Genomic DNA, 72,089 nt, shown 5'->3' on the forward strand with positions numbered 1-72,089 from the left:
ATAGCTTCGTTTCTGTTTTATATTACTAATATTTGTGTGAAGCTAGTGTTTGCAAAACAGGTACTATGGGTGGATCCCCAACTTTTCAGATTATTGGTGTACGGGGGATTCGTCTTGAAAGTCAGGCTGACGACTTTAAACCAAGCGCTAAATGGGAGGCAACCCACCAGTTTTGTATCTTTATCTTTTTATTTTTAAGCATTTTATCTTTTTTTGCATATCATTTGCGTAATTTCCTACCTTGAACTTTACTTTGAATGACTAAATTTTACATTGAGGACAATGTAAAGTTTAAGTGTGGGGGAGCATTTATATGTTTTTAGAATTTGATGCCTTTCATTAAGAAAAAAAAAATGAAAAAAAAATTAACACTCCGAAACATAAAAATATGTGCCTTTAGGATGACACTACCAATCTAAATGGATGGAACCATTTTGGTTGCAGGAGTTGAGGAACCCATTAACTAAAAGGAAAGGATTATTCAGGTGTTAGAAATAATATGATAGTTGTTACCATATCTCGGAATGTCACCATATCACCTTCTGCTTTTATTTTTGCAAACTTTTTGTTACCTAAGTGATTTGGTGGGTCACTAACATCGAATTGTTATTACTGCTAGGATGAAATAGAGTGATTGAGTTACTAAAAAAAAAAAAAAGACCAGACCAGACCAATTAGACCAACCGGTGTTTATACAAAAAAAAATGACACTTGGATAACAATATATGTGTGTTCTCTCTGTCTATGTCGCCTAAGCAAGCGTGGAACGCAGGATCCATGGGAATTACCATGTAATCTGCTGACAAGAAGCATGCGCTTGGATCCAAAAGATCTAATCATGTTGTCAAATCAAAAAAAAAAAAGTGAAAAAGAAAAAAAAATTTGTAATTGTTCAATAAAACCGACTGTTGGTTCCCTTGTATATGCCAGTTGAGTTGATCTAGAATTAAGATTGTCGACCTTTGGTTCCCTTGTATATGCCAGCTGAGTTGATATTAGAATTCAGACCAGTATCTCAATCCATTAGGTCATAGGTTCATCTTGTCGGTGACCTTCAGAGAGATATGGGAAACACCGATCACTTGAGTCAACATTCACAAACATCTACCTCTATATCAATCTTCTTAATCTATTCATGTGTATTGTGGTTAGTTGGATTCCGAGTATTATGGTTTGTTCAACTTTCTAAGTAGAGCTTTATTTACTTATATATGAATTGGATTTGCATCAGAGTACCTCCTCCTGTAGTCATTTTGCATTCGTTCATAGACTCTTCACAGGTAGTCGGAATTTGGAGTAAAACGTTTTGTAGGTACACCTCTTGTAAGCCTTCACGAGACTAAACTCGTCCACTAGGGACACCTCGGGGTTCAAAGGCTTGTTATTTATGTTAAAAGTGACTGTAGCCTCGACGAGACGGAGTTGTATGTATGTTTTAGAATTATTTTGTTTGATTTGCTCGAGGACTAGCAAAGTCTAAGTGTGGGGGAATTTGATAGGTGTCTAAAACACCTTAATATTTATCTATTGTTTATGCTTTCTTTGCTTAGTTTTCTTGTAAATTATGTATCTTATGTTTGCTTTTGAGTGTTTAGGTACTTTGGAGTCATTTGGAACAAAAGAAGAAGAAACAGGGCAAAAGTGTCATTTCGTGTGCAACTGCTGTTTGAGGCGGATTATTTCTCATTTGTGCTTTTATTTCATCTCTGTCTGAAAAACATGCCAGCTTTAGTGATGCAAATTCTGTTTGAAAAGCATGACGGCTTTAGTGATGAAGATACATTGAAGAGGAGAAGTGGATATGAGAAGTAAGAGACGACTATTGTTGGTGGAAGAATTCGAGAAGAGAAAAAGCGCCATTTACAGGCGAGCGATGTTTGGAACCAGCTAAGGTTGCGCAGCAAGGAGGTGGAGAATGAATTGTCAGTTTCCCGCAACTGACAGTTGAGCAATAAACAGAACAACCAGTTAGTTCTCTGAAACTGACAGGCCAAAATGCTCACTTTGGTAGCCTTTATCAGAACAGTGGGTGACTGTAGTAATACTTGTTATTACTACCCAGATTTCATAGATAACGATGTATCTCAATCATTGTTCTCTAATTCAAGGCAGAGAGAGGGACAGATGCTGGCAGAGAAGAAATCCGATGGAGTTAAGATGTTGTTGTTGCAGAGGAATGAAGGGGGTTCTAAGCTGGATGGATTTGGACCTTGGATTTGAGTCGAATTTGAAGTAGGCAGTAAGATGGTGTTGGTTTGAATTAGGGTTTTGTTGAGAAGATAATGAGGAATTGGGGGTTTACTGTTGAAATGAAAAGATGGGTGTTTCTGCTAGCGATTTAGGTGTCAAGAAATGGAATCCGGGGTTTGAGTGGAGAGCTTAAATGAGAGACAGAGACAAGATCTGGGTTGCTGTTATACCAAGACTTTGAGTTCAAAATCAGATGGGATAGAGTTGATGTTTTCAGATTGCAGGTACTGGAGTGAAATGACCTGAGCTGGTAATGATGGAACTGCAGTTTGCTGAGAATTGTGGTCAAGACCTGGATGGAGATGTTGGTATAAGGAAATGCAGAAGACATGAATCTGTTGTTGTTGAAGTTCATAGCTGAATGGATAGTGATTCAGGGTTGGCTGAGTTTGTGTGAGCTTGTATGAAGGCAGAGGAGTTAAATTGTAGTGAGTTAGCCAGATTTATGTTGGTGTTGTTGCTTTGAGCTAAAGGGTTAAGCGAAAATGGAAGACTCAGATGAACCGATTGCTATGAATCTGATGAACTCAAGAAGACCGTTGAAGAAGATGAAGCTACAGCTACAGCTACAGGCAGGGTTGAAAAATAATGGTGGTGGACTGATTGTGATGCAACTATTGGAGCTGATTGCAGAGATGGATTCATGTTGGTGGAGTAATGGAGCATAAAAGGTGAAGCTGCAATAAGATTTGAAGCAGGCAGTGATGTTGCGGCTATATGAGTTGAGTTGTATCCAGTTGAGAACGGGAAATGTAGAATTGCGGCTGAAGTGAACTGATGGAATTGTAATGGAATTGAGATGAGCAGTTGCAGGTTTTCGGTATGGCGGCTGAGATGCAAGTGGCGATTCCAATACAACTGAAGATAGAAAGGATGTACTGTTGCTCAAGTTACAGAATAGATCGAGAAGAACAAGGAGCAACAGCTGCTGCTGTTGATTTGAGGAGAAGATTACATTGAGGAGATGTGATAATTTTGGGTTATGTGAACCGATAAATCCGAGAAGGAAGTGGATCTGATGTTATAGAATAATGGGATTGGTTCATATTTGAGGTTACTGCATTGGTCAATTTCAGAGAGAACAGGAGAATGGAACCACATGAATGATTGTTGACATGAGCTAAGGGGTTTGAGGAACTAGTGGTGATTCCGAATGATGCAGTGACTGATGCTGCAGATGAGAAGCTGAGGCTGTTATTGATGCATGCTAGGTTCTTTGCAGGAAAAAGAGTTATGTGGTGTTAGTACTGATCTGAACTGAAGTGCAAGTGAACCGACTCAAGGTGGTACAAGGAATGGCTAAATTGTCTTGGTGCTGGAGTCGATTATGATGAGTTTGTGTTGTTGTTGCTACAATTAGCTAAGCAAGGAATGAACTGAGATGGGAGTTGTCTGGTGCTAGTGGAAGAGCAGAGTGGAGGAAGGAGCAACTGATGCCGAGGAGTTACAGGAGTTATTGGTTCAAGATTGAAGCTTGAGATGGAACTGATGCCGTGATGGTATATGTTGAAAGCAAATGTTGCTGCTAAGTGCAAATGAGGAAGAATTGGTGTTATGCTAGCCATGATTGAATGGTCAAAATGCTAGATGTATGTTAGGCTTCAGTTGTGCAGGGAAGGATAAGTGTAAAAGGCGTGAAACTGGCATGGATCGGGCAAAAACAGAGGAAACTCTACCGGAATCGGAGTACGGCGAGTTGACTCAACGATCCAAGTATCCGACTCACCAATCCAGTGGTTTACTCAAATGGACTTGGGCTCTTATATGTGGGCTTGATTTTGACGGTTAGCTTATGCGGTTGAAGATGGCCGAGGTTTTAGAAATCTGGAAAAGGCAGAGAAGGTATAAAAGGGAGATATATCTCTCCACGGATCTATTATCTCTTCTTCTACTTTTGTTCTAGGGTTTTAAACATGAAACTTCTCTTTATTCTTTTGATGAACTCCTTTAACATGAGTACTTAGTTTTCTTTTGGTTATGAATTAGTTGGATTTCACATAACATGGTTCTTTGATTCAATATATTAGTTTTGTCTCATATATATCGTTCATGATTCACTGAAAATATAGTTGTATGATTGACATATTACAACATGATTGATTGTTTGTTTTGTCAAGTTGAAAATTGATAGAACTTGTAATCACATCTATAGCTAGTTTAGGATTTTTCATCGAGCAATAATCCTTGAACACAAGTAGCATAAATATGGTTATAGCTTGTAGTGATACATCCTTGTAATCATATGTGAACCATGACCTTTGTTAAATTGTTGGTGCAATGTATTTCGATTGCATTGATTAGCCTTATTTCATGACTCTTAATGCTCTATGGCAATTGAACTTGATTAGCGCAAGGCGTTAGGTTATTCTTTTAGTAGAATTCATATTCGCATCTTTTAATGTGTTTGTTGATGACAAGAAGAAATTAGCGGGATATCCTTTCGAGAAGGTATTCTAGGGATTTTGATAAAGTAGAGATTAAATATCAATTCTAGTTATTAAGACAAGAACATGTTTGTGAATGAAAACGAAATCCTTAACCAATATCTTTATATCTTGATTTGAGTGTTTGTTTTGCTTTATTTGTTTTTAGATAACTTTGTTTAAAAAAATCAGAAAACCCTCCATTGTTTTATATAGGAAACTGAAACATCTTGGCAACCTTAGTCCTCTATGTAGGAACGATCCTTTCTTGCCCTTGCTTCATTATATATTTTGAGTAGTAAGAAAGTGTAATTATTTTTGACGCCTACGACAACGATCAGATGTGCAAGGGCTTATTTCCTGCACAATAAAGAACTGACAGAGCATTCGCTCTTGGCATGATAAATTGGTTCATACATGATGCATCAAAAACTTATTTCCGTTCATATATACAAAGCTTGCGGAAACAAACAAGCCACTATAACAGAGATGATAGCGGGATGGAATGTGGCAAGGGGATTTCAGTCATAACCTAATTTTGAACGAGATGATGGCATGTGATCCTCTAACTAGAGATTCTGGTACAACTTCAGTTCTTATAGATGAAGAAGACAAAGTCAGGGTGATAGATAATTTCACTGTTAAAAGATGTTATGAAGCTTTAGATGGAAACATGGAAGGCTACAGGTTTGAGAAACATCTTTGGATTAGGGGAATACCAAGCAAAGTTAGCTTCATGCTATGGGCAGTGTTCAACAACTCACTTCTTACTAGAACTATGTTAAGATACCATATAGTTCAGATTGAAACAGAAAATTGTGTTCTCTGTAACACAGAGAGAGATAACTGAGCATTTGCTTATCTCTTGCAGCTTCACGTTTCAGGTATGTGATTATTTCTTAAAGTCTTTCCACATTTCTTGGCCTTTACCGGAAACTCTGTTCCAGCTTTTCTATCTGGGAATAGAATGTCCTAAGAAATAGATGCAAGAAAGTATGGGAGATTACTCATTACGCTATAGTCTGGTGTAGGAAAGAACGTGGAAATAAGGTTTTTGGTGCAAGACATAAATCAGTGGAGGAGATGATAATTTTGGTTAAGCAAATAATCTTACTTTGGTCTTGTGACAGAGATACATTTAGATTTGTGGATGCGAACTCAGTACTACGAAACCAGAAGACTGTTTTACATATGTAATGTTTCAGATATATTGTAATCTCTGGCTTGCCCTATTTTTCTTTAATGTAACATTTGCTTTTCGGGAAAAAAAAAGTTGAATTTGTGGAAAAAAAATCTTTTTCTTTTTAACACAATTTTTGAATTGTTGTTTAGCCATAAGAGACTCCTCCTACCCTAAAGACAAAATTCTTAAGAAATATATTGGCACAAAACCAAGAAAACACGACAAAACAGGAGACGAATATTGCCATATTCGCCTTGGCCTTGGCACATGCTTTCAGGCACAAAAATATATGACGCATGGCCTACTTAATCTATCTATCTAACTAGATGATAATTGAAACTAAATACTTAATCTAGGAATTACTAGGTAGTCCAGGAAACCCAGTACCGGTTACTCTCTAATCCACCCCTAGAATAAAATTATCCGCTGGTCCAAAAACATGTTTTTGGACCAGAATATTTATTCCCTAGTCCAAAACGTGCGGGTCACACAAGACAAGCTTTTCAAAAGTACCAAAAATACCCTTTCTGCAACTCCACGAACAAATCAAATTCAGTTTCTTTCTCTTTTTTTCATCTCAGATTTGTTTCTCTTTGGTTTTCTCTGCTCCTACGTTTTGGTTCATCACAGTATCTGGTAGCGTCTTTCAATTAGGCTCATCACAGCTATTATCTTGTAAATCATATGTGCTTCGAAATCAGATTCGAACAAGGTATTTATCTCGTAAATCATCTTCCTCTGCTGTTGTTCTTGGAATGTTGATGAATAATTAGGTTTATTCTGATCTGATTTCTATCAGAATAGTTGTCTATGATGTACATTGTTATCTTTCTTTTATGATTTCAGTTTTGTGATGATTTACATTGTTCAATTCAGTTTCCGTTCGATTTACATTATGATTTTTGTGTGTTTCAATTAGGTATCTTAAAATCGAATTAGGTTAATCTAATATTCGAACAAGGTATGTTACTATAATCACCTTTTCTCTGCTGCTGTTCTGTTTTAGTTTCTTTGTAATCTGATATAGGTTTGTTTTACTGTATTTTTTGATATAGGTTTGTTTTATTAGATAGATCATGTAGTAATTTTGTATTCTCTTTTTGATATAGATGCAATTCTTCTATTTATAGAAGATGAAACTCAAAACATATTGATATGTTGTAAAATATATTCTACATGTTACATACCAATACGTACTGCATATAGCCTGCAAATATATCTTACTAAAATACAGTAGATGCCAATACATATCAATATGTATAACGTATAGGAATTCAGAGACTTAGTTATTCTACATGTTACATACCAATACGTACTACATATAGCCTGCGCTCTTAGTATGTATCGTGCAATACAGTAGATGCCAATACATATCAATATGTATAACTTATATCCATTCATAGAATTAGTTAATTTTTTGATCATTTACAGGGTTAACATGTATGACGTTGCTCCCAAACCAGACTTCTCCATCTATTCTCATGTATACCATAAGCAATATCATTTTGCATATGAGGTTACATCGTTTTCAACTTTAGAGGATTTGAAATTTTGCATCTGTAATATGTGGAGCTGGTTGACTCCATCGACTATTCTGGTTAACTATTTCCAGAATCAAGCGATAGTTTCTATTCTTTCCGATGTAACACTCCAGAGAATCTCTGCATTACATTCTTCAAAGCAATCAGCTTTCTTTGATTTGCACGTGGATGTAATTTCAAATGGCGCGTCTAGGCGTATGGAAGTTGACAGTAATGCAGACTTAGTTGTCAGTGCAAAGAATAGTTATTTGAAAGAAGGTAAAGAAGCCCCAAGAGTTTTTTTTTCAGATGGTTGGGATAAGATTTTTGATGATACAGATCAATTATTCTATGGTGGTGTTGATGTCGTACGTATAGCATGCCAAAAATATTGCATGAGAACTGGATATGAGGTAATTAAGAAAAAGAATGACCTTGAGAGATTCACCGCCGTATGTAGTGTGAAAGGTTGTTCATGGAAGCTTCACGTAACTGCCATTGGTAGTTCTGTTGATGTTTTTAAGATAAAGGAATATGTGGGAAGGAACACATGTGGCGGTGGTTATATGTTGAAGAATCCAAGAGTTACAAAAAAACTCATGAACAGTCTAATTCATGAGATGGTCAGGCACAACCCTCGCATAACACCAGCAGAGATCATAGATTATCTTAAAGTTGGTGGTGGCATTAAAATCCAGTATCACCACGCATATCATGCAATTGAGTTGTCGCATAAACAGATTTTTGGTAATGATGTGAAGTCGTACACTGATCTTGCTTGGTGGGTGAATGTTGTTAGGGAAACAAACCCTGGGTCATTTATTGATTTCGATTTCAATGATGCTACAAAAAGATTCAATAGACTTTTTGTTTGCTTTGGAGCTTGTATAAAGGGATTTAAACTATGTCGTCCCATGATTTTCTGTGACTGTACATTTCTCATTGGAACTTTTAAAGGAGGTCTCATGGCAGCAACATGTCTTAATGGCAATCAAGGTAACTGGTTCTTTTTTTTTGATATGTAGTGTCTGGTAGTTAGATCACTCATATTGACCTTACTTCACTATATGACAATGAGTATTGACCATACTACATACTACATATTGACCTTACTGAGTATGAGATAAAACTGCATGTGAAAATGTAGTGTCAATCAGTTGCTTAACATGTTATTATGTAGTGTCAGGTTTTCACATATCAACAAAGAGGTAAACCAACTGCATGTCAATATGTAGTGTCAATATTAGTTGCTTAACATAACTAGTAATTCCTTTTTGCAGGATTTTATCCGCTTGCGTTTGCTTTAGTACCTGGTGAAGACAATATCAGCTGGGAATGGTTTTTCAAGAAACTGAAGGAGGCTTTGAATGATGATCGCCCAATCACTTTTATGACTGACCGAGGTGAAGGGTTGGTTAAATATATTCCCAAAGAGTTCCCTGATTCTCATCAAAGATATTGTTACTTCCATTTGGACAAAAACTCTACCTATCGCAAAGTCTGACGAAAAGTATAAGGAAGTGACTGATGCTTTCCGAAAGGCGACATATGCTCTTTCTCCTGCAACATACGAGGAAGGTCTTCAAGAAATGGTTAATTTGGGAAGGCCTTCTGTTGCTGACTACTACTGCCGCAACATTCCAAAAGAAAAGTGGTCCAGTGCTTTCTTCAAGGGCTGTAGTTATGGTTACACTTCATCTAGCGTTGCTGAATCGTTCAATAGCTGGATTAACAAAGAGAAGAAATTACCTGCGTGTGCGTTCGTTGACTCGATCAGGTTTGTATCAGTTTCCTTAGTCACAGTACAAGCTTATATTAGTTTTCTTTTTGTAACAGTATTAGCATATATGTTCTGTTAATCTACGTATATTTTTAGTATAACAGACTTGCTATCCCTTGTCGTGTAGGATACGTATGATGGAAATGATGTCAGAACGTCGTGAAGAGAGTCTCTTGATGGACCCAGAACTGCTAACCCCTACGTATCAAGCCTTGCTTGAACTACACATCCAAATTGGTCGTCCCTGGAAAGTTAGCCAGTCAGATGCTAATCGTTATGAAGTGCATTCTCCAAGGTTAGCGTTTACCCCTAATCTCTATCATCTGAATGTTATTTACTTTCTCTTCTTTTTTTTAAGTACCATGTTTCTGTGAGAACATATAAATATGTACTGTGTATATTAGGTGTACTAAAAAATAACACATGAATATGTACTGTGCAGATCTCATATGGTAGATCTAGAGAGAAAAACTTGTACTTGCCAACGATGGCGCGTTTATGGTTTTCCATGCTCGCACGCTACTGCAGCTATTACTAGATCTGGAGGAAGGATTCTTGATTACGTTGAAGATTATTTCAAAGTTACCACTTTTCGTAAGCTATATTCAATAGCTATTAGACCCGTTCCTAACCACGACAGGTATGTGTCTTTAATCAGTACATTTTCATATTTTGCATAACAATATGTAATGGTAGATACCACTTACACATGTAATAGCAATTGAAACTGTCAACATAAACCTACTTACATATGGATGTTACATACTGATATGTAATGGTAGATACCACTACATTTTTTATATTTGTTTTTCAGGAACAATATACCGTGTACATATTCATATGTAGTTGTGGTTCATTCCATTTATATGATACTGTTTTTTTCTCACAGGCCCGATGAGTATCACGTAGATGATATCGTTCTCCCAGCAGAAGTAATTAGGTCTCCACCAGGCAGGAAAAAGGGGAAACGTATTAAGTCTGCATATGAGACTAGTAGAAAATCTGTCAAGTGTTCAAACTGTAATTTGAAGACTCATCACAACAAGGCAACATGCAATCTTATCCGACAGTATGAACTTTCTGAAGAATGATTTTGTGTCAGGTATGTATTTCAGTCAGATACATATTAATGTCTTAATTAAGTAAGTTTGATACAATACAATGTACTTTTAAGCAAGTAGTGTTCTGATTTCTCTTTTTCTTTTATCACAGGCTTTAACGTGCAGCAGAATGTTATATCGATGATGTTGCCAGATTCCTTTTCCACAATTCTTTCCTCTAGCCCTTGTTCTATTCTAAACCGTTTTTCTTTTTGATTTTGTCATACCAACTGAATTTGGTTAATAAGCATTTCATTTACAGTACATACTTACAAGTGTACTGAAAATACTGTTTTTGGTTGTTTCTTAGAACATCTTTGGTTTTTGAAACATTATAAGTCTATCAAAATGTAGTTATTGTAGTTATTTTCGAATATGAAATATGTTTGTTAAGTCTATCAAAATGTCGTATCTATCACCAGTAGTGAAGTATTTACATACTGAAGTATTTTCTGGTTTGCATCAGTGTTTTTTAGATGCATAATACATTATGCATTATTTTTGTTTTAGCTGCATAATGTCTTATGCATTACTTTTTTTTTCACTTTTCTGGTTATGCGTCAGTTTTTTTTAGATGCATAAGACATTATGCATTATTTTGTTTTAGCTGCATAATGTCTTATGCATTACTTTTCTCACTTTTCTGGTTATGCATCAGTTTTTTTTAGATGCATAAGACATTATGCATTATTTTTTTTTGCTGCATAATGTCTTATGCATTACTTTTCTCACTTTTCTGGTTATGCATCAGTTTTTTTTAGATGCATAAGACATTATGCATTATTTTGTTTTAGCTGCATATGTCTTATGCATTACTTTTTCACTTTTTCTGATTTATAGATTTTTATGCACGTGCATATGTCTTCTGCATCATTTTGTTTTAGTGCATAAGACATTATGCATTATTTGTTTTAGCTGCATAATGTCTTATGCATTACTTTTTTTTTTTCACTTCTAGTTTGCATCAGTTTTTTTAGATGCATAATACATTATGCATTATTTTGTTTTAGCTGCATAATGTCTTATGCATTACTTTTTTTCACTTTTCTGGTTATGCATCAGTTTTTTTTTAGATGCATAAGACATTATGCATTATTTTTTTTAGCTGCATAATGTCTTATGCATTACTTTTTCACTTTTCTGGTTATGCATCAGTTTTTTTTAGATGCATAAGACATTATGCATTATTTTTTTTGTTTTAGCTGCATAATGTCTTATGCATTACTTTTCTCACTTTTCTGGTTATATGCATCAGTTTTTTTAGATGCATAAGACATTATGCATTATTTTGTTTTAGTGCATATTGTCTTATGCGTTACTTTTTTTCACTTTTCTGATTTATGGATTTTTATGCACGTGCATATGTCTTCTGCATCATTTTGTTTAGTGCATAAGCATTATGCCATTATTTTGTTTTAGCTGCATAACGTCTTATGCATTATTGTTTTCGCTTTTATGATTATGGATTATTTTTTTATGCACGTGCATAGTGTCTTATGCATCATTTTGTTTAGATGCATAAGACATTATGCATTATTTTGTTTTAGCTGCATAATGTCTTATGCATTATTGTTTTCACTTTTCTGGTTATGCATCATTTTTGTTTAGATGCATAAGACATTATGCATATTATTATTTCTGCATAACATGTTATAAACTAGTTTTTAACTGTATAACAAGTTATAGATATATGTTTTTTGAACATTCTTGAACTCATGAAATGAAATGAAACCAAGAATAAAAAGAAAAGAAAATAGGTAAATAGTGATATGTACTGTCAGATTACTTTTAGCAAGTAAGACTATTTTTGTGTCATCTGCCAACTGATTTCTGGTGGAGATGCTTTCAGCAATTTGCATGCTAACGGGACCCTTTTGTTACGAATCTTCGCTTGCACTTCTTCATCATCTCCCAAAGGCACTCCCACATATTTTCTTTTTGACATCATCTTCATAAAATGCATCACAAACAGTAGACAGTCTGGCGATCCCCCTTGTTGAGGTGCTTCACATTCATTCACTATTACATTCTTCATTGTTACTTTGTTCTTCTCCAGCAAGTACACGTTGATAGGTACGTACATGTAATCTGCCATTTTGCAGGCGTGTGGATAACAAATACCTCCCCATTCAGCCTTAGAAGAATTGTAGTGGTTGAACACCATTTTTTCGCAGTCATACTCAAGTAGCGTCCAATGAAGATTGTGGTGGCACATTGGTACAAGAATCTTCTTGATACTTTCATCCATCGCCAATATTGGTTTGTAAACAGAATCATGTGCTGCTCCTTTGAGGTTATCCGGGAACTCGACATTGTACTGAAAACATGGATGTACTTGAAATAGTTTATATCTAATTTTGTTTTATGCAATATTGATATGTAGTGTACCTACCCCTACATACTTTTTAATTTTTGAATATGTGTGTAGTAAATATGCAGTGTAAGATACAACTTACCCAAGCGGACGGATCCAGATGCAACACAGGCAAGTATTTCCTGTATACTTCGTGCATCGGTTGCTCATTCTGAAATTTGGTGTTAAGCTTGTATTGTGCGTAGTTGAGAAGATCTTGTTCTAATAAATCGTTCTGCACCAAGTCATCAACTGTAGTTCCACTTACACAAAGACCACCTTCTCCCACTCTCCAAGCAATTGAGCTAGAAAATAAACGACGTAAAGGTTAGTATTCTTTGTGTAACAGTACATACTGATATGTCTTTCTCAGTATTTTTTATACAAATATGTATGTATATCAAAAGTACATACACAAACTAATAGTACATATCAATATAAAAGTGTCAATTGAGAACTCACCTAAGATTTTTTGCATTATTGATGTATGTGGAAAGAGTACTCTTTTGTTCATCGTTCATGTCATTATAGAATGGTGATTTAGTCAGTTTCCGGAAATACTTGCGCAATTTAAGCTTTCTCTTTTTGTTTAGCGGTATTGCTTCTGCTGCTGCAGCTTTCGGTCCTTTATATGATGGTGAGAACTTACTTCCACTCTCATAAATATCATCTACCTTCTTTGCAGGATGGGAACGAGTAACAGGTCTGGTGGGTGTTGTTACCTGCTGCTTTTCGGGCTTTGAAGCGCGCTTTTTGTTCACTTTTACCATTTTTTGTTTCTGGCTTGGGCTAAACTGTTCCTGCATTTTTAATCAACATAAAAATATGTAAATATCTATATTGCATAAAACATAGTTACATCACCTAATCATTTTTGAAAGCATGTAGTGGTATATGATTGTATGGTATAGTGATTTAGTGCTACCATACTGATATACATATCAGTATGTAGTGATTTTAGTGTAATATTAACTACACAAAATGAGATTTTTAGTACATATCATTCACCTGTGATGGAACCTCCAAAACATCTTGCGAGGGGACATCCAGAACATCTTGTGATGAAACATCCAAAGGATCTTGTGATGGAACCTCCAAAACATCTTGCGAGGGGACATCCAGAACATCTTGTGATGAAACATCCAAAGGATCTTGTGATGCAACCTCCAAATGACTTTTTGAACTGGTTGTAAGTATGTATTCTTGTTGCTTACCTGTAACTTCACCTGCATCTTTCGGTTCAATGGGTTCTTGTTGCTCAGTTGTTTCTTGTGGAATTTGTAAAGGCCGCAAATCTCTTCCAAACAGATTATCAAATTGTTCTCGTAAGTTAATACCAAAAAGACCATCGTTGTTATCTGGAAGGAGGTCTGCAAACTCTTCGACATAAACACCAATGCCAGAGTTTGCCATTTCTATAAAATCTGGCATAGACAGCTTTTCAATGTGTTCCAAACTCGACATCATAGTAAACAAAGGTACATCCAGCAAATGAAACTCTTCCGCCGCCAATCCGGCGTTATACTCTGGAAATTTCTGCGAATTAACTACAACTGAAGACTTCGTTTCTAGCATAGTTGTAAGCAACTCCTTTGCTGCTTCCTGCCTAACTTCAAGTTGATCAACCTGCAAAAATCAATTGAAACTGTCAACAAAAACCTACTTAGCTTGAGTTTTTGCTATGTCTACCACCACAAGAATGTACTGTTACATATAAATATGTTCCACTACAAGAATGTACTGTTACATATCAATATGTAATGGTAGATACCACTACATATTGATAAGTAACAGATAGATATTGATATGTAACAGATAGATAGTGGTATACAAGAATGTACTGTTACATATCAATATGTAATGGTAGATACCACTACATATTGATATGTCACAGATAGATATTAATATGCTACTTAGACTACGTACTGATATGCTACTTACCTGTGTGTTTTCTTTGCCCTTTTTCTCTTGTATCTCTTTGACTTTTTGCTCCAAATTAGATTTAGCCCAATTTTTAACCTCAGAACGCGGAACTTCAACATCATGGAACTTCAACTGAAGTTGTTGACAATTCAACCTCAGAGGTGGCATTAGCATGAGTTTGATCTTTCGGTGTTGACAAACCAACTTCAGGAATGTTGACATTAGCATCTGTTTGATCTTCCGGAGAACCTTGTATTTCGTTCTCAACTATTTGGTCCACATTCAACTCTTCATTGGGGTTTCTTGGAGTAGGTGTACATCCCAAGCTAACATAATCTTCCTGGCTGGCTTCTCTCTGCAAAGGGAAAGCTTTCCGGTAAATATCATGCAACATGAACTCAAGCTTTGAAGCGTCAACCGGTTCGCCCTCTTGCTGCATTGTGTTGAATTCACTCCATTTGGCAGATATTGTATTCCTCAAATCATCGTATTTAATCTTCCAATCTTCTCCCCCAATACTGAGTCCTCTTCTTCTTTTCTTCTTCCTTCTCTTCTTCCTCTTCTTCTTTCTCTTCTTCCGATTCGGAATTGTCATCTAAACAAAAAGCATCATCATTTGCTTCCTGTTGAATCCTTCTTGAAATACGATTAAGGATTTGTCTTTCTTCGTGTGTTATCTCATCTTTGAAATCAACATGGAACTGGTACAAATCAAATAAATGTAAAAAAGCAACTACATATTAGATATTACCAAAAAAAAACATGTCGTGTTCTTTCTCTATTAGATACACAGGGAGAACTACATATTGATATGCTAATAACTACATATCAATATGTATCACCACAAATTGATATGCTAATAACTAATACATATTGATATGCTAATATGTAGTAGCATATTGATATGAATAACTACTACATATTGATATGCTAATAATTACATATCAATATGTCGAACTACGTGTACTTATCAATATATATTTTTATTATGACAAAATATGTACGGCAAGTTTACCTGATACTCAGAAAGATCAATATCCTTTAGGAACTCAGCACATATCTTTGTATGATTCCACCTAGCCACTCTTGGCACATACATTCCTGCAGGTTCTGTCACTATATCCTCGGGCGCCACCAAATGGGTATGCTCCGCAAACCATGGCTGCAAAATATTGATATGCAGTATTAGATATACTATCAAAATGTAGAAAACACATAAAACAAAAATTTTGAAGTAGAATAAACAAATAAATAGATTCTTACCAACAAATAAATAGCACAACCATTTGTGCGTTCTACGGATTCCACGTTTTCATTCAGCTCTTTCTCTAAATGAGAATGGATGAGGTCAGGCCATGAAATATTCTTAGCCTTCTCAAGATCAAGAACGAAACCAATATATTTTTCAGTCAAAGCGTTTGCATCACTTGTAGCGAAAAATAATGAAGTGCACATATACAAGCAGATAAGCCTAACAAGATCTTCGGCATCTTCCTCGTCTTCCTCGTCTTCTTCAGAATCTTCATTTGATTGATCACCACGCTTTGCAGAGACTCTTCATCAGACTTCTTCTTTTTCAGATTAATTGGTGTTCGTTTAAGGATATTCAAGATTGCCTTCACAATCATTGGCCTAGTCACTTTATCACCAGCTTTCATATCAGTAGGAAAAGTCCTTTTGAAAAATTCTGTTTCACGCCATCCACTTTTTTTATTGACTTGTGTAAGCCTATAATCAAGATATTCCCTATTTGGAATTCTCGGCATCCCATAAATAAGTGCCATTTCTTCTGGTGTGGATACTAGCTCATTCGGTTGGCCATGCCTTTTAAAGACAAATCTAAGCTTGTTTGGATCTTGACCCCTAACGTAACAGCGTAACATTTTCGTCATTGCATCTTCAATCTTCAACCAATGTTCCAACTCAAATCTTGTGTACCAGAACATTAGGAACAGGTTACCGAATGATGCTTCAGAAATCATCTTCAGCTGCAACTCACTCAACTCAAGGTTTTCAGTGGACTTCGCAATAGCCTTCTTAGTGGTCCTAATAGTCTTCGCAAGCCCCCACAAGCCCCTGAAACCGCCACGGTATAAACTTCGTGGTTTTCCATCTCCTTTCTTACGCTTATTAGCACCTAACAATAACAAGAACCAAAAATATTACAGTACATATCAATATGGTATATCAAATATGTAGTTACATCATCAATATGTAGTTGTAATATCTACCAAGTCTTGAAACTACATATTATTAACAGTACATACGAGAATATTAGTATCTACCTCTACATATTTATATGTAATATGTTATCAGAGTATAAGTATTTACCTCTACACATTGATATATAATAGTAGATACCACTACGTATTATTTTAACTACATATCAATTTGTAATAGTACGTATGGCATATGTATCTGCTTTGATACAGTAAAATGTAATACCAAAAACAAGCACAACAATGCATCATTACATACTCATAAACATATGTTATTAAGGATACATATTATTCATACGCTTTGTTCTTATATGTAGTTGTACTACATACCTTATACATTTGCTTTCCCCCCTTTTATTTTTGGTGAAGGAGTAGCAACTCTCAAGGCAACTGCTTTCTTCCCCTTCTCTTCCCCTACACCATACCAAATATGTAGTTAATGTATCTACCATGAACATGAAACAACTACATATCAAATACCACAACATACTGGTAATTTTATAACCACAACATACTGGTATTATTAAGAATTGTCTTCAGTTTTAACATTACAAACCTTCTTTCAGGAGCGCTTTTGCTTTCCCCCTTTTTGCTTTTCCCTTTTCTTTTGGAGAAGGAGTAGCAGCTCTCAGGACAAGTGCTTTGTTCCCCTTTGCTGGTGGTGAAGGAGTAGCAGCCTTTGTCACTTTTTTTCCTTTTGCTTTAGTAGTTGCCGCTGCTGTTTTTATTTTTCTTTTTGCTTCAGGAGCATCATCTGCTTTCTTTCCCTTGGTTTTTGCTGTTTTTGTAAACCAAAAGTTTTGTACACATTACATATCAATATGGTACAACATATAACTTGTAAAAATGAAGTACAAATTGCAGACAACATATTGATATGTAGTACACATATAAATTGACATACTAAATTTTAGTATGTATTAGTTAAACAACAATACATTTCAATATGTAACAGTACATATTTTAGGTTTTGGGAATATTGCATGTCAATATGAAGTACATATTAGGCTTTGTTTTTGACTTGATTTATTTTTTTCCTGAGGAACCTTACTCATATAACTTGTCAAAATGAAGTACAAATTGCAGACTACATGTCAAAAAGTTTTGTACACATTACATATCAGTATGGTACAACATATAACTTGTCAAAATGAAGTACAAATTGCAGACAACATATTGATATGTAGTACACATATAAATTGACATACTAAATTTTAGTATGTATTAGTTAAACAACACTACATTTCAATATGTAACAGTACATATTTTAGGTTTTGGGAATATTGCATGTCAAGTTAAAACAAAATAATGCATAATGTCTTATGCATCTAAAAAAAAAATTGATGCATAACCAGAAAAGTGAGAAAAGTAATGTATAAGACATTATGCAGCTAAAACAAAATAATGCATAATGTCTTATGCATCTAAAAAAAACTGATGCATAACCAGAAAAGTGAAAAAAAATAATGCATAAGAAATTATGCAGCTAAAACAAAAATAATGCATAATGTATTATGCATCTAAAAAAAACTGATGCATAACCAGAAAAGTGAAAAAAAAGTAATGCATAAGACATTATGCAGCTAAAACAAAATAATGCATAATGTCTTATGCACTAAACAAAATGATGCAGAAGACATTATGCACGTGCATAAAAATCCATAAATCAGAAAAGTGAAAAAGTAATGCATAAGACAATATGCAGCTAAAACAAAATAATGCATAATGTCTTATGCATCTAAAAAAACTGATGCATAACCAGAAAAAGTGAAAAAAGTAATGCATAAGACATTATGCAGAAAAAAAAAATTAATGCATAATGTCTTATGCATCTAAAAAAAACTGATTCATAACCAGAAAAGTGAGAAAAGTAATGCATAAGACATTATGCAGTTAAAACAAAATAATGCATAATGTCTTATGCATCTAAACAAAACTGACGCATAACCAGAAAAGTGAAAAAAAGTAATGCATAAGACATTATGCAGCTAAAACAAAAATAATGCATAATGTATTATGCATCTAAAAAAACTGATGCATAACCAGAACAAGTGAGAAAAGTAATGCATAAGACATTATGCAGCTAAAACAAAATAATGCATAATGTCTTATGCATCTAAAAAAAACTGATGCATAATACAATAACAAGTTAATATGAAGTACATATTTGGCTTTGTTTTTCAATATGTAACAGTACATATTTTAGGTATTTCAATACGTAACAGTACATATTTTAGGTTTTGGGAATATTGCATGTCAATATGAAGTACATATTTGGCTTTGTTTTTGATTTGATTTACCTTTTTCCTGAGGAACCTTACTCATACTTCTTGTTGTTGGAGATTTAGCAGTAGGGGAGGTTCCTGTTGGTGAATCATCGGTAGACTTCCTTCTTCTTTTCACTGGTGTACGAGATTTAGCAGTAGGGGAGGTTTCTATTGTTGAATCATCGACAGATTTGCTTTTCTTTTCAATAGTGTAGGAGATTTAGCAGTAGGGGAGGTTCCTGTTGGTGAATCATCGGTAGACTTCCTTCTTCTTTTCACTGGTGTGCGAGATTTAGCAGTAGGGGAGGTTTCTGTTGTTGAATCATCGACAAATTTGCTTCTTCTTTTCAATAGTGTAGGAGATTTAGAAGCAGGGGACGCTTCTGTTGGTGAATCATCGTCAGATTTCTTTCTTCTTTTCACTGGTGATGGAGATACTTCAGTAATTTCTTCTGTAATCGTCCTCTTAATTTTTCTACTTGTACCCATTTCTTCTTCAATTGAATTTAATGAAAATTAGGTTAGATACTGAAAGAAGAAGCAGTTTTTGTTTCTGATAATGGTGATTTTTCGATCTTTTTCTGATAATGGTGATTAATTGAGTTAGGTTGCAGAAGAGAGACGGGAGCAGTTTTCTGAATGTGAAGAAAGACGAAGCAGTTTGCGTTTTTCAATCGAGAGTTAGGTTGCAGAAGAGATAAAGAATGCAACTGGAAAAAAAATGAAAAGAAAACGGACGGAAACTGTACACATCACGTGGTCCAGGGCATATAGGTAAAATAACATGTTTTTAAACTTTATTGGACTAGCCATTAATTATTATAACCCGCTGGACCAGCCAGTAATCCGGGGTTTTCTGGACTAAATAGTAAAGATCTCATACTTAATTCTCCTTAGTTTTATCCCATAAAAAACTGATGTGGACAACTCTGGTGTGAGTATTCTAAAATAGAACTCTCTCATTAAATCCGGTCCCACATCTATTAACAAAACAAATACCTTTACACCTTACTTACACCTTGCATTAACAAACTGCTCAACACTTCGGTTTCGACCAACCGTTCACGCTTTTCCTTTCACCTTTCTGAACTCTATTCCCACTTCCTTTCACCTTTCTGAACTCTAAAACTTATCTTCCTCATCTTGAAAGCATCACCACTATGGTCATGATATGCATGACATGGGGTAACTCTCTCCTCTTTATTATCTTTTTTTTTTTAATCTATTTTCCACAAATATATCAATTAGGGTTATTCTTGTAAACTGATTTCCACAAATATATCAATTAGGGTTTTTACTTTCTGTAAATTCGAGCTTATGAACTGATTTGTTGAATGAACTGCGATTGCAGATACGAGGATGGACCAGTTGATGATGTTATGGTAGTGGATGGATTTTTATTCGGGGGGTAAAGAAGTTGAATTGATTTGATGTGGGACATAAATTTTGGGGATGAGAAGCAGTTTGTTAAATTAACTTATCATTTTTCCATTAATGTATGCATTTTCGTTAGGATTTTACTAACATCAGTGCCATAATGTATTCTTTTTATGTACATTAAGGATGAGCCAGAACTCCTGTTAATGGTGAAAGAAAGTTGTTGGCAGGAATCAAACGCAACAACAAAGAAAGTTATAGATTACGTACTATCTTGATGTTACTTATTGTCCCAGGTAACCGTTCTTTCTTTAGACCTGATAGACTTTTTCCATTTCATATTGCTGATTGCTCAAAAAAATCAAAATATGAAACTGTTAATTTCAGTTCAATTTAAGAAAACTCTATGTAATTGTAAGATTCAGGGTTTTGTTGAACATACTCTGAAGTCTGAACTTCCCTATTTCAAATAAAATAACCTGATAACAAAATGTTTCGCTCCGAACGATACTTCCATCTTTGATTTTCTATTTGCGAGGTCTGTCACAATTATGGATAGACTTCAGTTCAACAGGTTGTTGTGTCTGTAATATGATTTTGATCAAGAGTTTTAGGGATTTATTTCCTTCAGAATGAAATATACTCTCGGATTTAGTATTTTCAATAATATGTAAGCTATTATCATTTTCTTGAAGAAAATTTCTAATTTCTAATGAATGGACAAAATAGTTTAGTTTTCAGGTCTACTGTGAGAAATACAAACGAATCAAATCATTAAAAGGAAGATTAAGAGCTCTATTCTATTTACCTAATGAGGCAAAAGTATAGGGAATTAGTTACTACTGAAGCAATAGCAAGAAACTGAATGTGGTTTAGGCGTTTAGTTTTTAATAATTGGTAGATTTTCGTTGCACTATACATTTCCGATAATTGATGAAATTACAAGGTCTTTGTTACTGTTCGATAATTGATTGCTAATTTTGTTTTATTTTCAGGTTATGAGTCAAACTGGAAATGCTAATCGGTAGTTTAGCTGAACAAAAGCCTTCAATAAGAGAACTATTCCTCGGTAGATATTTGTATTGTTGGTTGATAGGGGTATCACTCAGTGTGATGTCAAGTATTGTTTTTTTTTGTTTTACAACATTAGACTGTTTCTTAGTATATTCTATACTCCAATGCCAAATGTTTTTATTTTTATTTCTAATGCAGGGCTACAACGTTCTATGGTGTCTATGAGTGCTCCGTTTATGGTAGAGAATTGTAGGTAAAGATGTAAAATGGGACAACAGAGACTTTACGATGGACTTCGATGGGTAGGTTAAAGATGTTTCTAAGCAGCTTCACCAATCTCCCTTTTTACAGGTTAGTTTGTATCTCTCTAGAATCTTGCACGGATTAACTTTTCTCTTTGTCTTCAGGTCCAATAACATTATTGTTGGATAGGAAACCCCAAAAACATTGCCGGAAACTTACTGAAAAGTGATAAGTTGGTTAATATATTTAAATGATGAATAAGAAAAATGTAGTAGTTGTCTTTGACGGGAACTTACTTTTTACACATACTGCAAATGAAGTTATATACGATGAGCAATATGTATAACTTAGTGATAAGCTTAACAATCAGCAGTATATATTATATATAGGATTGGCAAATGGGATGACAATGGCAGGGATTGCTGCTATAAGACTACTATAATTTTAACAATTGATTAGTATTAATTCTTAATAATGTATACAACTCTCTAAAACTGTATTCAATCACTTATACTTTAAATGTGGATTTATTTCAGCCTTTCTCAAGTAACATTGAGATTATATTATCGGCAAAAGCTTCACAAGTCAGGAAGTCATATATGGTCTCACCATGGGTGCAAGGATATGGAAGGTGAATATGATGTCTTTACTGTTGAGGGGTGACTTAATGCATTGGTTATCTTATTTGGTGTGGTAATCGAAGGAAACACAATCTGTGTCTTTTTAGAGGTAATATCTGATATAACTGTCATGTTCGTTAATTATTTTTTATTCCTTCCCTTCCACCCCCTTTGTATCCCCACGTATTTTCTATGATCTGATGATGTAAGATTATCAGGAATGGTAATTGCAAGCTACAAACGCTTTCGAGAAGCTAATGTGCGCGGAAGCGCAACTAGATAATAAGTGGCTGAAAGAAGAGTACATAATGAAGTCTCAAAGTTTGACTTTGATAGGAACCAAGACTGAGCTAAACATAATGAGTTCTGTAGCGGATGGCAGCCAAAGTCCATTTGTGAAGGTGCAATGTAACCCCAATAAAATTTTCAATGGCAACATTCACCTGCTGCTGCAGAAAAAAAAATGTTGTCACAATTCAAGTTTTACATTGGTCAATTAGCAGTGGACATGTATGCATACATATATCTTTGACCCTACTAAAAAATATCTTTAATTGTTGAACAGATTTTCGCATCCTATTTTGTAAAATGGATTTCAAATAGTAGATTTTAGGGGTTCATGGCTTTTATGAATCTGTAGAACCTAATTTGGCGTATACATGAATTTGGTTAGGCGGAAATCTTTTGGAAATGATTTCAAGGACTCTTCTTTCTGTTCACATCTGCTAAGGTGGAAGCAAATGAATTTAAGGAATTCAATCACTTTCTGTAGAGCCCAACATGACTCAAGAATAATGGGCAACACTTGCTACCTGAATTTGGACCTCATCATACCCTTCATACGATGTCGATGTTGAGAAATACATGGGGCACCATATTAATGCCGCATTAAATCTATCACATGATTTCAAAAATGAGTGATTAAAGAGGAGTATTAGCTGCTCGATATTTATTTGAATGACCATGTATGTTTTTCTTGCGGGTAATTGCAGATAATTGTTAAGGATAAATTACAATATCAAAGTCCAATGAGTACAGTGTGTTGCTTTGTTTATGCAGGCTATAGTTTGAACAATGCACCAGCGAACATATATCACCACCGGATGGCACACAGGTCGTCAGACACAAAACAAACAAATCAACTTAAGGTGTACCCGGTGCGAAGCACGGGTTATTAAGGAGAGCACTATTTGGCAGAAAAGTGGAAAACCCAATAGGTGCTCTTGCTTTAGTCTCCACAGAGCTGTTAGTTAGGGTTTATCAGAGAAGATATGCAAGGAACATTAATCAACTCCTCATTGTTACTTCCACAACAAATTAGTTTAATTTCAAAATCTCGATTTCGTTTAGGGTTTTGCAAAAATACCCAAAAGAAGAAATCTGCGATTTTTAGTGTCAATGAAACTATGCGTGATTCTTCTTCTTCAGTAATATTAGCAGAGAAGAAACAAAATGAGAAAGAAGTGAAGCTCTGGGGAGGTAGATTTGAAGAAAGTGTTACTGATACTGTCGAGAAATTTAGTGAATCAATTTCTTATGACAAAGCTTTGTATAAACAAGATATTAAGCAAAGTAAAGCTCATGCTACTATGCTTGCTAAACAGGTTACATTTTTCAATCGTTTTGCTGATATAATCATTTCATTAGTTTATTCGAATTGATTGAAATCGATGAAAATGGAGAACTGAAACTAAGTAACTGATTTTTTTTGCATTGATCGACTGGGAAAAATTTGCATGTTTACATAGTGGGGCTCTTGTTTGATGTTCTGTCTTAGGTTGTAATTGTTACATATCATTATCATGATTTCTGTAGACTGTTAGTTCAGCCTCGCGGTTTTCATATCCTACTTGATTAAGTGGTTAATTGTTAACGCCATGACTTGTATTGATTGGATAAAATGTAATTTTGGGGGTCTTATTGTCATTTCTACAGACTCAGAAAATTGTCCTGAGTTCTTGTTATTGAAACTTAAAGGATGTATTTTCCTTTTTATGGGGAATCAAAGGAGCCTCTAGTTTGAAGCTCCTTTGTTGGGCGATAAATATGCATAAGTTCTTGTTATGACTTATTTTATTGGTTTGATACCGTAAGTTAAGTCGCACCACAAGAGTTAGGATTACCTTTCTCTTTGAGCTAATATTTTCTTAATTTTTTGATTAGGGAGAATAGCAACACACTTTCCATCTGGAAGGCCATTTGTAAAAATGGGTAGGCATGTCTATCCTGATTATGTGGTTTCCCTAAGCTATAAATCCCTACTCGGAAAGGTTGCTTTTTAATTCAAGTTAGGTACTACAGTTGAAAGTAAGTCTTACCTGGCACCATATGCATGATCGTGTCACTAGGTTGAAGGTGGTAAATACATCAATAATACTGTTCTGGCACCAGTTGAACATTTGTCATGTTCACTTACATTAACAAAATAGAGCAGTGTACAGAATAATTAAATTACTGTGTGTTTTTTTTGTTCTATTTATTCATGTATTTTCCATTTTCCGTTTAGGCCTGGTCGCATGAGTGAGAGAGGCTTCAGCATTAGACCCTGTGTCATAAAATGTTTCTAGTTGGTTTGCGATTTTATGATATCTAGAAACATGGTTTGTATATTTTGTGCTTTTGCTGATATAATTATGGGTATGCAGGGTTTGATGACTGCCAGTGACAGGGATGCCATTCTTCGAGGTCTTGACGAAATAGAGAAGTGTATTGAAGGAGGGGAGTTTGTTTGGAGAACAGATAGGGAGGATGTGCACATGAACATTGAAGCAGCTCTTACCGATTTGATTGGTGAACCTGCAAAAAAGCTTCATACAGCTAGGAGCCGAAACGATCAAGTTGTTACAGATCTACGACTGTGGTGTCGTGATGCTATAGATAAGATCCTTTTATGCATCAAACGTCTACAGGTATCATGTCTTTCCTTGATTCTTTTCTTTTCAATTTTGTCTCTCTTGTAGATTGTCTTATTGTGGCAATATGACGCGATTGTCTCTTGTATTCTTGTTTGAACTTTTTTGTTATTTTCTCTGAAGGTTGCTCTAGTAAACCTGGCTAAAGTAAATGAAGGTCTCATTGTTCCTGGCTATACTCATCTACAGAGAGCCCAACCTGTGTTACTGCAGCATCTTCTCTTGTCATATGTTGAGCAGGTTTGATTTGGGCACTTATTTTTTTATCCTTGGTAGAAAGACATAACACCACACTTTGACGTGAAATGTATTATTTAACTGCTACAGGCCACCTGAGTTACAATTTCATAGGGCGTGACGTTTGGTTTCATTTTCTATCTTAGCTTACTTAAGTGACGCAAGGGATATTTCTAACAAAATGTATATTTTCCGTCCAAAATTTTCATTTCGTATTTTCTTAGGTGGAGTGTGTTAAATAGTACCACATCGCCTAGGGCATCCTAGGTCTCGCGCTTAATAAGCCTTGGGCAATCCTAACCTTGCAAGCCGGTTTTCGAGGTTAGTTAGGCCCGAGGATTCCTAACATGGTATCAGAGCTAGGCCCGATTTTGGCCTCTGTGACCGAATGACGTACGCAGGTGCACGTGCCTTACACGTGAGGGGGCGTGTGGAAGGACAATAGTCCCACATTGCTAGTAATTACATAATTAACTTAAATATAATATGGAAGGGCCACTCCACTCATTGCCAATTGGTTTTGAGTTGGATGCCCGCCGACTTTAACAGAGTGCTGCTTTCTCTGTTTATAGAACTGCTCAGTTGTTAATACATAATAACTAACACTCATGACTATGGTGCTATTTGTAGCTCGAACGTGATGCCGGACGTTTAGCAGATTGCAGAAGTCGGCTTAACTTCTGCCCTCTTGGAGCATGTGCATTAGCGGGTACCGGCCTACCTATAGATAGATTTATGACCTCTGATGCTCTGGGGTTTACTGCACCCATGAGGAATAGGTAAATACTGAAACCATGACTAATATCACAATATTTTAATAAACATGTTAACATTGCATCCTTACTGGTAGAGTAAGGGTTCATACGAACAGTAGCTTCAACTGGGTATGGTGTATCACCTTCAAACAGTGAAACCCCAGCTTTCAATTGGTTTTCAAGTTATCGAGCATCCAGTTGAATTAATACCGTTCATTATATGGACTTCTCTCTGACCATCTGCCATTTTCTTCATTCTCTTTGCGTTAAGAGAAGAATGTTCTTGCATACGGTTTTACTGACCTGTTTGGGTTGCTTTAGACTTTAGAACTTGAGGATTCCCTGTATGAACCACCTATTAATGCCATACAAAATGGCATCAAGCTCACTATCTATGTTGCATGTAATTATTTTCAATGGTTTTAAAACAGCATTGATGCGGTTTCAGACCGTGACTTCGTTCTGGAATTCTTGTCAGCGAATTCAATTGTAGCTATCCATCTTTCTCGACTTGGTGAAGAATGGGTTTTATGGGCGTCGGAGGAGTTTGGGTTCCTTACCCCAAGTGATGCAGTCTCCACCGGTAGTAGCATCATGCCTCAAAAGAAGAACCCTGACCCAATGGAACTCGTTCGTGGAAAATCTGCCAGAGTTGTAGGAGACCTTGTCACCCTTCTTGTACTTTGCAAGGGACTTCCACAAGCTTACAACCGTGATCTACAGGTAATACTTCTGGCATTACGGATGTGTAGTTATGTCTGGGATACATCTTGATAGAATAACTATTTTTTCTTGGAGCAGGAAGACAAGGAGCCTCTATTCGACAGTGTTAAAACAATAATAGGAATGCTTGAAGTGTCTACGGAGTTTGCGCAAAATATCACCTTTAACCATGAAAGGATTCAAAGGGCTTTACCAGCTGGGCATCTTGATGCTACCACAGTTGCAGATTATCTAGTAAACAAGGCATGTTGTGTCCTTCCAAATTCTTGGTTTTCCGTATAAAAACGACCTTCTCATTATGAATTCTTATATTTACATGAATGAGCATAGAAAACTGACAGACGTTGACGAAGGAAGAATGTGAAGTGTTGGTTGTGTTTCTAGTTGTCTGGTAAATCTTTCTGATTTATTGAACAAAAAATCTGATACATCGTTTCTCATTATGCAGAATATTCCATTTAGGACTTCCCATGATATAGTTGGACGATCAGTTGCATTGTGTGTTTCAAAAAAGTGCGAGCTACAGGACTTGTCCCTGGATGAATTGAAAAGCTTAAGTCCAATATTTGAGCAAGATGTTTACGAGTACCTTGGTGTAGAGAATTCAGTAAGGAAATTCCGCTCGTATGGATCAACAGGTTCAGAGTGTGTAAGAGATCAACTTGGTTACTGGTCTAACAAGCTCGAAATTGACTGATAAAGCGAATTCCTGAAATAAGTCTAGCTACACGGACGCCAGATAGAATTGCAAGGCAAGCATGTGGCTGAAACCAAACACGTGGTTTGTGGTGCCACTGGACACCCTCACTCCGCAGTTAAGATGGTTTCTGTTGGCTTTCTGAGTAGCATTTTTGTACTGAGATTTATATTCATATCAGTAGGTAAAGAAGTTTTGATAAAACCTAAGATACTGACATTTTCTTCATCTTCTTGCAAGTACGTTCTAGTGTTCTATTTTGATTTAGAACCTTTTATATACTGGAATGGCTGTTGTATCTTATTCTTGGTTCCGAGTTGTGATGATCAGAGGACGAGAATTTCTGCCCCGTACATTTTTTAAGGCGTAGACAAAGCTCTTAATATTGGACCAATCAATTGGTTAGAAACTAATAACACGCGTCTATGACCAATTTGTTTTACTTAAAAAGGAGAGTCAGAGAGAGGGAATTATAATAGGAATTCACTTTTCTTCAGCCATTAATGGCGAGAAAAGGTGGAAGAGATGAAGAAGAGAATTCTCATAGAGTTTCAATGTTGTCATCAACATCATCTCGACGCAGATTAATGACAGACCCATTTTTACTTGTCTGCAAATGCTTCAGCTTCTTTGTATCCTTGGCTGCAATTCTCTGCATACTTGTTAATATCCTTTCTGCATTCAAATCATTCAAAAATGGATCAGACGTGAGTATTTTCTCACATTCATTAATATCTTCTTTTACCAAATCCTCGATTACTTCTTTACCTAGTTTTCTTGTTGTAGATCTTTGATGGAGTCTTCCGATGTTATGCAGTTGCAATTGCAGTATTCATTGTTGTTGCAGAAACAGAATGCAGATTCATTTTAAGGTTTTGGAGGGTAATGAAATGAATTTATCAATCTTTTGGGTATATTTTTTCTCACTGTTTGAACATACAAAACTCATGCACGTTGCAGGTATTAGAATATTGGGCTGGTAGAGGAATGCTTCAGATCTTGTAAGTCTCCTTTTACACCGATTATTGTTGAAAATCCCCTTGTGTTTTCTTTAAAATTGGCTTAAAAAGAAACTGATTAACATTACAACAAGATTGTTTGCTGTGATTAACATGCATTAAAGTGGAAGTACGTAAAAATATCGTCGTCAATGTTTCAGTGTTGCCGTGATATCAAGAGCTTTCCCTGATGTTAATGGAGCGAGAAAAGATCTCGTTCTACTTCAAGTAGTATCAAGCTATTTGCTTCTAGCTTGTGGCATGACGCATCTAATTTCGGTAATTATGACTTTTTCATGAGTACATGTTTAGGTTATTTGATTGCTTAAAAGAGCTCAAGTGATGATGGTCTTCTGAGCTGTATGTATGCTTGAGAGTGTGTTGATGTTCCTAACCACTGATCGGTGTTTGTTGAACATTGTCAATTTATCAGGGTGTACTATGCATTGGTTTTCTAAAACGTGCTCGCCAATCAAAAGAAATTACAAGGATTCAAGCAGTCAAGGATCTTGAAGAATTGGAGAGGCGAAAAGGGGAACTTGAAGCATTACTAGCCATGGAAAGAGCTTGAGACAGGTTATCAAGTTGTAGACAAAGGTTCATGATTTGAATATGGTTAACTCAAACCAACTGGAGATGAATATAAGTATTTGATCAGTGTCCCAGTTGACGAACTTTTCCTGTTTATTAAGCATTTTGTTAGCTCCAGTAGACCAAAATGATGCCTTCGAAAAACTTTCATGCGGTCTAGTAGTACGTGTGCCTGCATAGAGAATCAACACATCTTTATTCATCTCAGTATTCAAAAGCGTTGCAGTTTGGAGGATGAGAATGAGGTAAAGTTTCCTCGCTGATAACATAATGACCTCTTAAATTCATTTGAGACGAAAGCTTGTACAGATTGTTGATAAATTTTAGCTGCTCAATTGGTATGCAATAAAAACAGATAAAATACTTCGCAGGCAGATGGGGATTTTAGAGATGCAATTGGTGAAAGCAGCACATAATACTCTTCTCATCTGTAATCAAAATGGTACGTCTCTTTCATGGTAGTGCATTAAGTGTATATCTGGATCATGCATTAAATCTCAGTCTCGGATGCAAATAATGTTATTCTTATCTACGTCTTGGAGATGAATATTGAGCACCTGATATAGACTTTGTAACCAATCACCCACAATCCACATGTTTGCAATAAAACTTTGCAATTCATCCTCCTCTTCGGTTCTAATGTCATGTAAGAACTTCTTAGATTCTGATGCATATGGTGGGAATACAGTAAAGATATGAAATAAGTGCACAACATTGTTGAAATTCCATAAGCATAAGCGGCAGTGCGCATCTGGAGAGATAGACCTGGCTAAATTGCTATGCAGTCTATGCCTATTGAGATAAAGAAAACTCGAAGTTGAAAGGAATCTCAACGTTCAAGTCGAACTTCTAAAAACAGATTTTATGTGCACACTTTTATACTTGCAATTTACTGTAAACAATTTCATGTGAGGCATATGCTTCCTCTCTTTCCAAAATTTCTGGTTGAGGCGAACAAGTCAAACCTTGATTTGGATGAATCCTAGGACCCGGATCTGGATGCCCAAGGGACTAAGTTATCAGTATGCTCAAGAGGCAAGCAGAAGCCTATGTTACAGCACTTTTCGACACATATTATGAGGTTTAACAGGTTTCAGATGTCAGCGCAGTAATCCCCTCCCTGGTTTCACTCTTTCTTCACATTCTTGAAAGAGAAATTCTAAATAGAGTGCTAGCTACTCAATCTCGACAATGCTGAAGTTTTAGGTTATTAACAAGGGAAAGGAAGCTGGGGTTCGTAGAAATGTAATTACCGCTATTGGTGACTTACCATACTTCAACGTGTGAGGAAGTGGATGCTGGACAAAAGGCCGAAACTGCTTTCAAGTGAAGGTTCCAGCTGCAGTACCTTGCTCAACAACCTCCTGTAAACTCGAAGTAACAAGAAAAAGAGAAGAGATGGAGAACTCAAAGTTGAAATGAATTTCAATGTTAATGCGATTCAAACTGCTAAAAACAGATATTCTGCATATACATGCATCAATCTGTAATATACAAGCTCAAAACAAATCATAATACTATGATTTCTTACATATTTAAGCAGATAGGCAAGAAACCATGTCACAGCGTAGAAAGAAAATATCAGAAAAACGAATAACGAGCCATTTGGTACATGGCTACTAAAACAAAGCAAGAGAACAACAGCATTATTTACTAGCTTGCAAGATTTTAGCAGCTAATATTACGTTCCTTCAATGGCGATCTTCCTTCAAGATCAAATTCAACTTTCTTTGCTGATCTAGTGTGAAGTGTATTTACATTCTCTATGTTCAGGTCATAAACCTCCTCATTGTCATCATTCTCAATCAAATCTGTCACCAGTTCATTAGCCTTGCTGATACTCTGCATGGTACTCTCTAGTCTTGCCATAAGCTCTGCGTCTTTATCAGAAAATCCACTAACCCGGCCAGAAAAATCTCCGAGAAGGTCCAAAAACTCTTTCTTCTCGGATGTCAGCTTCAGTATTTCATCACCCAAAAGGATTTTATCAGTTTCCAGCTTCTCATATTCTGAATGTTTCACTTCCAATGCAGCTTCAAGGTTTTCCTTCTCTTGCTTAAGGATTTGCTCAATTTCGATTTGTGCAAGAAGTGAAGTTTCCATCTCTCTTCGAATTTCTTGATTTTCTTCTAAGCAAACTTGCAGCCGTTCAGCTACAGATTTCCATCTTTCCAATTCGAACTCCGCTTCACTTTCTTCATTGGTTCTTTCAGCCAATTCGGTATTTAATTCCTCCAGCATCTCTTTATACCTCTCAAGCTCTTTCTGGATAGCGGAATACTGCTGCTCAGATACTTCCAACAGCTCAATCTTCTTTTGTAATGATGAAGTTATATCACAGCACTTCTCAGTTGATTCCTCAAGCATCCTTTTATACCTCTCAAGCTCGGTCTGCATAGCGGAATACTTCTGCTCAGACGCTTCCAACAACTCACTCTTCTTCTCTAATGATGAAGCAATGTCACGATACTTTTCAATCTCATCATAGGCTTTCAACAATGAATTCTTCTTTTCCTCCAGCTGACCTATCAGATCAGCAATTTTTTCGTCTTTCTCCTTGCTGTGGAGTTCCATCTCAACTTTCGAGTTCGACATGTTTGATGCATTCAATGACTCGATCTTCTTCTCCAGTGATGTCAGAGTCTGACGACATTCTTCCATTTCAGCATAGGCTTTTTCCAGGGAGCTGTTCTTCTCATCCAACTGCTCCATTAGCCGAGCAATTCGCTCTTCTTTCTCTAAGTCGCAAAGTTCAGTTGCAGCTTTCGAGTTCGACAGATTTGATTGAGCATCTGAAAATCCTGATTTGTACACCATGAGTAACACGAACATTTCTTCATTATCGAGCTTTAGTTGTAATATCGTCATATTGCACTGTTCTAGTTCCATCTGCAGGTCCTGGATTTGTTTCTCCTTCAAATCCAATTCAGATTCTCTTGATTTCAGATGCACGGAAAATTCCTTGTGAACTTGCTCCAAACCACCAAGTTTGTTAAGTAACACAGACATTTCTTCATTATTGAGCTTCAAATGTAATATTTTTGAAGTAGTGTGTTCGAGCTCCATCTGCAGGTCCTGGACTTGTTTCTCTTTCAAAACCAATTCAGATTCTCTAGCTTTCAAATTCACGGAGCATTCCTTGTGAACTTGCTCCAAACCTTTAAGCTTGTTACGTATCTTCAACAGCAAAGAAGCTGCTCCGGCATCTTGGATCTGAGCTTCCTGAAATTCTTTAAGAGATCCCCGCAGCTCCAGGTTTTCTTCCTCGAGTTGGCCTATTCTGAACTCCATCTCTTTCGATAAAGTTTGTTTCGTCCCCAACGAGTTTCTCAGTGATGCAATTTCTTCATCCCTTTGAGCTGTCAGAATGTCAACCTTAGAATTTGCTTCTTGGTAATCTGCAAAGACATTCTCGTAAGACTGTTTTGATTCAGAAAGTTTAACTTCGAGTAACTTCCTTTGGCTTTCCTCGTGGGCAAGAGCTTGATTGCACATCTCCAACCGACTTTGAAGACTTTCAGAGATTCTAATTTGTGAATTCAAACTTGTTTGTGATGAAGAAATCTCATCGATGAGGTTCGATTTTTCCTTAGCCCATTCCTTCTTACTCAACCGAAACTCGTCTTGGATTTTGTTGTGCGCTTCTTGGAGATGCTCAAACTGCTCCGTCTTCCATTTAAGCTGATCCTTAAACTTGCTATTTTCCTCTTCAAGTTGGATGCACATGTCTTCTCTCTTTCTCAGATCTTTACTCCCATTTGCCCTTTGTTCAGCTTCAGAACACTTTTTCTTTGTCACATTTAAGAGTTCCTTAAGACCTGCAATCTCCTCCTTAAAACTGTTAACCTTCTGCTCTTGTTCCTCACTCTTCATATTTGACTCATCTAAAGCAACTAACAATTTTCTGGTGTCGCCTTCCAATTTCTCCAACTTCTCTTCATAATCAGATCGAAGTTTCTCATTAATAGCACGCAAATGTTTAACTGCAGATTCTTTTTCATCCATACTATTCTTAATATCTTCATACATTTGCTTGGTATCTAAGAAGTCAGCAGTCTTTGCACTTAATTCTCGAGCTTGTTTATCAATCTCCAGATTTGCTTCTCTAATCTTAACCACTTGTTCATCATGAGCTCTCTTTAATCTCTCAGATAAATCTTCTTTGATTTGACATTCAGCTTCCAGCTTCTCTATTTTACCTTTAGCATCATCTAGTTCTTTAATAAGCTTTTCCATATCTTCCATCTTGAAATCTGTTTCAAGAAGAAAAATAACATTTAGAAACTGATAGTACAATTTAAATCCCTAAAGATATCATCTTTAAGAGGTATAAATAATCTATTCCCTGAAATTAAAACCCCAGAAATTCACACTACAATCTCAATTTGTTTCAGTATTGTTCACTGGGTTTTAACCTAAACCCTGGAAATAAAAGAAGCTAAAGAATGAACTCTCATCTTCAAACAATTAAAACATACCCAATATTCAAATCAGCACAAATAACAACTCAGTCTAGCATAATGAGGGCAAACCAAGGAGCTTCTGATTAGAAAAAAACCCTACATTTGAGAAGTAAACCACAGAGACCAAGTGATTCAAGTACCAAAAACAAACCCTAGATAGGAAATTGGAGACAGAATGTAAGATAAAATTACCTGATTAATGCGAGTAGAAAGTTTTCCCCAAATTTGAGATGGTAATTTGTCAGTAGTTTGTTCTAGGGTTTCGATTTAGGAGAGAAGAAAAAGTGAAAAAAATCCTTGCTAATCCTTTTCTTTTTTGAAACAGAGATCCGTTAGACTAGCAAAAGTTTATTTAAGTTTGAATATAGTTAAGACTGTTGGGGAAGGAATAATAACGGCGATTTACTTTCCTTTTAAACTCAAATAATCAGATAACGGCTATATAAATTCCCGTATAATACGTGATCTTTCCACCGTACTTTTCTTCAAAATTTGGCCCACGTGTTAGTGTAGTACTGTAGTTAGGCTAACCCCTATGGTCTTCTAATCAAGCAGCTAGATTGGCCATCCACGTCAGCGAGGGCAACCTCCTAAGTCCTATGGTATTGCTAATCTAGCAGCTAGATTAGCAGTCTACGTCATCTGGGACCACTATTCAGCGATGTTTGGTTCAGCGTTTTAAATTTCAGCCGTCAGATCAAATTTTGTGATTTTTGTGATCCGTGTCATTTTTGTGATTTTTGTGACGTTGAACCATTCAGCGTTGGGACCACTTTTTGAGCGCTGAACCATTCAGCGTTAAGGTATGAGCGCTGAATGATTCAGCGCTTTAAATTTCGGCCATCAAATCAAATTTTGTGATTTTTGTGATCCGTGTGATTTTTGTGAGCGCTGAACCATTCAGCGTGGGACCACTTTTTGAGCGCTGAATCATTCAGTGTTTCAATATCGCTGCTAGTTGAACTGCGACCACTTGCTAGGAGAGAGAAGTAGACAAAAGTAGTGTTAACTTTTCTCCAACACTTTTTGGCCAATCTAGCAGCTCGATCTAGCCCATAGGGGTTAGCCTTAGACGTTGATTCTTCGAACAGAACTGTGCTTCTTATTTATTTTTATTTTTGACAAAAGGCAAATTCATTAAGAAAGATTTGAGTCACGACATCCCAGTTACATATGAGGAAAGTAGAGAGACTAAACCCAGTGAAAATATTTGTGTTAGTAATCCAATTGAATAACAGAGATTTCACTTCTAAAATGATCTGATCTAATAAAGACATTTTTATAAAGCCTATTGTTCCTTTCTCTCCAAACACTCCACCAAATAACAAAAGGTAAATAACTCCAAAGTCTCTTGAGTCTGTTCTTGTTTCTCTTGTTACTCCGTTCTCATAAAGTTCTATTAACATCACTTGAGAAGACCCACCTGAATCCAAAACTACTCAAGAAATAAGACCAAATCTCATAGGTAATTTTGCAGTGCAAAAATAAGTGACAATTAGTCTCCTCATGTTGTCCACATAGCAAGCAATTATGATTCTGCACAATACAAGCATTGAACAAATAATCTAAAGTTGGACCACCATTATAACATAAAGTCCAAACCAAGAAAGAAACTTTCAAATGTATTTTAGGATTCCAGAGCTGCTTGTCAAGTAAAGATAAAAACCCTTCAGTTTCTAGTGCAGAGTATGCACTTGCTACTGAGAAATCTTTTCCATTACTAAATCTTCAAAGTCTTTCATTTTTTTGCTGCTAAAATAATATTCCTCGGATATCCAATAACTTGAAGTAACTAAGTCACTTCTAAAATTTCACTTTCCTTTAGAGCTCTAGAAAATTGTAAATCTCAAGCACCTTGAGCAGACACCATATCTTTTACCATTGTATCTTTATTTCTTGAAAGTTTGAATAAACCAGGAAAAGATAACTTTAAAGAATGATTATCTATCCAAATGTCCTCCCAAAAAGAAGTACCATTGCCATCACCAATAATTACAGCATCTCCAGACATAACAAAGTCTTTAGCTTTCAAAATTCCAGCCCATAAACTTAAACACATAACCAGAAAATGAGAACTTTTTTAGAATGGTGGGTCTTACCTGAATGTTATGAGTTTTTTTATAAGAAAAATATGCACCATCTAAGACAGATACAATTAAGCACCTGAGTTGCTTTATTCAACATTAAGGCGACATCCGGAGGTATCCTCCATAGTGATACTCAAATTGGGTAGTTACTAAAGAAATCTGAAATTGTTTGATCTTGCTAACTAGTGATACACTGAATCTTTGAGTTCTTAGAGAGTAAAGCTATAATAAAAGCTTGATTATTCTTAATTTTGTGGATAACTTGAATACTAACAAGCACAAAAGAGACACGTTGTATCTTATCTTCATTTTCTCCTTGATAACTAGCATGATAACAATCTTCCTGAACCGCATCTTGGTATATAGATATTTAAGCTTTCAGAGAGTAGTCATATTTTCAGCTTCCAAAGCCACATCTATTTGTTGCATTTCTTTAGTTCATTCAAAAGCTAGTTTATCTCCTTTTGCGAATTCATTCTCTCAATATGGTATCCTGGGTATCCTCTAGCTTAGTGTAGTTTCCTGCAAAATCAGAAGCAATAAGAGCGATATAAGGATAATGTGTATCAGGGTCTTTTAAAGTGCATGCTCTTATAGTAACACCAAATTTTCCTGAGATATTAGAGGAGAAGAGATTTGATTCAATAAAATATATTCTTATATAATGAATGTTGTTCAGAATGTGATCTTAGATATTAGGGACCCTGTTATATGCACTGAAATGACGTTTTATACTCCTCACAGTAAGGTTAGCATTCAATTCATAGTTGTGAAAAATGTGATCACATTTGTCTTTCCATATAAACCATCAAGCAGTGGCATAAGTTGTAGTCCCATGCCTTATATGACTATTATTTTCAAACCAAGAATTGAACCAATCCCAAAAATTATCAGAATTGCCAAATTTGTAGGGGTGTATTTTATCCGGATAAAAATGAACTACTATTTTTCCTGAATCTGGTGGATTTATAGTTTTTCTTAAAAGAACCTCAAAGGTTCTTATAGATGCATAAGTTTGGATTATAGTTGACTGAGTTAGGATTAAGTTACATTTATGAGAATTGAAATGGATTACCAAATCGTGTAATATAGTTGAAAAAATCAAAGTTATCATGCTTCCCTTTAAAAAACTTATTCATAAGTTGAGGTGGTGGATGGTGGTCTGGAGGTGGTGGAGGTAGTTTGTGTGTGGTGGTGTTGGTTGGTGGGGTGATGGTGGTGGTTGGTAGTGGTGGTAGTGGGTGGTGGTGATGGAAAAACATAGCATGCATGTTGTGGTTAAAAAAGAAAACCAAAAAAAAAATTCCCATAAGAATCCACGAAACTCTTGTGGTTTAGGTTGAGATTAGTATGAGATAATAACATACATATTTTGACTACACATATCCATGAGAATCCTTATATATCCTGCTCCTCAACTATCCTAAGAAATCTTAAATGAATTAAATACCTAGGATAATTGTGGAATTTAAGAGAATCCAAATTGAATACCATGGATATATAATGATTCCTTGCATATCCTAATTTAATACCTAAGAGTTTTTAGGAGTGTAAAATATCTATGTAAACCATAATCCAACACACCCTTGTTAGTGTTTTATGTGTCAAAAAGTCTCTACCATACATTTATGGCCAAAGGAAATCTCATTAAGATATGTGTCATGGTTTTCTTCCCACATTTGCAAGAGTTTCAAATATAAACTACATAACTTAACATGCTGACAATCTTAGCATTTGTTGGAAGAATTCCGTGAGCATATTTCCATAAAAAAAATTCAATAGTAGGTGAAGTATCCACATTCAACATCCTGCTCAAGTCAGTTAGCTAGCCATCAATCTTGTACTTCTAATCAGTTTTAGTTTTGTACTTTTTGCCCTTTTCAATTAGTTTCTAACTGATTTGATCTTCATGACCAACATATATATCGGTATTCAAAATAACTAGAATCTTTTTCTGATTGAACCGATCATTCAACTTGTTGATATTCTAGTTCCCTGGTCAGCAACGAGATGCTTAACCAAAATCATATCCTCAGGAATATCCACTGGTTTGGTGAGTTAAATATTAAGGTCATATATCACTTATCCTTCGTATAATGTTGATTTTTCCTTCTCCACTTTTCCATTTTTATGCTCTTGGATGTTAGCAATGCGTTCAAGGAGTCCCCCGCATAATCTTGAGTATCCGTAGTCAGAATATTTTTTTCCATCATGTATTTTGTTGGCAGGATGAGAGAACAGAGAGAATTTTTTGTATGCATTCAAGGAGTCCCCTGCATAATCTTGAGTATCCATTGTCAGAATATTTTTGTCCATCATGTATTTTTCTGGCAGGATGAGAGAACATAGGGGATTTTTGTATTGAGCCAGTCTCCACCCTATTTTAGTTATCATAGAACTATTAAGCATCTTCATATTTATGAAGCCTAACCCTCCTGACTCTGTTGGTCTACAGATAGTAGCCCTTCGGATTGTCTGAATCTAAACTGTTAGAGCATTAATATATTGCTCAGTTGAACCCACCAAGCGTTGGTATATCAAGTTTGGTTGTCATATTTTAACTTAAAAACTCGAGGCTGCTTGATTAGATTACTAAAGTCAACTTCGTTAGGTTAGACTATGAACATTACAAATGTTGAGACTTGCTCGTGTTACTATGAAGAATTTGAAGAAGTATCGATATCAACCAATACAAAGTATTATGTATCTCTAGTATTAGTGACTTGATAATTCAATTATGGTCAAGGTGTCAAGGAAGCATATACTAGTTGTTTCACACAACTTTGGTATGTCGAGTTACGAAGTATAACATTTATCTTTTGAACTATGTAGATTCGTCATAACACTATTTGGAAATTCGTTACTAATTAGTGTGCTGAACTTTCAGGTTGATTACATACCTAGAAAATTATGTTTGATTACATGAGTTTAAGGAAGTAGACTCATGAAACTTGTTTCATAGTTGAACGGAATTAAAGGATCTTTTCTAGGAACGATCCCTTAAACAAGGATCGATCTTAAGGATCTCTATTAGGGTCGATCTATTAAACAAGGATCTCTACTAGGATCGATTCGAAGGATATCTTGTAGGACCGATCCCTTAACAAGGATCTCTAGCTTGACAGATCCTTAATGTTAACCAAAAAAGATGTATTTCTATTTGGCTATTAAACTAAGGGATATCTATCGGAAATATGGTTTAGTTAATATGTAAAGTTCAAAAGATGTCGACATAGTATTTGAACATGTGATAAACTCTTATTACTTAATGTTCAAGTATTTTCCTTGATATTCAAGGTGATATCCCGAAACCGAAATATTCTAAATATCTTTATGATATTCAGAATTTATGCGTCATTCATATCCCAGTGGCTCTTTGAATTCGTATTCTCATTTACTACAACATGAGTACCTTTCCAAGGATAAAAGTCATTCTCATTAAAATCTTTGGCTCTTATATCCTCAGTGTATACATAAATGTGTGTTTACTGTTATAGGAATTTTTCCATAGAGCGAGCACTTCTTTCGATAGATTAGAAAGGTATAATTAAACAAGATTTCCCAATGAAATCAGTCACCACATACCTTTGTTGATGAAGTCCTCGTTGATGTCATCGTAGGAATGCAATAGATGCAATAAATGGAAAGGCTTCAACTATGCCATCATTTTAGATTGCATCAATTTACTTTGGAGAACTGAAAATGCATTTTTGTTCCAAGGGAAACAACAATGTGTTGACTTTCTGGCTAAAGAAGTTTATAGTTATGCTTCTTGTTTATTTAGATTTGATAATTTTCATATAGGTTACAAGGATCAATAGAGGAAGACTATGTAAGTTAAGATTTTTGATCAATAAATTTCCTTTCCTGGTAAAATAAATAAATAAAATGTAAATTTGAACAATGTGGGTTGCAGTTTCTCGTTATGCAAACATTATAAAGTGAAGTAATCTTCATTCTTTGATGTTGGTGATAAATTTTTTATTTTTAAGAACTAAAAGTAATATTTCACCATTTATTTTAATTATTATGGTTGTTATATTAGTAAAGTATATTTTATATGCTAAATAATATTGAATTGTCATCCAAGAGAGATTTCAGGATATTAGTTAGACTACAGTTGGAATATTTACAAAACCGAAAATAAGCATTTATTGCATATCTTTTGTATTTTTGAGTTTCATAATTCTTTATTGTCCAAACTACCTTGGTCGTTATAAATAGTGAAGTTTTGTCTTTTTTATAAACTTATCTCGGAACACACGAAACTTCATGTTTATGTGAGGAAGCCCACTAGCAATATTCTCGTAATACTCACTGGACATGAGATATCCTAATGAGATAAAATCTCTCACGTGGATCAAGAAGTTTCTAGTAGAATCACTGGCAGGAAACTAGATCGTGTTGTTATTTAGGTTTCGATTATTGATTTGATTGACTAACAATGTGTTGAACCTTGATAGATCTAGGTTGTTTGTTCTGTGATCATTCTCTTTAGATATAAGGTCACTCGAACTAGTTCAAGGATCGATGATTTCATATCTGCATTATCTTATCTAGCTATATCTGGAGATAAGATTTGTGATTATCCAGTTGATCGCTGTCGTATGCGTCAAAAATAATATTACTTTCTCACTACTCGAAATATATAATATAGCAAGGGTAAGAAAGGATCGTTCCCACACAGAGGTCTTAGGTTGTCAAGATGTTTCGATTTTCTATATAAAACAATGGGGGGATTTTCTGATTTTTATAACCTAAGTTATTCTAAAAACAAATAAAGCAAAGCAAGCACTCAAATCAAGATGTAAAGATATTGGTTAAGGATTTCATTTTCATTCACTAACATGTTCTTGTCTTAATAACTAGAATTGATATTTAATCTCTCATTATCAAAAGCCCTAGAATACCTTATCGAAAGGATATCCCGCTAATTTCCTCATGTCATCAACAAACACATTAAAAGATGTGAATATGAATTCTACCAAAAGAATAACCAAACGCCTTGCGCTAATCAAGTTCAATTCCCAAGGAGCATTAAGATTCATGAAATAAGGCTAATCAATGCAACAGAAATACATTGCGCAAACAATTTAACAAAGGTCATGATTCACATATGATTACTAGGATACATCACTACAAGCAATAACCATATTTGCGCTACTTGTATTCAAGGATTTTCGCTTGATGAATAACCCTAAATTAGCTCTAGATATGAATATGATTCTACCAATTTGCAACTTGACAAAACAAATACTCAATCATGTTATAATACATGAATCATATAACTATATTTCCAAAGAATCATGAACGATAAATATGAGACAAAACTAATATATTGGATCAAAGAACCATGTTATGTGAAATCAATTTAGTCATTAGCTAATAATAAAACTCTATCTCATGTTCATGAAATTCATAACAAGAAGAAAAAGAAAAGCTTTCATATTTCTAAACCCTATAACAAAAAGTAGAGAAGAAGATAAGATAAAAAGATCCCCCTTTTCCTGTAGTTGTTCCACTTATATAACCCTTAACCGACCAACTTCTCAATTTACAGATATGAGTCAGGCCCAAACATACTCAGCCGGACCAATTCTGGTGATTATTCTAACCCACGGGCCCATAAAGCTAAGCCTATCAGTTTTGTGAAACTGACAAGCTACTCGAGTCCATCCAGCAACACCAGGACCACGACTAAATCTTGGCAAACATGCCATAGACCAACCTATCTTTCCACGACCTGTACCAACATCTCAGCTTCACATCTGCAATAACCTCCAGCTCTACATCCATTCTGCAGTTATCGGACCATGACTAGCACTCAGCTCTAGGTTAGCACCAGACTCAGATAACTCCATTCCTGGCTTCAAACACCAACAACATGCCCTTAACCATCAGCACATCCTAACTGAAATCAAACCTCATAACCTGGACTTGCTCCATCCACTTCTTGTGCATCACCTAATAGCATCTACATTTCTTCATCACCAGTTCTGTCATTTACAGTCTCAATCTCCATCTCAGTTCATTCCCTTAATCAACAGCAACGGCTTAATCCTCCCTTGAACCATTCTCTGCATTATATCTCAAGGCCGACAATATCTGCAAATCTGAACCAACAACAACTCTTGTTCCTATCATTCAACATCTGTCATTTCCTGCGCACCATGTTCCATCTCCTTGCATTCAGTAGCTCATAACCACCAACCTGCCACTCTAATGCCTTCTGCAGCCGGACATCCACACATAACTTCCATAACAGCATTATAGCTTCCATTCCCCACTGCAGTTGCACCTCTTATTGTTTTCTGCAACAGCTACAGCACAATCATTCCATTGCAGTTCAATATCTTCTTCTCCATCTTGGCTTCTTGATGTCCAGCTCCAGTACTGTAATTTCTTAACCAACCCTTAATTGCATCTACAGAAACCCTTGTTCAATATCATCTCAAACAACAATTTCTTCCATTAGTTCTTTCAAACACTTATTTTGATCATCTCCAGCAAACCCATCTTCATATTCTTCTCTTAATCTCCAGTAGAACCATCTTGTCACCAATTCCTCCATCTGCTCTCCTTGTGAACCCTAATCTTATCAATTTCAGAAGCTGATTCGATAATATTTTACACCCATCACAAATTCTGTCACAGTAATTCATCAAACGAACATCCCAGATCCACCAGCTACGAATTCACCTCAAACCCCGTTTAACTTCTTCCATTTCTTCTCCCAACTCGAGTGATTCAAACACAAACTCGTTCTCTATCTCAGAAGCAGATCCCCTTTTCTCTTCCCTGTATTTATCATCACCAAGAGATAGCCCTAATTCTTCGTCGGATTCAATATAATCAAACCCCTCTCAATTTCATCTCTGAATTTCTCTCATTCTCCAACTCTAATTAATTATGCCGCTGTCTACTGTCTTGGTTTCAGGTAGAGTAAGTGAAAGAGAATTGATTTCTCTCTGAATAGTAGAGCGTATAGGAAAGGAAGTTGCTATCGGCACCCAGTTGCTGGATAAGGGTAATCCGGAAATATTAGGCTTGTCGATTCCGAATAACCGACAGCTTAAATCTTTGTTCGACTCAACTGTCAGTTATGGGGAACTGACATTACATTCTTCAACTCCTTCTTGCGCAACCTAGCCCGCTCCAAGTATAGCTTGCAAGTGAGTTGGCCTTTGTGCTTCTTTTCGCTCCAAATGGCTAAGTTCTTCTTTTTTTGCTCATAATGACTCCATTGCATCTAATAAACTCAAAATCAAATACAAGAGACACAATTCATAAACGGAAAATGGGTCATTTGTCCAAATATTTTTAAATCACGGTTCAAATGGACGAGTAAAAAATAATTTGGGTGAAATGGCCAAAAAAAAAAGATAGTAAGGATGAAATTGGTTTCATCCTAGCTTAAATTTAAAAAATAGCAAGGATGAAACTGGATACATCCTGTGTAAATTAAAAATAAGAAAAAATATTTGAAAATTGGCACGATGAAACCGGTTACATCCTGCCTATTTTTACATTTTTTTTCCATTTAAACAGTATCAAAATCTAACTGTCCATTTCACCCAGGAATTGTTGATTTTGGTCTTTTTAACCAATTTTGTGATTCATAAATACAATAGCAAAGAAAGCATAAATATTAAATATAAAATTAGGTGTTTTAGACACCTATCACCTGTTCATAGACTCATCTGCACGTAATCGATCATAAGTGGAATCAAGTTGTTTGTGCAGGTACTTTGGAGATTGAACATTGAAGACTAAAATATTTTTTGATTTATGTGATACTTCGTGCACACTTGATTGACTGGGATCCGACAAGCTTGTTTATCTCTTGTAGACTTTTATAGCTTGATGTATACATCGATAATATCCATTAGGTATTTCTCTCTGAGATATACTTTGATAGTTTGTGATTATTTCAATAATCTTGATCTTAGTTGATCTAACAAATACAACGGAATTTATATTGATTAAGAGCCTTTGTAACTCAACAAACATCTCTGATTTATCCCTTGATATTGATAAGAGCGGTTACGGAAATAGATTAGTCCAAAACTGTTTCGGAATACGATTCAAAAGAGTGCTAGAAGTCTTCACAGCAGGTATGACGGGCCATAGAATTTTTCTTCCAGCGGGTCGAGTTACGGGTCGCTTGGAAAGCTCCGACTCCCTGATACACCATTAAAGTAAAAATATTTGCTCAGTCATAATCCTGCACATGGTAGAAATCTCATTAGTCCAACAAGATCAGAATTCTATGAGCATATGTACCATACCATAATACTCATAAAATCTGACAAGGGTTCCAATTTTCAAAAATTAGAAATAAGAGATGGACGATTGCCTATAACAAGATTTGTCCAGTTTCCAACTCAATAACTTATACGGCCAGTTGCCTAAAATTAACACAGGATAATTTCCCAAAAATAACAGACGGCCAGTTACCAAATTAACACGGGCCAATTGCCCAAAAATAACAGACGGTCAGTTGCCAAATTAACACGGGCCAATTGCCCAAAACAACAGACGGCCAATTTCCGAAAATAAGAATGAGCCAATTGCCAACTCAAACAATTTCTATGGCCAATTTCCAATACCAAGGTAATTCTTGTTACCAGCCACTATCATCCAGTTGCCAATAGTATATACTTGCCAAGTTGCAATCATCTCTGAATGGATGGTATGAACTACAACCTAGCAACCAACCCTTTTCAGATGATATGAGCAATCTTGCAGGGTTGTGCTGAACCGCATAGCAGCTGCCTACATACCCTTGCTCGAAGGGATCAAGCACGACCGTAATTCGTCTATATTTATATAGTATGAACTGCTTGTCATCACAGCAACCATCTCTAACTATTTCGCAACACATACAGTCTACTATCAAATCTCCAAACTCCATACACATTCAATTTTGAAGCCCAATGTGCGAATCCTTTAAACTATTATTAGATTGATTAATCCACATGTCAGAATAGGAATAAATTATTAGTCTAGAGTGATTACCCTCATCATATATATATATATATATATAAAGTAACAATATGGGAACAAGACTCGCTGGACTAATGTAAAGAAAACAAATAGAGATTTAGTGTCATGACGACAAGCACTTAAAATTAGTAATAAAAGGCAACTTTCCATCGTAGTGGTAAATGATGAACCTAATCACTTAAATAAACGTGAGAGATTAAACATGACCCAATCCTAAAGCTTAATTCTGAAGCTGAAGGAACTATAATATCTAATACATAAGGTCTCTAGCCATAGAGAAAGATGCTAATACAATATTAAAAACATAAATACAACCCCATTTTATCAATTTACGTACTCACTGTTTAAGCCATCCAGCCAACCAACAACCAAGTCTATACTCGCACTAATTTCTACGAGATTCATTTATGCAATAATCGACCAAGATTCTGACAACTAAATTCATGATTTACAAGTGACAACCACTACTGAAAAATCTCGTCTCAAGTATGCTCGGTTGGTCTAGAAAGCAAAATATTGCAAGAATAAAATATCCACCACGATGAGTGCGACCAATTTTATTCATGTTGCCGTACAAAATGATCTAAACGACGTTTCGGTGAACAACACCAGAAAGGGAAGACATGATGCAATCAAAGCAGAAGTTCTCATAAAGATGACACAAACTCAAACCATATACCCAAGGCAATAGAAACTTGATGTTTACTAACCAACCATTAATTAAGTCACAATATTATAATTAAGAGGTCGAATTTCACATTCCTTAGCAAAAATGTCATAAAAATAATAAGTTTTTCTCAAGATCAGACTAAACGGAAAATCTACACCATCCACTATTATTTGGTAACACAATTAAAACATTACTGGTAGCAACTAATTTCCAACTTAAAGTAAGAATGCTCTCTTCACATACAACTTATATATATAAACAATACGAGCATAGAACATCAACGGTGCATATGAAATTAATATTACATTCCACCAAAGAATGCACCAGCAAAAGAAATTAAAATTGGGTATTTATGTGCAGCTTCAAACTTATAGCAAGAAATGCAAAATACTCTACCGGCTGGAGCCGGAGAATCTATTCAAACATTAAAGTATGATCTGTAAGTATATTATTCCACTAGTTTAAGAACATAAGAATATCAGTACGATCTGTAAGCACATTTTCTTATCATATGATCATTTCTTAACTTATTCCGTATTGCTACATAAATATGTACGAGTACCAAGTGTGACCTTTATAACTTCCGGAAGGCAATATTTCACAATTTTGACTCACTAATAACCCTAATTATTGCATTCCGCAAAAACAATACAGGTAATTGAGCACAATTGCAAGCATGACTAAAATTACAGATAAGTAGTTTATATGGACCATCTTAGCTAAAATAAATCAAGGTACACCAGTGGTGCTTACCAATTACATGTCTCAGCTAGGTTCTCCTTTTCAATAGAAAAATTGAACCACCAATTAAGAGAGCCATGATAGCATTTCTAACGGGATCTCATCCTTAACGACAACTCTTATTACCAACTCTCCTCAATTGATGTCCACTGTTGTTGTATTAACTCAACTATCTTAGGCTACTAGTTAACCATTAACTAAAATGGAACGAAAATTAAAGGTACTAGTTTATGAGTGAGGCAATTTCTATGCTTCCACCTATCACCCGGTTGCAAGCCGATTCTCTATAAATGATTACGTCAGTACCCAAGATGCAATCCATACAATTTCCATAATAAAGGAAAATGTAACGAGGCGTCCGTAGATATCCAATGTTCAAAGCATAATATACAAATGTTCCTGTAAAAATGACATTTAACTAGTAAGAGAGTCGATAATCATTCCACTTTCTAAAACCCATGTATACCCACATTCTAACATATTGTGAAAGGGATAATCACACAAGGCAGAGTTTAATTCCCTTCGTACATTTCACACATGACATAGTTCTCCAAGGCCACGTTACTGCTTAAACCTTCAAGACATCATTCCTAGCCTACATATATAGATACATACATTTATTTGTACATGGTGAGATAACATCAAGTGGGCTTAGCACATAAATTTCCCTAACAACTTAATAGGACACAAGGTTCGAATCAAATTCCACTTCCACTAGCAGTTGACATAATCAAATACAATCTAGGATCAGAATTTAAGAGAGTTCTAAATATCCATCTTTTTATTATTCGACTGGAATACCATTATCACAATCAAAATTAAGGTAAGTTAAGCTATGTTTTCATGCCAATGAGAGATTCAACTCAAATACTACTACAAAATTGAGATTTAGGAAAATCCACGCAAAATCAGTCAAGCAATAATCATGAATTTGGTATTAGAAACGGATATGGGAAGAGCCCGAATTTCATAAGAACCCTAATTTATCAATTTACACAAAATAAAATTGATAACACTGAAAATTGAATAAAATACAGAAACCCCATTCCTTATTATCACCTAAATTTGAAGTTTACTCATCAAATTTATAAAACCCAAAATTTGTATAAAACCAAAATCTCTTTGTTCACAACACAACTTCAATTCAACAAATAATTCATACAAAGGTACCTATTTAGACATGCATCCAGTGTGGTATACAAACTAGACAATCGGTAACCATTTCAATCAATTGAGAGAGAAGCACTTGCCTCAAATCAAATTCCCAAGTTGAATAACAAAAATTCCTCCACTCTTTAGAAAACCAACCACCAAGACCATCATCTGCAACTCTAGGTCACCATTAGTCCACAAAGTTCACTTATGCATTAAATCAAGTTGATTTTCATTTTCAGTAGTGATGGAGAAACAGGAGAAAAAGAAGAAAATAATGAGAAGAAGAACGTCCAACCTCCCATCTTTCCTTCCCTTTCTTTTCTTTTTATTTTCTTTATTTTGATACAATACTAACAAGGTACTTAAATGCCCTTGACTAGATCGTTAGATGACACATGTAACACATGCTAAATTTTTTATAGAGTCCTACTAATCATCACTATTAGTATTACTAAGAGCGTCCACAATGGTGCGATCAAAACCAAAGATCAAAAACCACGATCAAATTTGAGTTTAGTCAATAGTGTGACGCAACGATAAACGAGTATATTTAGTCGAGCGAAGATATAATCAACGTCTGATAGTGAAGCGTTGATATAGTAAACGCCGGTTTGAGGCGTTGATATAGTAAACGCCGGATATAGGGCGTTGATATAACAAACGTTTTATGTGGGGCGTTTATATAGTTTACGCCTGGAATAGGGGCGTTGATATAATCTACGCCGGATGGGGCGTTTATATAATGCACACCGGAACAGGGGCGTTGATATAATCTCCGCACTCTCATCTATCGTTTTGCAGTTAGTCAAAATTGTTAAAAGTTAAATCGAATCAAGACCAGCAAGTTAGTAATTGGCTAGTCTGTACTTTAACTATTAGTGGAGCTGTTGTATACAGTGATACAATTGTACGGGTTTTAGTACTTCTAAACTAGACGTGGTATATACTAAAGTCAATTAACTACTAACTAGCTATATTCTTTAGCTTGAGCACATGTATAAAGCATTAACAAAAATGTACTTAATGGAACATTTTTGTCGACTATTTTTATCAGTTCAAAAACATGGTAACATACATAGACGATAAGGTATAATGTCCCCCCGGTGTAGGGCGTAAGGTTTATGTACGCATGAATGGGGCGTTTATATAATGCATGCTTTAATGGGACGAACATTATACTCACGCCTGTTATCAGGAGGACATTATACTAATGCCCGATCGGGCGTACATTATAGGTTCGCCTAGCTACGGCGTATATTATACAACCGCCTGATCTTGGGACGAGAATTATACCACCGCTTCAGATGAAGCGTGCATTATATAAACGCCTGTTAACGGACGAAGATTATAACTTCGCTCGACCAAATTTGGTTTTGGTCGTTGCTCCAGACCAATTATAGTCTCAAATTTGGGTTTAGTCTGGTATATGATCTTTAGTCTGTCACGTATCTGGACCATATATTTGGGTTTAGTCGCCCATTGCAGTTGCTCTAAGGGATAGACTAGGAGTGTTTAAGGCACCTGAGCATTAGAGTTTTTTTGGAAGAAAAGGTACAGACTGTCACATCAGGTGAAACGACTTAAGATAATAAACTCTATCTTAGGATTCACGTGTACAGACCAGATTGGCCGTTGGCGCATGGATACCGAAGAAACTAAGTAACTTTGAATTAGTATACTTGGTCTCAACTATACAAAGTTGTAGTAGTCTTTGTATAATGGCTTAATTATGGGGTATTCAAAACTAGACTAGGTCCCGAGGTTTTTCAACATTTGTGATTTCCTCATCAACAAAATCTTGTGTGTGCCTTTACTTTACTTTCCTCATTATAATTATTGTTATAATTCGAGTAATATTATTGTACGTTAATCAAACACTTGGTTTGATCCCATAGTTTGGTTCGGTTTTCAAACTTACACTATATACCAAGTGTATACCTTGTTGTTGTAATCTCCTTGACAATGCTTGTCTGTATTAGATTACACAAGGCATATCTTGCATAAGTTGATATCGAAAAGATTGTGGTGTCCTTGGTACCCTCGTCAATTTATTAACTCCATAAGAAGTCTATGTACAATTTGTTGAGATTGTTATGGGTTTCCTTTGGTAATGTGAACAAGTTCATCTGATATATACTGAAAGTGGAGGTAACTATACCGATAAGAGTAGCTCTACCAACAAAATTTAACAAGTTTTTTCCCCATCCAGCCAACCTTTATCTCAGTTTTTCTACACAGGTCTTGAAGGAGTTGATTTCTCTTCTACCGGCTAAGAGAGGGGATCCCAGATATTTATCATCTGGTAGTTATCATTTGAACTCCCATAAACTTACTGATTATAAGCCCAAGATTTCATCAATGTTTTTGCTGAAGAAAGATTTCGTATTTGTTGAATTTAATTAATTGATTAGAAAAATTGCTGAAGATTTTGAAGATATTTACTAAATTCTTGCATTCGGGCATAATAGCTTGAAAGAACACCATGCAGTCATATGAAAATCACGAAAATAGCTGAATATACCCAACTATCGCTAAGAATCTCATCTTTTGACCAAAAGCAAGCAACAGGTGGAATACCTCAAAGAGAAAGTGTACTTATCAAAATAAGTTGTTTTTGTAATCGATATCGACATATATTTTGTTAACTCGCCATAAGAGGCATATTTTGACTTTGATTTGGAGAATATCCAATAATACTTTCCATACAATGAATAATGGATCTGAAGCATAAAGTAATAATGCGTTTGAACATGCATGGGTGATCAAATAGCATAAAGTAAGAAGCTCGATATGATCACATAACTAAAGCTAGCATGATATAACCCGACCCGACATTGTCGAATACACTAAACTTCTCTTAATGTCTCTTTGGGAAAGGTCCAAAGTGTCTCCTAAAAGTAAGGTTATAATACCTATCAAAGAAATAAGGTTCATTATGTAAGGTATAACTGTGTAAAAAGGGTAAATTTCCCATCAGCAAATTTTATACCTGATATATAGATAAATACATTTGAACAATAAGCGCAATTGGTACCCGAATAATTACCTTTTTCTTGGTTCATTTAGTCAAAATATAAAACATTTACCTCATTATAACTTTAGATGTTATATCATTTCCATATTTTCTTCTAAATTTGATATTCAATTAGGATATTAATAAAGGAGTAACAATATTTTTTTACTAAAATATTCAAATTTAAACCAAGTTAAAAAAGATAAACCATTTTTAAAAAGAAAATAATTTGTCTTTCTTTATCGGTTTTGGATATACCAATTTAAGAACCGGACTCAGACCCAAGTTTTATAAACGGGTCTCCCAAGATAATCTCTGCTTCTGCGTGAAGAAGATCCCTGAACCATTTTCAATGCGAGAAAACTGAACATCATATCTCCTGAACCATGTCCTTCCTATTCGTTTGATGAGGCTTTATATAAGCATGTTTGTGATCCGTGTCATAAATGCAACAAGTTAAATAAGATACTTTCCACTGATACTAACAAGTAGTATCTCAGTAGCAAAGATCGTTCCCACAAAAAGCTGATTAATTGAGATGTTATATATATTAGAAAAAACGAATAAAAATAAATACTAAGAAGAATTAGTCAATGAATAAACTAAACATGAATAACAAGATGATTGAGAATCCTTCGCCGTAACAACACATTAAATTACTTTATATACTTACTTATCTCTCGTAAGTATCACTTATCGTCAATGTAGAATATCAACTAACTCAGTGATATCCCCAAAAATCCTTTTAGCAGTGAATACATAAGCCCTCCAATACCAAATTTTATTCTTCTGAATAATCAAGTACTAGCTCATTTAAGGTGTAACCCAATCGAACGCTTTAGGCTGTGTGAATTTAGTTTCATCCCAGTAGTTACACTTTTAGCTCAAGTTCTACTTGATGATATTGTCTTTAATTGCAATTTCTCCACAAAATTTCTCTGCAAGGTCTTACGATTTCTGCCTGTGTCGATCGTTCTTGACTATTATACTCATCACCCAACTTTCAGTACCGATAGAGTAATCAATATATTAATATAGTTGTAAATCTGAATAATTTATAAATTTCTCATAAATACTAGATAGAAATGTGATGATGAAAACTCCAAATAAACTTGTATAATTAATAAATTTTCACGCTTAAATCATTCATTTCATCTTTACTCAAAAAAATGTTAGCTACCTATATTACGAAGAAGAAAGAAACAAAAATGGTTTCCCCATAAAGAGGACAACTCTAAATTTATGGAGTGAAAGTATTCTTGTTTGAGCCTTAGATGTCATCATATATAGTTTCAAATACTTGGCCCCAAGTATCCTCTCTTTCTATGGTTTAGAAACCCATTGGGAATTTCCTTGATTTAGAAGTAAAAAAAGTATCTAAGAAGTCTATCTTCGTCTAGGTTGTTAGCCACATATCCGCTAATTATACAGTCCCAAATACATGAGTTTCTGATGCCAAAAGTATCCATAATCGGCCGACTCGGGATCCCTCCTCTATGCCAATTATCGAAAATCTGAAATTGAGTTTTTATGATGCCGAAACGTCTGTAATTAGTGAGCATATTCTGCCGATTATTTTTATGTGCAACTCGCCTCTTTTCGACTTTTTTGCTCATAACTTATTCGTCCAACCTCGGAATGACCTCAATCTTTTTGCATTGGCTTTGTCTGTTTGTTCTTTTCAAGATAAAATTAAGGAGTTCTGGATTTAAACGAGTTCCAATTGGTCTTTAATCCTTCTTCACTTGTAATACTTCACTTTTTCTAGCACTTTGTAGCACATTTTTGGATGATTCACTTAATGTTAGAGCATTGCTCGGTCAACCTCGCATGCGTTACTATCTCAAGCATGTTTGTCAATGTTAGTGATCAAATATATAAGTCTTGATTTCTAGTCTATTATAACTAAGTCTGGGACTAGGATAGAAAGTGTATTTGAGCTCAAGGACTTCATGGCGATTCATCATACAAGAAGAAGAACTACTCAAGGAACCGGTGGAACTTCTCGACAAAAAGGTATGTGAAGACTTGAACTTATCTGTCACTCAAAAGTCTATCTACTCTATCTCCTACTCTTTGAGATAAGAAGTCGTATACTGTATATATATAGACTTGGATTATACACATGTGGTATTTCGAGCCGAGTATACCTCGCATATCTATATCTCTAAATATGTGTTGGTAAGCGCTTCGCTTCAATCAATTTTATCTTTACCTAGTGACGAAAGTCATGATTTGTTTCAATCACTTTGAAAATTGCTTTGACGAGAAATGGTTTGTGAATAACAACTATATAACGTCCTATAAGAATGTTTCAATGATTGAAATGAGAGTTTAGATTACATAACCGATGGTGGACATAAACATTGTTGTGGAAAGACATTTATGTATAAGACCTATTCCTTGAACCAAAGTTTGCGAACTTTGTTGATCAAGAGAAATCGGAAGAATGGCTTTGCCAAGTCCGCGAACTCAGTCCGCGAGCTGCCGAACTTCTCATCCCGAGAAATTCTGCTGGAGTTGACAAACTAGACTAGTCCGCGAACTGGCGGAAGGTCTTTGCCGAGATTTTATGATGGAGTTTGTAAACTCTATCGGTTTCTTAAGTCCTCGAACCTAGTCTGCGAACTTAAAAAGGTTATATATCTGAAGATGATTTCTGAACTTAAACTTATAAAGACTAAGGAATGCAGTTTGCAAACCGTGGCTATGAAAGTTCATGAACCGATTCAAGTGAATCAAATCATCTTTGCTTCAATTGTGTATTGTGTAGTACATAAGATTTCCTTGCAATTGAACAACTCTATAACTAGTTAATTTCAGTCATTTGAACTAGTTATGGTGAAGAAGAACATGGTTGATATGAGATGCTCATATGGCTAACCTTTTGGTTGACTATTATTGAACCAACAAGTGCATACGTTTGGGTACGGTTAACAAACCTAGAAACGTGCATTGTCAAGTGTGCATAACAAGCTAAGTTTTCGATCTAACGGTTGAGAAATATTAGCTTGAATCTAAATCAGGTTTTCATCTAACGGTGGATATTGTTTGCTTCGTGACCAAGGCAAAACCCTGATTTGAAAAACTATATAAAGGAGACATCTAGTATTGTGCAAAACTAATCTCCACACCTTACGTGTGATACTAGTTTGCATACTAGAGTCGATTCTCCTTTAACCTCTGGTTTTCTTTTCTCAAACCGGGTTGACGACTTAAAGACTTCATTGGCATTGTGAAGCCAGACCGATACTATTAGAGCATTGCTTGGTCGACCTCGCATGCGTTGCTACCTCAAGCATGTTTGTCAATATTAGTGATCAAAACTATAAGTCTTGATTTCTATTCTATTATAGCTAAGTCTCGGACTAGGATAGAAAAGTGTAGTTTAGCTCAAGGACTTCATGGAGATTCATCATACAAGAAGAAGGACTACTCAAGGAAACAGTGGAACTTCTCGACAAAAAGGTATGTGAAGACTTGAACTTATCTATCACTCAAAAGTCTATCTACTCTATCTCCTACTCTTTGAGACAAGAAGTCGTATGCTATATATATAGTCTGGATTATACACATTTCGAGCCGAGTATACCTCGCCTATCTATATCTCGAAATATGTGTTGGTAAGCGTTTCGCTTCGATCAAGTTTATCTTTACCTAGTGACGAAAGTCATGATATGTTTCAATCACTTTGAAAATTGCTTTGATGAGAAATGGTTTGTGAATAACAACTATATAACGTCCTCTAAGAATGTTTCAATGATTGAAATGAGAGTTTAGATTACATAACCAACGATGGACATAAACGTTGTTGTGGAAACACATTTATTTCTAAGTCCTATTCCTTGAACCAAAGTTTGCGAACTTTGTTGATCAAGAGAAACCGGAGAATGACGTGAGCCAAGTCCACGAACTCGGTCTGCGAACTGCCGAACTTCTCATCCCGAGAAATTCTGCTGGAGTTGACGAACTAGGTGCCTCCGCAAACCCAGTCCGCGAACCGGCGGAAAGTCTTTGCCGATATTTTTCTTAATGATGAGTGCTAAAAAGTGCATATTTCTATATATTTTTCTTGGCATTTAACTCATCTTTTGTGCATTAATTCTACATTTTATCCCATATTCTGTGTTTTCGTTGTTTTCAAGAATAAATACTTTTCTTAATTAATTTTGCATTTTTAGGTACTACATAAAGCCTGGTTAACTCACGGAGCGAAAAGAGCAAAGGAACGGCAAAGACTCTCGCTAGGAAGAAGCGAAGAATGATGTTTGCAAGAGCCGGATCAACTAGAAGTGGGCTTGAAGAGCAAGAATTGTTCTTAAAGAAGATATGGGCTTGGCATACCCAAGACCCAAAACCCTTACCCAAATCCATTTCCATTATCCATACTCATTTCCATGAGAGCCGTCAGATTGAATCCATCTTGTCATCCAACGGTCGCCTCATCATTGTGCATCAAAATCCGAAGCTCCTGTCAAACACTATAGTACCTAACTCCATCTGAAGCCGTCCTTTTTGCTGCATTTCCTCATCCTACGGTCGCTCCAATATCTTCCCATCTCACCGTTGGATCCACCTACCATCTTCACATCCGACGCGTTTCCTCGCAAATCATCACCCTTTGCCACACCCGGTCAACACCCTAACTTCCAAACCCATCGACCTCAAGCCAAACACTCCCTTCTCCCCAAACTGTCGACCTCTTCTTCTCTTCCCCAAACTTCCTCTCTTCCATCACCTGCAACCCCTTCACCACCACCATGCCCTGCCACTCCGTACGAACCACCTTCTTCCCCGACCATCACAGAGACGCTGTCTCAACCACCATCACCTCCCCTACCTCAAACCCATCTCCCTAGCCTAGTTATTTTCCCCATCTCACAACCACTGAAACCCTAGGTTTTGGGGTGAGTAAAATAACTCGAACTAGGGAACAATTAGAGCAGCAGAGGCGTCAATTGAAGGCATAGAAGGACCAGAAGAGGCAGAGAAGAAATGGGTCGACCGTTTTGAGTGATTTGTCTCATCAAATTAGGTAAAATATCTAACCCTAATTTTGAGAATTTGGGGGAAAACATTGTAAACCCTAATTTTGAATTCTGGGTATAAATAGAAGGTGTGGGTGTGTGTTGTAACCATGCCTGGATTAGCCAGAGCACCACCAAGAGGCCTGGAATAGCCAGGACCTCAACTGTTAATTTTGTTTTCAATATCAGTTCATTTTAATCTTCAGTTGTTTCATCAAATTCATCATGTTCTAGTTTATTTGCTAAGGGGGAGATGAAATCATGATGCTTCTGCTAATTTAATCCAATCTAGATATTGTGCTTGTTGTGCTGAAATATTTAGGATAGTCTTAATCAAAGCACTTTAGTTGTGATTAGAACATCCTTTAGGTTGTTAAAACACCTAAGTGGCTTCTCTGTGGGTAGTTGCAGTGTGAAAGCCCCAACTACTACTAGGATTAGAATTATCTTAGTGCCTTTAGCTTCCTTTCTAACCCAACCCTTTGATGAGCAGCAGGCATAGAACCTCCACTGCCATCTAGTTAGTCAGTTGAGCCAAGAAGCTCATTGATAACTTTAAAAGGGACAAGAGCAGTATTGAACTGAGATTAACTTAGTCTAGGTGAAATGGTGGAATCTAATCCCTAGTCTTCACCCAAAATCCCTCTTTCCTTTACTGTTTCTTGTTTTTATTTGATTCCCTTTACTTCTTTGTTATCACTTCACTGCCTTAGGCTCATTGCCTTTGTTTCATTAGCTCACTGCCACTGCTACACTTAGAGATCTAGCTTAGCTAGGAAAACTTCATAACACCCCAAGTCCCTGTGGATTCGACCCGTACTTGTGCACTCACTGCAACAACACCGTGCACTTGCGGTATCACTGTAGGCATCCATTTATTCATCTTATTTACACATCTATATTCGCCTACCAAGTTTTTGGCGCCGTTGCCGGGGACTTGGCTGTGCTGTTTTGAACATTTCTTAGCCATCTTGCATTTCATTCTAGTCCATTTGCATCATTGCATCATTGTCTGCATCAGCATCTTGCATCTGCATTGCATTCCTGCATCTTAGTGTAACTTGCATAACCATTGCATTTGCATCTTCCCTGTTTCAGTGTAACATTTTTTGCATTATTGCATCATAACTTGCATATTCATCTCTTGTCTTTGCATACTCACTTGCATTCATTACATCTTGCTGTTCTTACTATTTTGTTGTTGTGCCTCACTTTCTTCTTTGAGCTGCAGGTACAACTGAAGTCCTGCTCTGTGCCTTGTGGTGCCTCTGAACTTGTGGTGCTGCTGCTGTGGAGATGGTGCTGCACTATTGTTGCTAGAACTTGTGCTGCTGTGGTGCTCCTGCTGGTGCCAGGCCAAGTCTGCTGCAACCCCTGCTGCCTGGTGCTAAACTGAGCCATCAAAGCCCAACTGGGCTGTAAGCTGCAGAAGGTGAACCAAAGCCCAACTGGGCTTTTGCAACCAAACTGAGCAGCTGGGCTGTGCTTAAGCAAGTAAGCCTAAACCCATTAAGAGAACCCAACCTGTGGGCTTCCATTTTTAATTTGTGGGCTTGTAATAATTTTTTCCATTTTTCTGTTGGGTTTGTAATTAATTTCTTGTGGGCTTGTTTGTTTAATTGCTTGTGGGCTTGTGGTGTTAGATTGATTTGGGCCTGTAGTTTTAAATTAGAAAAACTGAACTTTTGAAAGCCCAACTGGGCCTCAGACCAAACAAGCAACAGTTGGGTTATTTCAAAAGCTACATTGGGCTTCAGTTTGCATACACATTGTGGGCTTAGTTCACCTTCCCTTGGCAAAGCAATTTCTCCCACCAATGTGGGCTTGCTCCCAACTAGTAAAACCAAAATTCTTGCTCCCAATACTAAAACCAAAAATTTTGCTCCCAATTAAAAACCAAATTTTTCTACCTCTTTAAAACCAAATTTTCTCCCATCAAAACCAAAAGCTCCCAAATGGGCTTTGTCTTCAAAGTCTCAAACCAAAGTTTTCAAAACCCAATAAACCAAAGTTCTTCGAACCCATTATAGTCCAAATTTTTTCCAAAACCCGACAAAACCAAATGTTACCCATAAAAACCAAAATTTTCCCAAAAATCCAAACCCATTAAAAACCAAATTTTGGGCTTTGTAACATAGTTACTTAGCTTTTGAGCCAAATCATGTCTGGATCTTGGTCTACAATTGGGGAATACAACAAATCCCTTAGAGAACTTGCGTATGGACATACTCCACGTTATGAACCTTCCATAGACCATGATGTCAATAGTTATAGGAATTATTATGGACATTTTCAAAGTCCCGAGCCTCAATACATGAACCCTAATAACTATTCACACATGCATCATTCACCACAACGTGAAAATGAACATTTTGCTAGTGCCTCACTCACACAATCATCACTGATCGATCAATTAGAAGCTCGAATCACAGCTTTAGAAATGCAATCACATGAGGAATCTGTCACGTCTAATTTTCTTAGGCAACCTGAAATCTATGCATGTCCCGCATGTGGTAGTTTAGACCACCCTGTTGAGAATTGTCATATTTTGCATAATTTTAGGCAATCTAGAGAAAATTCAAGGTATGAAATGCCCATAAATTGTGAGAATGGTAGTCATTGGGACCATAATCAATCCTTTGAGGGTTGCGATCAATATTTTGTAAATCCTAATGACCATGCACACATGTACCATTCACCACAATTTGAACCTGAAGAATTTTGTACTCCCATGAATTTAGGCTCCACCACAGAAGCTTTAAGACTCAGTAAGCAAAACTTTGATAGATCTACATCACGAATTCATGCATATTTAGATCAGATTTTGCTTCACCTACAAAAGGAGGAAATTCATGAGGAAATGTATGTTGTCCCTAATGAAGTGTCTAGTCCCATTCATGTAAATGGTGTTGAATATGAACCTAATTTAGAGGAACATGAATCGACTAATGACACCACCACTGTTAATGAGGACCAATATGCATGCTACCATGATGATGATTATGATGATATGTTAGAAGAACATGAAAATATTGTGGAACCTGTTGGTTCAATAACATATGGCTTCTCGCCCTCGACCTTCATGAATGTTGTTTTTTCTAATACTCATTGTAATTCATATGATTTTGATATTGACATGGGATTCGTACAATTATTTTGTGAAGATGAGCATGACATAGGAATGGTTGAATCTTCTGTAGACACTAATGTTATTATGCATGAAAATATAATTGACGTGTCTGATTCTCTACCTAGGTCACATTGTGATATTTCTCCTGATTTGCCGATGCATGAGAATAATTCTTCTGATGATGATGATTCTGATTGTGGACTTGATAATTTGTTTGATGATTGTGAGCATGTTGTGACACGTGTAGAAGACTTAGGAGATGTTGATGTGATTAGTAATGATGTGCCTATCGTCCTTCATAAGTCACAATCTGATGGCCTTCCACCCAACCTAGATTTGGTTTGTACCCATATTGTCAAACCGAATTTTCTGAGAGTCCCTAATCTAGGTTTGGAACTGTGTGCTTCCCAAGTCCTTTTGGACTATTTTGCATCTAAGTATAATACATTTGAGGAACCACAGTTGGAATTAGCATGTTTGCCCGTCCCTAGCACAGTTCACTTTGAGTTAGACCTTGTACATGATGAACCCCCAAAACTGCGAGATTTTGTTTCCAAAATTTTATCCGTTGAAAAATCCAGGTTTGGGGGTAGCTCATTTTGTTTCACAGTTTCACTTGCGTTTCTTTCCTGTTATATTTGTGTGAAGCTGTTGAAACCTCTACACTTTGTCTTTTGGGTTGATCCTCAACTCTTTAGATTGTTAGTATATGGTGAATTTTTTGTATATAATCCAGTAGATAAAATTTCTTAAAACCCTTTTGTTCCTTTTGTATATATTTTGTTAATCCAATATGATCTCGGCTGACATATGTTGGATTCTTGCCTTGAATAACGGAGTTCTAGTATTGCTTTCGCCAAAATCGGGTATTCTCTTTCCTTTTTCTCTACTCAACATGATCCTCTTCATATGTTGTATTATAATTTTGTTCATATTTTGAAACATTGAGGACAATGTTTAGTTTAGGTTTGGTGGTGAAAAGTAGATACTTTGATAATATGCCATAATTGAAAACAAGAACTCCTTCTTTTTGAAAAAAATTTAAAAATTCCAAAAAAAAATAAAAAAATGATAAAAAAACATAAAAATGGAGCTCATTTACCTTGAAATGTTGACTCTTGTGCAAATATGTAATTTTTAGGAGTCTTAGTCTAGATATTTAGGCACCCTGATTCTAGCACAATTCACATAGTGATAAGAAATTTGCACGCGCACGATCTACCAATACATGTATAGCCTCATCCTTGAGGTGTTCTATCGGAAGTTTTAGTTTCCAATCACTTTAGAATACTGAACGAAACTTGACTAGCTTGTTCTTTGGTTGGTTGGGATAGAAGGTGGAGGTTACATTAAGAAAGACAACCATCGAATTGAACTGGGTGCATCAAAAAGGGCTACCTCTTCCAAAATGTCATGTAATTTTTTGTTTCTTTTTGCTTATGTATCAAAAGTGTTTCCTTATAAAAAAAAAAAAAAACGATGTATATATTCAGAAAAAATATCAGAAAAATACAAAAAAAAAAATCAAGTATTTTTCAATTTCATCCTCTCTTGTTCCAAAAATAAAAGAGAGTAGTCAATGTAAATAAGATTCATGTAAAGAGTCATCTTTTGTGTTTTATTGTAATAAGCAAGGAAGGGTGTATGCCATTGATGTACAACGCGAGTAATTGTGAAATACCTCCAACTCATTCACAATTCTCGTAAAGTCCGGACAGCTAGCTAGATTTCGACCTTGGTTCTTAGCCTGAGAAACTATCTCTTGGTGATTAGTAGTCATAACATCCGATCTTTCTTTACACATGTGTAGATACACTCTACACTCTTATCACATGTCTTTATTTGTTATCAGTGCTAGGATTGTGCCTTTGATAGCTAGATTGACATCTCCATTTTGCTGTGAGCTTAAACTGACTTGCACATGTCACATTTGATGGAATCTGAGCTTATATTTTGTCCTAGAACTTTGTAGGTACGTTCTAAGCAAACCTTCACGAGACTTCACTCGTCCACTAGGGACACTTAGTGGTTTAAAAGGATTAGTGCATACGCTAAATGCATTCGAGAGACCAGTGACAGTGGTATAGGTAGGATTTCCTTAGTTTTGTTTTACTTGAGGACAAGTAAAATTCAGGTTTGGGGGTATTTGATGAGTGCTAAAAAGTGCATATTTCTATATATTTTTCTTGGCATTTAACTCATCTTTTGTGCATTAATTCTACATTTTATCCCATATTCTGTGTTTTCGTTGTTTTCAAGAATAAATACTTTTCTTAATTAATTTTGCATTTTTAGGTACTAAATAAAGCCTGGTTAACTCACGGAGCGAAAAGAGCAAAGGAACGGCAAAGACTCTCGCTAGGAAGAAGCGAAGAATGATGTTTGCAAGAGCCGGATCAACTAGAAGTGGGCTTTAAGAGGAAGAATTGTTCTTAAAGAAGATATGGGCTTGGCATACCCAAGACCCAAAACCCTTACCCAAATCCATTTCCATTATCCATACTCATTTCCATGAGAGCCGTCAGATTGAATCCATCTTGTCATCCAACGGTCGCCTCATCATTGTGCATCAAAATCCGAAGCTCCTGTCAAACACTATAGTACCTAACTCCATCTTAAGCCGTCCTTTTTGCTGCATTTCCTCATCCTACGGTCGCTCCAATATCTTCCCATCTCACCGTTGGATCCACCTACCATCTTCACATCCGACGTGTTTCCTCGCAAATCATCACCCTTTGCCACACCCGCTCAACACCCTAACTTCCAAACCCATCGACCTCAAGCCAAACACTCCCTTCTCCCCAAACTGTCGACCTCTTCTTCTCTTCCCCAAACTTCCTCTCTTCCATCACCTGCAACCCCTTCACCACCACCATGCCCTTCCACTCCGTACGAACCACTTTCTTCCCCGACCATCACAGAGACGCTGTCTCAACCACCATCACCTCCCCTACCTCAAACCCATCTCCCTAGCCTAGTTATTTTCCCCATCTCACAACCACTGAAACCCTAGGTTTTTGGGTGAGTAAAATAACTCGAACTAGGGAACAATTAGAGCAGCAGAGGCGTCAATTGAAGGCATAGAAGGACCAGAAGAGGCAGAGAAGAAATGGGTCGACCGTTTTGAGTGATTTGTCACATCAAATTAGGTAAAATATCTAACCCTAATTTTGAGAATTTGGGGGAAAACATTGTAAACCCTAATTTTGAATTCTGGGTATAAATAGAAGGTGTGGGTGTGTGTTGTAACCATGCCTGGATTAGCCAGAGCACCACCAAGAGGCCTGGAATAGCCAGGACCTCAACTGTTAATTTTGTTTTCAATATCAGTTCATTTTAATCTTCAGTTGTTTCATCAAATTCATCATGTTCTAGTTTATTTGCTAAGGGGGATATGAAATCATGATGCTTCTGCTAATTTAATCCAAGATAGATATTGTGCTTGTTGTGCTGCATTGTTTAGGATAGTCTTAATCAAAGCACTTTAGTTGTGATTAGAACATCCTTTAGGTTGTTAAAACACCTAAGTGGCTTCTCTGTGGGTAGTTGCAGTGTGAAAGCCCCAACTACTACTAGGATTAGAATTATCTTAGTGCCTTTAGCTTCCTTTCTAACCCAACCCTTTGATGAGCAGCAGGCATAGAACCTCCACTGCCATCTAGTTAGTCAGTTGAGCCAAGAAGCTCATTGATAACTTTAAAAGGGACAAGAGCAGTATTGAACTGAGATTAACTTAGTCTAGGTGAAATGGTGGAATCTAATCCCTAGTCTTCACCCAAAATCCCTCTTTCCTTTACTGTTTCTTGTTTTTATTTGATTCCCTTTACTTCTTTGTTGTCACTTCACTGCCTTAGGCTCATTGCCTTTGTTTCATTAGCTCACTGCCACTGCTACACTTAGAGATCTAGCTTAGCTAGGAAAACTTCATAACACCCCAAGTCCCTGTGGATTCGACCCGTACTTGTGCACTCACTGCAACAACACCGTGCACTTGCGGTATCACTGTAGGCATCCATTTATTCATCTTATTTACACATCTATATTCGCCTACCATTTAAGTCCGCGAACCTAGTCTGCGAACTTGAGAAAGGTTATATATCTGAAGATGATTTATGAACTTAAACTTATAAAGACTAAGGAATGCAGTTTGCAAACTATGGCTATGAAAGTTCATGAACTGATTCGAGTGAATCAAATCATCTTTGCTTCAATTGTGTCTTGTGTATTACATGAGATTTCCTTGCAATTGAACAACGCTCTTAACTAGTTCATCTAAGTCATTTGAACTAGTTATGGTGAAGAAGAACATGGTTGATATGAAATGCTCATATGGCTAACCTTTTGGTTGACTATTATTGAACCAACAATACACACGTTTGGGTACGGTTAACAAACCTAGAGGCGTGTAGTTCAAGTGTGTATAACAAGATAAGTATTCGATCTAATGGTTGAGAAATATTAGCTTGAATCTAAATCAAATTTTCATCTAACGGTGGATATTGTTTGCTTTGTAACCAAGGCAAAACCCTGATTTGAAAGACTATATATAGGAGACATCTAGTATTGTGCAAAACTAATCCCCACACCTTACGTGTGATACTAGTTTGGATACTATAGTCGATTCTCCTTTAACCCTCTGGTTTTCTTTTCTCAAACCGGGTTAAACGACTTAAAGACTTCATTGGGATTGTGAAGCCAGACTGATATTACTTTTATCGTAGTTTTGTGATCTGATCTTGCATCTTCTATCGTACGAGTACAATCAGATTGATTGGCTTGAGATTGATATCTCCGATAGGCAAGATATAAAAAGTAATCACAAACACCTTCGTCTCATCGTTTGTGATTCCGCAACATCTTGTTTCGCTACCATATGATTAAGATTATTGTGAGGTGACTGATTAATCTAAGTTGTTCTTCGGGAATATAAGACCAGATTATCAATTAGTTCATGTTCACCTTGATTATTATCAAAAGACGGAACAAAACCTTTAGGGTTTATCTATGGGAGACAGATTGATCCTTTGATAAACTTGTCTGTGGGAGATAGATTTGTTTATTGTTAAAGTCTGCGATTTTGGGTCATAGCAACTCTTAGTTGTGGGTGAGATCAGCTAAGGGAATCAAGTGCGCAGTATCCTGCTGGGATCATAGGCGTAGGATCATAACTGTACCTTGGATCAGTGGGAGATTGATTGGGGTTCAACTACAGTTCAGTCCGAAGTTAGCTTGGAGTAGGCTAGTGTCTGTAGCGGCTTAATAGAGTGTGTGTTCAATATGAACTATGTCCCGGGGTTTTTCTGCATTTGCAGTTTCCTCGTTAACAAAATTTCTGGTATCTGTGTTATTTCAATTTCCGCATTATATTGTTTTATCTTTATAATTGAAATAATACAGGTTGTGCGTTAGAACAGTCAGTTGGAGAGTCCGACCTAACGGTTGTTGATTGATGTTGATTGATTCTTGGATATTGGTCTTTGGCACCATCCAAGTTATCTCTTTTTAATTGAGACTCGCAGTTTGCTTGAGTAAGATTAAATCGAGAGATTGAGATATTAACTCCTTGAGATACTTTTACCTAGATTGAGTCTGACTCTCTAGTTGATTCTCTAGAAAGTGTTTCGGAGTTTGTCCATACAGATTGCTAAGATAAATATTGCGTGGTATTGTTAGACCCCCGCTTTTTCAATTGGTATCAGAGCAGGCAAACACGTTCAAGACCTCAAAAGTCTGTGTTTGTAGCGATCTGACTCTATGGACAGAGGTGATATCTCTATTAACGTACCACTTGTCTTCAATGGCTCTAATTACTTATGGTGGAAAATCGCTATGCGAGCTTTTCTTCAAGTACGTGATTTTCAATCATGGGTATATGTCGTTAATGGCTATGATGCTCCTGCTATGGCATATAGAGATGTAAACATTCCCAAGAATATTGGTGAATACAATCCTGCCGAGATACTTGCTGCAAAGCAAAATTCCGACGGTTTGAATGCAATCATACATGCCATTACCCCAAATCTTCAGCACCATATGTCAAATTGCACTAAGTCTAAAGATGCTTGGGATATCTTAGAAACCGTATTTGAAGGTAACTCCAGTGAAAAGGAAGCTAGACTTCAAAATCTTAATTCCGATTGGGAGAACCTTCGTATGGCATATGAAGATACATTTGATGAGTTTAATCACAAAGTGTCTGAAATTGTTAATGCATCCTTTGCATTGGGTAAGACTATTCCTGAAAAGGACATTGTGATGAAAATTCTCAGATCGCTGCCATCTAGATACGAATCTAAGAAGCATGCCATCGTTGAGGAAAATAACCTTGATAATCTTTCCAGAAATACATTGGTTGGAAAGCTAAAGATCTTTGACCATGAGCAAACATCCAAAATCGGAAAGTATGTTGCCTTTAAAGCACAGAAGAACACTAAATTACTTGATAAAGGTAAAAGTGTTTATGTCTCTGAGGATGATCAGTCTGATGAAGATCTTGACAAAACAGTCTCCTTGATCACAAGACAGTTTAGGAATCTTCTATTGAAGAGAAGTAAACAATTTTCAAGAGACAGACCCATGTCATCAGATAAACCTCACAATCGCGTTCCTCCTAAAAACAGGGATGCTGACGAGGATATGCCTCAGTGCTTTAAGTGTAAAGACTTTGGCCATTTTGCAAACGAGTGCCCAAATCGTAGAAATACACTGGGAACAAAGGTCTTGCTGTAACACTTGATGAGATGTCTGAGATCTATGATTCTGATGAAGACAGGAAATCAAGTATCGGTCTTCTATGTGAAAACATTGATTTTGATAACTGTAGCACTACATATATCAATCTTGATGGTTTCAGTGAAGAACTGAATCCAATCAAGCTGGAAGAATCAATTGACCCATCCTTTGGAAACTCTGATTGTAATGTTTCAGGATCTACTATGTGTCTATCTGCATTCACACCACAGATGCCTGAATATTATCCAAGTTTGACGTGCTTGTTTTATTCTCAGAAAGTTCATGAACTATCAAGATATTAAAAGTACAAACATCAAGTGAGGCACGCCAACAAACTTCAACGAAGAGCAAATCGATTGGCAAGGAAGCTAAAACTTGCTCAGAAGACTGCTGAGGTATGTAGGATTTTAGCTTCGTCTAAGAAGTTGGTTTCCAAAGACAAAATAAGACCATTAGAGAAGAAAGTATGGTCAAATCGCTTTGCTAGACAAAATTCTGAGGATTCTTCTCAAGAGGAAAATGATGGACAAATTATTGTTCACCACAACATAAATTGATTGTGTTGTTCGATAAATCTTGTCTCAAGTGCCTGATCAAAAGAGATAAGATTGTGTACCTCTCAGGCTTTAGGAAAAGTTTTGTTTTGGGTTGTTTTTACTGTCTATCAAATAAAGTAAAGGGTTATTATCGACAATTCTACTCTTTATAGGGTTTAGAGTTGGACGTCCACGAACCTGTTTAAAAGTTGCGAACCCTACATTCCTTTTTCCTCTATGATATCCTTTATATCTTAAGACTGCTTAATGAGATTGTGAATTCCACTCACAAAAACCAATTGTTTATAATTGTTCTCTGAGCATCATGTCTTTGGATGGAAAAGATGTCAATATGATTGTTAAGCCATTAATCAAGGAAAAAGAAAAATCTCCAGTAACTCTTCCATTGAAAAGAAAGAGGAGGAATACAAGAAAGCCAAGGGTTGTCCCTTCTAACTCTCAGAAGTTTTCCGATGTTCTTGATGAGTTGAAGGATGTAAGAAAGGAGATTAGTGAAATAAAGGCTTGCATTTTAAGATCTTTGGAAATTCAGAAGGCCCTGGTTCGACATCATCATCCAAGACGGTTTGTTGATATCAACTCTTTCATTCACGAACCTTATGTTCGGGAATGATAAAGAATTTCTCAAAGACATTGTTGCCTAGTATGTATTCTTTTTGGCTTAGTTGGAAGAATAACTAGTTCTTGAATAGCAGTGATTGTGACTACACATAGCTATTATTTTTCATCTTCTTGTTTCTTTTTTTTAGGTTTTTGGGTTTAAAATTCTAAAAATATTTGGAGGATGATGTTTTTGCAGTATTAATCTTTGTGATCTGTTATATTGCAATTTGTTATGGGATACGTATGGTTGCGTCCGTGAACTTGAAGGTCCCATATATTGTCAAAAGTAAAGTCGTTCATGAATTGGTATTCACTATTGATTAAAGGATGAATAGACTTTTGACAAATACAAAATCTAAGCCTATATTGTCAAATTCTTTGATGGAAGATAGGTTAAAATCTTTTGTTTTCAAGAATTGTGTCTATTAATGTTGTTATGAATATAATGATGGAAGATAGAATGAATCCTTGTGTATTCCACAGTAAAGATCTTTATTGATCCATATCCTATGTATTACTGTGAGGCTCCGTAATGTGTTTATGTTGAGCACGATACAACGAAGTTGATTATTTTATGATTGGATTTGTTGATTGTTCCGTGAGATATGTTATGTCGAGCATTTTGAACTAAATTAATCATCTCGGTTGGTTATTTAGTTATTGTTCCGTAAGTTCTCTTATGTCGACCAAAGCAATTGACAATTAAATTGATTACTTTTGTGATTAATTTGATTGTGTATTCCAATTAGATTAATTACGGGTTCTCTTGTGATTAGTCTAGTTGAGTATTCATATATTCCATAAGCCTTGGTGTTGAGTATATGAACGACTATCCTAATCATTGTCTAATGGTTATGTTAGTCATATGTTCTGTAAGTTTTCTTATGTTGAGCATAATCAATTAAGTTGATCACCTTGTGTGTTTAATTTGATTGCGTATTCCGATTAAATTAATCATGGGTTTACTTGTGATTAATTTAATTGAGATTTTGGATATAGGAAATCATTCTCATGGTTTTTGGTGTCCAATAAAATCCTTCTTTTCTTTTGAAATTAAGGTCGCTCTTGATGTTCTTTCCGGAATGACATCAAATGGGGGAGAGTTCTTTTGAACTTGTGCTTAATTGCCATATCTTTGTGGGGAGTGCGGCTGTGGAATATTAGAGGGGTTATATTGTATCATTAAACTCCTTGATGAATGCTATTAGCTTCGGCTATATGATTGCATCTAAATTAAGTTGGTATGTATTCTTCTTTTGGTCATGAAATGTCTCTTACGGAAATTTCATTATGATCCTGTTCTTGTACCTTTGCCAATTTTATTGACAAAAAGGGGTATAATTAATATGTAGTTCACACAATAAATACATATGGTTTTCGGATTATTGTGTAAGAGGGAGTGGTTTCCATGTGAGATGGAGTATTGACTAAGGGGGAGTAATACATATAACCATAGTATTATTGTTGAAGTTGTGATATAATTGGACTTTGACACTGTGCAATAATACTATGACACTGTATAACAATGATCGAGACCGATGCTTTCTCATTGTTATAGCTACGGATCTTCAACAACGGTGATACTAAACTTACAACTTTTGGGATCATTGGAGTACTTGGAAGTGACGAAGATTTCGAGGAATGTTGAAGATTAGACTATGGAATAGGAGCCACTAAAGTTTCTTTATCTTTTTTGTATTCCATATGTATTAAGTTTGCATACTAGAGTCGATTCTCCTTTAACCTCTGGTTTTATTTTCTCAAACCGGGTTGACGACTTAAAGACTTCATTGGTATTGTGAAGCCAGACCGATACTATTAGAGCATTGCTTGGTCGACCTCGCATGCGTTGCTATCTCAAGCATGTTTGTCAATATTAGTGATCAAAACTATAAGTCTTGATTTCTAGTCTATTATAGCTAAGTCTCGGACTAGGATAAAAAAGTGTAGTTGAGCTCAAGGACTTCATAGAGATTCATCATACAAGAATAAGGACTACTCAAGGAACCGATGGAAATTCTCCAAAAAGGTATGTGAAGACATGAACTTATATGTCACTCAAAAGTCTATCTATTCTATCTCCTTCTCTTTGAGACAAGAAGTCGTATGCTATATATATAGATTGGATTATACACATTTGGTAATTCGAGCCGAGTATACCTCTCCTATCTATATCTCGAAATATGTGTTGGTAAGCGTTTCGCTTCGATCAAGTTTATCTTTACCTAGTGACGAAAGTCATGATATGTTTCAATCACTTTGAGAATTGCTTTGACGAGAAATGGTTTGTGAATAACAACTATATAACGTCCTCTAAGAATGTTTCAATGATTGAAATGAGAGTTTTGATTACATAACCAATGGTGGACATAAACATTATTGTGGAAACATATTTATGTATAAATCCTATTCCTTGAACCAAAGTTTGCGAACTTTGTTGATCAAGAGAAACCGGAGAATGGCGTGAGCCAAGTCCGCGAACTCAGTCCCCGAACTGCCGAACTTCTCATCCCGAGAAATTCTGCTGGACTTGACGAACTAGATGCGTCCAAGAACCGGCGGAAAGTCTTTGCCGATATTTTCTGCTGGAGTTTGTGAACTCTACCGGTTGCTTAATTCCGCGAACCTAGTCTGCGAACTTGAGAAAGGTTATATATCTGAAGATGATTTCTGAAGTTAAACTTATAAAGACTAAGGAATGCAGTTTGCAAACCGTGGCTATAAAAGTTCATGAACCGATTCGGTTGAATCAAATCATCTTTGCTTCAATTGTGTCTTGTGTATTTCATGAGATTTCCTTGCAATTGAACAACTCTCTTAACTAGTTCATCTGAGTCATTTGAACTAGTTATGGTGAAGAAAAACATGGTTTATATGAAATGCTTATACGGTAACCTTTTGGTTGACAACCAACAATACACACGTCTGGGTATGGTTAACAAACCTAGAGGCGTGTAGTTCAAGTGTGTATAACAAGCTAAGTTTTCGATCTAACGGTTGAGAAATATTAGCTTGAATCTAAATCAGGTTTTCATCTAGCGGTGGATATTGTTTGCTTTATAACCAAGGCAAAACCCTGATTTGAAAGACTATATATAGGATACATCTAGTATTGTGCAAAACTAATCCCCACACCTTACGTGTGATACTAGTTTTCATACTAGAGTCGATTCTCCTTTAACCCTCTGGTTTTCTTTTCTCAAACCGGGTTAAACGACTTAAAGACTTCATTGGGATTGTGAAGCCAGACCGATACTACTTTTATCGTAGTTGTGTGATCTGATCTTGCATCTTCTATCGTACGAGTACAATCAGATTGATTGGCTTGAGATTGATATCTCCGATAGGCAATATATAAAAAGTAATCACAAACGTCTTCGTCTCATCGTTTGTGATTACGCAACATCTTGTTTCTCTACCATACGATTAAGATTGTTGTGAGGTGATTGATTAATCTAGGCTGTTCTTCGGGAATATAAGACCGGATTATCAATTGGTTCTTGTTCACCTTGATTATTATCAAAAGACGGAACAAAACCTTTAGGGTTTATCTGTGGGAGACATATTGATCCTTTGATAGACTTGTCTGTGTGAGATAGATTTGTTTATTGTCAAAGCCTGCGATTTTGGGTCGTAGCAACTCTTAGTTGTGGGTGAGATCAGCTAAGGGAATCAAGTGCGCAGTATCCTGCTGGGAACATAGGCGTAGGAGCATAACTGTACCTTGGATCAGTGGGAGATTGATTGGGGTTCAACTACAATCCAGTATGAAGTTAGCTTGGAGTAGGCTAGGGTCTGTAGCGGCTTAATACAATGTGTATTCAATCTAGACTAGGTCCCGGGGTTTTTCTGCATTTACGGTTTCCTCGTTAAAAAAAATTCTGGTGTCTGTTTTATTTCAACTTTCGCATTATATTGTTTTATCTTTATAATTGAAATAATACAGGTTATGCGTTAGATCAATCAATTGGAGAGTCCGACCTAACGGTTGTTGATTGATATTGATTGATCCTTGGATATTGGTCTTTGGTACCATCCAAGTTATCTTTCTTTAACTGAGACTCGCAGTTTGCTTGAGTAAGATTAAATCGAGAGATTGAGATATTAACTCCTTGAGATACTTTTACCCAGATTGAGTCTGAATGTCTAGTTGATTCTCTAGAAAGTGTTTCGGAGTTTTTCCATACAGATTGCTAAGAGAAATATTGGGTGTTGTTGTTAGACCCCCGCTTTTTCAGATACTTCTTTTATCGTAGTTGTGTGATCTGATCTTGCATCTTATATCGTGCGAGTATAATAATATTGATTGGCTTGAGATTGATATCTCCGATAGGCAAGATATAAAAATTAATCACAAACGTCTTCGTCTCATCGTTTGTGATTCCACAACATCTTGTTTCGCTGCCATATGATTAAGATTGTTGTGAGGTGATTGATTAATCTAGGCTGTTCTTCGAGAATATAAGACCGTATTATCAATTGGTTCCTGTTCACCTTGATTATTATCAAAAGACGAAACAAAACCTTTAGGGTTTATCTGTGGGAGACAGATTGATCCTTTGATAGACTTGTATATGTGAGATAAATTTGTTTATTGTCAAAGCCTGCGATTTTGGGTTGTAGCAACTCTTAGTTGTGGGTGAGATCAGCTAAGGGAATCAAGTGCGCAGTATCCTGCTGGGATCAGAGGCGTAGGAGCATAACTATACCTTGGATCAATGGAAGATTGATTGGGGTTCAACTACAGTCCAGTCCGAAGTTAACTTGGAGTAGGCTAGTATCTGTGGCGGCTTAATACAGTATTTGTTCAATCTGGACTAGGTCCCGGGGTTTTTCTGCATTTGCGGTTTACTCGTTAACAAAATTTCTGGTGTCTGTGTTATTTCAATTTCCTCATTATATTGTTTTATCTTTATAATTAAAATAATACAGGTTGTGCGTTAGATCATCAATTAGAGTAATCCAACCTTTGGTTGTTGATTATCATTGATTGATCCTTGGATATTGGTCTTTGGTACCATCCAAGTTATTCCTTGTATTTGATTAAAGACTCGCTGATTTTATTAGCTCGAGTAAATCAAATCAAGAGAGAGATATTAGCTCCTCGATATACTTTAATCTAGATTGAGTCTGACTATCTATTTGATTCTCTAGAAAAGTATATTGGAGTTAGTCCATACAGATTGCTAAGCAAAATATTGGGTGCTGTTGTTAGACCCCCGTTTTTTCAATTGGTATGAGAGCAGGCAAACACGTTAAAGACCTTATAAGTCTGTGTTTGTAGCGATCTTCTATCTCTAATAACGTACCATTTCAGAAAATACCAGATGATTCTAAAAGCTTGGATTCACCTGAGAGATCTGTCACATCTAAGTCAATATCTAAACATTCTCTTGATGTAAAAACTGTTGATTGGGAAACTCTCCTAGAAGAAAAGTTGGATGAACTTTCTTATGAAGGTGATTCAGATATTGATAGAGATGTTGATGGGGAAGTCTCAGAGTATGTTAAGTTTTTGGATTCGTGGAAGATGAAGAAGATTACAACTTCTCATGTCTCACCTCTTTTGACTCCTCTCTGTCGAGAAAACAAGAAATTGAGAAGATGTTACGCAGGTGTTTATTTTTCGAATCGTTCTAACGAATCGATCCTAAAGGATTCTGAGGAAAACCTACGTATGAAGTCACTTGAATGTGATAATCTTTATCAAAAAGTACTTT

General features: G+C 36.1%; 3 protein-coding genes and 2 long non-coding RNA genes across 8 annotated transcripts; 3 read left to right on the plus strand and 2 right to left on the minus strand.

The window, feature by feature from the left end:
- Positions 1-20,059: 20,059 nt before the first annotated feature.
- On the plus strand, positions 20,060-22,846 carry LOC113349720. 2 transcript variants are annotated; one of them, XR_003360340.1, is made up of 7 exons: positions 20,060-20,203; positions 20,370-20,480; positions 20,581-20,691; positions 21,391-21,464; positions 21,608-21,760; positions 22,189-22,381; positions 22,491-22,846. It is a non-coding gene; the product is annotated as an uncharacterized LOC113349720 (long non-coding RNA). The 2 variants fall into 2 exon arrangements; XR_003360339.1 differs by having other exon boundaries at positions 20,370-20,691.
- Positions 22,847-23,402: 556 nt separating this feature from the next.
- LOC113349722 (argininosuccinate lyase, chloroplastic-like) lies at positions 23,403-27,925 on the plus strand. Its single transcript, XM_026593753.1, has 7 exons — positions 23,403-23,876; positions 24,918-25,181; positions 25,308-25,424; positions 26,052-26,200; positions 26,608-26,899; positions 26,978-27,142; positions 27,348-27,925. Exons 1-7 carry the CDS (start codon positions 23,544-23,546, stop codon positions 27,594-27,596), a joined length of 1,569 nt encoding a protein of 522 aa, XP_026449538.1. The 5' UTR covers positions 23,403-23,543; the 3' UTR covers positions 27,597-27,925.
- A 57-nt stretch (positions 27,926-27,982) lies between these two features.
- LOC113349723 lies at positions 27,983-29,767 on the plus strand. Of its 2 annotated transcripts, none has more exons than XM_026593754.1 (6): positions 27,983-28,303; positions 28,383-28,478; positions 28,557-28,597; positions 28,756-28,873; positions 29,028-29,430; positions 29,541-29,767. In XM_026593754.1, the coding sequence occupies exons 1-5, from the start codon at positions 28,100-28,102 to the stop codon at positions 29,163-29,165; spliced, it is 597 nt and encodes a 198-aa protein (XP_026449539.1). In that variant the 5' UTR covers positions 27,983-28,099; the 3' UTR covers positions 29,166-29,430; positions 29,541-29,767. The 2 variants fall into 2 exon arrangements, with proteins under 2 accessions (XP_026449539.1, XP_026449540.1); XM_026593755.1 differs by having other exon boundaries at positions 29,557-29,767.
- An 831-nt stretch (positions 29,768-30,598) lies between these two features.
- On the minus strand, positions 30,599-34,006 carry LOC113349721 (uncharacterized protein At4g38062-like). 2 transcript variants are annotated; one of them, XM_026593751.1, is made up of 2 exons: positions 33,841-34,006; positions 30,599-33,438 (listed from the first exon to the last, which is right to left on the minus strand). In XM_026593751.1, exon 2 carries the CDS (start codon positions 33,428-33,430, stop codon positions 30,854-30,856), a length of 2,577 nt encoding a protein of 858 aa, XP_026449536.1. In that variant the 5' UTR covers positions 33,431-33,438; positions 33,841-34,006; the 3' UTR covers positions 30,599-30,853. The 2 variants fall into 2 exon arrangements, with proteins under 2 accessions (XP_026449536.1, XP_026449537.1); XM_026593752.1 differs by lacking the exon at positions 33,841-34,006 and adding an exon at positions 33,664-33,723.
- A 9,610-nt stretch (positions 34,007-43,616) lies between these two features.
- LOC113349724 lies at positions 43,617-46,547 on the minus strand. Its single transcript, XR_003360341.1, has 2 exons — positions 46,165-46,547; positions 43,617-43,959 (listed from the first exon to the last, which is right to left on the minus strand). It is a non-coding gene; the product is annotated as an uncharacterized LOC113349724 (long non-coding RNA).
- Positions 46,548-72,089: the final 25,542 nt, after the last annotated feature.

The sequence above is a fragment of the Papaver somniferum genome, chromosome 2 (genome assembly GCF_003573695.1).
Source record: "Papaver somniferum cultivar HN1 chromosome 2, ASM357369v1, whole genome shotgun sequence".
Classification (NCBI taxonomy): Eukaryota; Viridiplantae; Streptophyta; class Magnoliopsida; order Ranunculales; family Papaveraceae; genus Papaver; species Papaver somniferum.

Coding starts and splice junctions, on each gene's coding strand:
- LOC113349721 (XM_026593751.1), bottom strand. CDS start 33,430: ATGGAAGATATGGAAAAGCTTATTAAAGAACTAGATGATGCTAAAGGT.
- LOC113349723 (XM_026593754.1), top strand. CDS start 28,100: ATGGCGAGAAAAGGTGGAAGAGATGAAGAAGAGAATTCTCATAGAGTT. Junction 28,479..28,556: donor TCATTTTAAGGTTTTGGAGG/GTAATGAAATGA, acceptor TGCACGTTGCAG/GTATTAGAATATTGGGCTGG. Junction 28,598..28,755: donor AGAGGAATGCTTCAGATCTT/GTAAGTCTCCTT, acceptor TCAATGTTTCAG/TGTTGCCGTGATATCAAGAG.
- LOC113349722 (XM_026593753.1), top strand. CDS start 23,544: ATGCAAGGAACATTAATCAACTCCTCATTGTTACTTCCACAACAAATT. Junction 25,425..26,051: donor TCTTGTCATATGTTGAGCAG/GTTTGATTTGGG, acceptor TGCTATTTGTAG/CTCGAACGTGATGCCGGACG. Junction 27,143..27,347: donor CAGATTATCTAGTAAACAAG/GCATGTTGTGTC, acceptor CTCATTATGCAG/AATATTCCATTTAGGACTTC.